General features: G+C 39.5%; 2 protein-coding genes, 2 long non-coding RNA genes and 1 pseudogene across 4 annotated transcripts; 3 read left to right on the plus strand and 2 right to left on the minus strand.

Annotated features, from left to right (window-relative positions):
* Window positions 1-5,629: 5,629 nt before the first annotated feature.
* LOC126587738 (uncharacterized) lies at window positions 5,630-6,212 on the plus strand. The gene has a single exon (XM_050252817.1). The coding sequence runs from the start codon at window positions 5,658-5,660 to the stop codon at window positions 6,210-6,212; it is 555 nt and encodes a 184-aa protein (XP_050108774.1). The 5' UTR covers window positions 5,630-5,657.
* Window positions 6,213-8,674: 2,462 nt separating this feature from the next.
* On the plus strand, window positions 8,675-9,501 carry LOC126587737 (transcription initiation factor TFIID subunit 8-like; annotated as a pseudogene).
* Window positions 9,502-9,891: 390 nt separating this feature from the next.
* On the minus strand, window positions 9,892-10,553 carry LOC126587742 (uncharacterized). The gene is made up of 2 exons (XR_007611206.1): window positions 10,431-10,553; window positions 9,892-10,335 (listed from the first exon to the last, which is right to left on the minus strand). It is a non-coding gene; the product is annotated as an uncharacterized LOC126587742 (long non-coding RNA).
* Window positions 10,554-14,401: 3,848 nt separating this feature from the next.
* On the minus strand, window positions 14,402-16,592 carry LOC126587741 (uncharacterized). Its single transcript, XR_007611205.1, has 3 exons — window positions 16,089-16,592; window positions 15,426-15,471; window positions 14,402-14,575 (listed from the first exon to the last, which is right to left on the minus strand). It is a non-coding gene; the product is annotated as an uncharacterized LOC126587741 (long non-coding RNA).
* Window positions 16,593-22,956: 6,364 nt separating this feature from the next.
* LOC126587736 (peroxidase 12) lies at window positions 22,957-27,601 on the plus strand. Its single transcript, XM_050252816.1, has 3 exons — window positions 22,957-23,229; window positions 23,668-23,862; window positions 26,815-27,601. The coding sequence occupies exons 1-3, from the start codon at window positions 22,993-22,995 to the stop codon at window positions 27,430-27,432; spliced, it is 1,050 nt and encodes a 349-aa protein (XP_050108773.1). The 5' UTR covers window positions 22,957-22,992; the 3' UTR covers window positions 27,433-27,601.
* Window positions 27,602-72,089: the final 44,488 nt, after the last annotated feature.

Consider the following 72,089-nt stretch of genomic DNA (forward strand, 5'->3'; position numbering starts at 1 on the left):
ATAGCTTGTTTACAGAGGTATTATCGGGGGGAAAGAAAGCTGAATATTTCGAAAGGCTTCGTTGGGAGTGCCCTCTCAGATAAGAGAAAGGGTTGAGCATTTTTGCAGGTCTGCCTGTCCGTTAGGGATGGAGGTCGACATATATAGGAGTCTCCCTAACATCAAGTAATAATGTTATTCCTTTACCCTGCTGCCAGCTTCACATGTTTTAACTCTGTCAGAGCACTTTGAAAAAGTGGTCTGTGGTATCTGGAAAGCTGATGTTGCGTGTGAAGATTACAGACAAGCTTTATCCAAGGAGATCCAGCTCTTGAAGTTGGGAAAGTGGTGCCTCTTCGGTTTTCGAACAAGCAATCCTGTCGGGGATCCGGCTCTCGAGATTCGGAGAACGATGCCTCTTCGTTTTTTAAGAAAGCAATCCTGCTGGGGGTCTGGCTCTCGAGGATCAGAGAGCGGTGTCTCTTCGATTTTTGAGAAAGTAATCATGTTGGGAGTCTGGCTCTCGAGATTCGGAGGGCGGTGCCTCTTCGATTTTGGAGCAAGCAATCTTGTTGGGAGTGTTTTCTCGAATGTGAGTAAAGGTTGGGCATGTTTGCTAGTCTACCTTGCCACGAAGCACAGAGGTTGACACACAGGAACTTTCCAATTATCCAGCAGTGATACTGTTCCTTTACCCTCTCTTCGATTTTTGAGAAAGTAATCATGTTGGGAGTTTGGCTCTCGAGATTCGGAGGGCGGTGCCTCTTCAATTTTGGAGCAAGCAATCTTGTTGGGAGTGTTTTCTCGAATGTGAGTAAAGGTTGGGCATGTTTGCTAGTCTACCTTGCCACGAAGCACAAAGGTTGACACACAGGGACTTTCCAATTATCCAGCAGTGGTACTGTTCCTTTACCCTCTCTTCGATTTTTGAGAAAGTAGTCATGTTGGGAGTCTGGCTCTCGAGATTCGGAGGGCGGTGCCTCTTCGATTTTGGAGCAATCCTGTTAGGAGTGTTTTCTCGAATGTGAGCAAAAGGTTGGGCATGTTTGCTAGTCTACCTTGCCACGAAGCACAGAGGTTGACACACCGGGACTTTCCAATTATCCAGCAGTGGTACTGTTCCTTTACCCTTGTGGGTAATAATATGGTAGCTAAACCTTCAAAATTTATGTGTCTAAACTTTGTTAGTGTTGTTTCTTTGCAATTCTTTTACCCTTCTTGGTCAGAGCGATGTAGCGAGAGCTGCAAGCTTCACGTGTCTCAACTTTGTCAGAGAACTTTGGCAAAGTTATCTGTGGTACCCATGAGTTCCTGTTGCGTGTGGGAAGTGGGTGATTGAACAGTACGATTCATGTGCTTTCTACTTCGCCAGAAATCTTCGACAAAATGCCCATAATTTCCGCAAAGCTGAGTGTGCGTGTGACAGGTGCTGACAAGGCTGGAAAAGTAGGTGCCTCTTCGATTTCTGAGATCGGCCCTCGTGGTCTCTGAGTAGCCCAGCTTTTGAGAAAGCAAGCCTCTTCGATTTCTGAGATCGCCCTTCGTGATCTTTGAGCAGCCCAGCTTTTGAGAAAGCAAACGCCTCTTCGATTTATGAGACCGACCCTCGTGGTCTCTGAGCAGCCCAGCTTTTGAGAAAGCAAACGCCTCTTCGATTTCTGAGCAGGCGCCTCTTCGATTTCTGAAGCTTCGTCGAGTGTAGATTTTTATAGGGGCTGACATTAAGTTCCAAAGCACACTTGAATATCCACCAGTAGAAGCTCCATTCTTGCACTTCTAAGATCTTGATTTGTCCGACCTCTTCTCTCTTCAACACCTTTAAAAATGTCTGGCCCCTCCGACCGTCGTTTTGACTTGAACCTTGTTGAAGAGGCAGCCCCACCTTCTCCAGACAACATATGACGCCCATCCTTCGTCTCCCCTACTGGTCCTCTTACCGTTGGGGATTCCGTGATGAAGAATGATATGACCGCTGCGGTAGTGGCCAGGAACCTTCTCACTCCCAAAGATAACAGACTACTTTCTAAACGGTCTGATGAGTTGGCTGTTAAGGATTCTCTGGCTCTTAGTGTTCAGTGTGCAGGTTCTGTGTCTAATATGGCCCAACGCCTATTTGCTCGAACCCGCCAAGTTGAATCATTGGCGGCTGAAGTGATGAGTCTCAAACAGGAGATTAGAGGGCTCAAGCATGAGAATAAACAGTTGCACCGGCTCGCACATGACTATGCTACAAACATGAAGAGGAAGCTTGACCAGATGAAGGAATCTGATGGTCAGGTTTTACTTGATCATCAGAGATTTGTGGGTTTGTTCCAAAGGCATTTATTGCCTTCGTCTTCTGGGGCTGTACCGCATAATGGAGCTCCAAATGATCAACCTCTGATGCCTCCTCCTTCTAGGGTTTTGTCCAGTACTGAGGCTCCGAATGATCCCCCTTCGGTGCCTTCTCTTTCTAGGGCTCTACCGACTGCTGAGACTTCTCCTAAGCAACCTTTGTGAAGGCTCCCTCTTGTTTGTTTATTTTGACTCAACTATATGTACATATTTGTAACTTATCGGGGATATCAATAAATAAGCTTTCCTTCATTTCAACGTATTGTGTTAAATACACCAAAGCCTTCTTCGCTAAGTTCTTTGAATTTTCTTTTGTTGAAGCTTTGTGAGTGGAACATGTAGGTTGAGGTAGTGTTCTCTTAATTTCCTGGGTGAGGAAAATTTCTCGGTTGGAGACTTGGAAAATCCAAGTCACTGAGTGGGATCGGCTATATGAATCTTAGAACGCCATTGTGCTCGGTCCTGTGTCATGTCCTTCGTTAGATCCAAGTACTCTAAGTCTTTTCTTAGAGTCTCTTCCAAAGTTTTCCTAGGTCTTCCTCTACCCTTTCGGCCCTGAACCTCTGTCCCATAGTCGCATCTTCTAATCGGAGCGTCAGTAGGCCTTCTTTGCACATGTCCAAACCACCGTAACCGATTTTCTCTCATCTTTCCTTCAATTTCGGCTACTCCTACTTTACCCCGGATATCCTCATTCCTGATCTTATCCTTTCTCGTGTGCCCACACATCCAACGAAGCATCCTCATCTCCGCTACACCCATTTTGTGTACGTGTTGATGCTTCACCGCCCAACATTCTGTGTCATACAGCATCGCCGGCCTTATTGCCATCCTATAAAATTTTCCCTTGAGCTTCAGTGGCATACGGCGGTCACACAACACGCCGGATGCACTCTTCCACTTCATCCATCCAGCTTGTATTCTATGGTTGAGATCTCCATCTAATTCTCCGTTCTTTTGCAAGATAGATCCTAGGTAACGAAAACGGTCGCTCTTTGGTATTTCTTGATCTCCGATCCTCACCCCTAACTCGTTTTGACCTCTATTTGCACTGAACTTGCACTCCATATATTCTGTCTTTGATCGGCTTAGGCGAAGACCTTTAGATTCCAACTCTTCTCTCCAAAGGTTAAGCTTTGCATTTACCCCTTCCTGAGTTTCATCTATCAACACTATATCGTCTGCGAAAAGCATACACCAAGGAATATCATCTTGAATATGTCCTGTTAACTCATCCATTACCAACGCAAAAAGGTAAGGACTTAAGGATGAGCCTTGATGTAATCCTACAGTTATGGGAAAGCTTTCAGTTTGTCCTTCATGAGTTCTTACGGTAGTCTTTGCTCCTTCATACATATCCTTTATAGCTTGGATATATGCTACTCGTACTCCTTTCTTCTCTAAAATCTTCCAAAGAATGTCTCTTGGGACCCTATCATACGCTTTCTCCAAATCTATAAAGACCATGTGTAAATCCTTTTTCCCATCTCTATATCTTTCCATCAATCTTCGTAAGAGATAGATTGCCTCCATGGTTGAGCGCCCTGGCATGAACCCGAATTGGTTGTCCGAAACCCGTGTCTCTTGCCTCAATCTATGCTCAATGACTCTCTCCCAGAGCTTCATTGTATGACTCATTAGCTTAATACCCCTATAGTTCATGCAATTTTGTACGTCGCCCTTATTCTTGTAGATAGGCACCAAAGTGCTCGTTCGCCACTCATTTGGCATCTTCTTTGTTTTCAAAATCCTATTGAAAAGGTCAGTGAGCCATGTTATACCTGTCTCTCCCAAAACTTTCCACACTTCGATTGGTATATCGTCTGGGCCTATTGCTTTTCTATGCTTCATCTTCTTCAAAGCTACAACCACTTCTTCCTTCCGGATTTGACGATAAAAAGAGTAGTTTCTACACTCTTCTGAGTTACTCAACTCCCCTAAAGAAGCACTCCTTTCATGTCCTTCATTGAAAAGATTATGAAAATAACCTCTCCATCTGTCTTTAACCGCGTTCTCTGTAGCAAGAACCTTTCCATCCTCATCCTTGATGCACCTCACTTGGTTTAGGTCCCTTGTCTTCTTTTCCCTTGCTCTAGCTAGTTTATAGATATCCAACTCTCCTTCTTTGGTATCTAGTCGTTTATACATATCGTCGTAAGCCGCTAACTTAGCTTCTCTCACAGCTTTCTTCGCCTCTTGCTTCGCTTTTCTATACCTTTCACCATTTTCATCAGTCCTATCCTTGTATAAGGCTTTACAACATTCCTTCTTAGCCTTCACCTTTGTTTGTACCTCCTCATTCCACCACCAAGATTCCTTTTGGTGTGGGGCAAAGCCCTTGGACTCTCCTAATACCTCTTTTGCTACTCTTGGCCGACTCAAGAATTTGAAGGTCAAAACAAGTCCATCAAATCTAGAGTACGTTCGACCCTGCTGATATGGGATACTTTTGCTTTTGACAGAGTAGTGGATGTATCGGCACGTGTGCTGTTACGCTTGTCTCCACATGCTTCCTTGTATCCTTCTCACTTGCCCTTTCTGTTCCTCAAGCAGATGCGGTATCTTCCCTGGAAGCATAAGATGTTGAAGATGAGTACTCGAGAGCAATGTCAGGTAAGTAATCAGGTAAGGGGTTCCAGGCAGTCAGTTCCTGACTGCCTGGAACCCCTTACCTGAATAATTTCCATCTCATGGGAAACCAACTTAAGCATTACTTACTTTCTTCTATGACAAACCTACCCTCATTAATAAGTAAAAATTAATACCTAATATATAAAAAAGGGTATTTCCTTGTTTCTTCCCTCTCACTGCCAAACATAGGAAAGAAAATTTCCATTTCTCATCCCCTAAGAAAAGGAATGAGAAATCATCTGCCATCAATTCATATGTTTGCTTACCAAACGTATACGTAGCCTAAGAAAAAAAGAACAACGTTATGATATTAAAGATGTTATAGGGTACGCGGGAAATAAAGTAATATTCATGAAGCAATTGTTCAAACGCCAAACGTTTTGATTGCTACAAGTTAAACAAACTGCAATTGGCATGAAAACTTGTTCTAACGTCTCATTAACAGCAAAGCAATCGACTTGAAACAAACTGCACCACTATTAATATGTGATGTAGGTTAATCAAATTTGACTGAAGTAACGACTCAGACTACATTGAATCTAAATACCAATTAAAGTGATAGTATTTAAACACAACACTGGTTCTCCACCTTCTACGCTCCTAAATTTAGACCTATACCCTTCATGGGTAGCTTACATATATGATACTCCATTCATTCATTGCTTGACTCCACCAAATATATTGTTTTTACTATAGCATCGATACAAAATCATATGGACTCCCGAATCCGTTACGTAGTGTTTCTTGCTTCCTTGCTTTTATGTCTCTCCTCATCTCCAGCGCCATTTGCAAATGCAAGAGCTTCTCCAATAGTCAGAGGTGTTTGCAAGCAAGCCCGAGACAAATTAGGACGAGACTATAAGCAATGCATAAGGGCTCTTTGGCGAGATACTCCAGTTCGATTAGCTTCTAATCTCAAAGATCTTGACATAGCCATTCTTAAATTAGCACTAGCAAATGCTGGACAAAGCAAAGCTTTCTTTGAAAGTATGCTCAACACCACCAACAGTGTTAAAGGCACCAAAGCTATAAAACAGTGTGTAAGTTCATATGATTTTGCGTTAGGGGGTTTTGTTTTCACAATACAAGGAGTCAATGACGGTGACAAATCAAGCTCTGAAGTCCTCACACAGGTCCAAGATGAATTTGTGGGTTGCGAAAGAGCGTTGACCTTTGATAGAGTTCAGCTTCCTAATTTATTATCTGCAAAACATTTTTTGACCATATTATTTAGAGATGTTGCATTACTTGTTACTTCTCAGTTATGAAACATCTAGGAATAGATACATGAATATTGTGTTAAAATTTAGAACGTATCTTACGTATCAAATAATGTATCTATGATTACTACAACAAAATAAATGAATGAAAGAAGAAGGTTATTTTGTTTTTGAACAAAAGAAGAAGGTTATTTAAACACTTACTAGACAAAATAAATGAACGAAAGAAGAAGGTTATTTTGTTTTTGAACAAAAGAAGGTTATTTAAACACTTACTAGAGTGAGTTATGTATCTTGACGACCATGAAATTGACAAACTTTTTAGGCTTAACATGACCCTTCATCAACATTATCGAGATCGCCTCAGACATGCCATTCTATGCTGGTGGCAAGATACAAGTTTCAGGACAATATTGATGTGGTTAGAAAATGACCAGTGATCTTTCTCTTTCAATATTTGACAGAAATTAGGATCCCTCATAATTTTGGTCGCTGAACTTGAAGATTCATTAATGTCGTCCTAAAGTTTACTACTGTGCATCAATCTTGTCGCTGTTATTGCATTCTATCCAGATCTCTTTCGTTGATGTGGAACATGAACGTGGTTTACCAAATCGCTTATCAGGTTGGAAGAACCTGATGATTTCCATTATCATTGTAAAGATATTTATACAGATTGTCAGGCTGATAATTCACACGTTTGTATTTAGCTAAAGTTATTCATGATATCAAAATTAGTTCTTGCCCTTATCAATAGAAGAGTCCATAATAAAGTTGGACTGAGATGGTGAGCTGATACGCCGCGCAATGTCTGGTCTTGAGCTGCGGATGGTGTGGAGAAAGAGAAGACCTTTTGAGAGCAGGTCTGCACTGATCAACTGAGGGAATAAATCGAACATGAGGACTCCTCAAAGCGGCTCTTTCATGGGTTAGCCACCATATAAGTAGTGCTTAGGTTGTCGGAGTAAAGGAGAAAACGAACAGGTTCACACGACTCATAAAACAGATAGGAAATCCAAGTTGTTTTAGTGCAGGTATTAGCAAGTACTCTATATTCAGATTCCACGCTTGAATGAAACATTTTTGGCTGCTTTTGGGAGCACCAAGAGATTAGCTTATTGGGAAAATTGCGAAAATAAATAAGATAGCCTCTTGTTGAATGACAAGCGTAGAGGAAGTCGGCACAGTCCGGATCAAAGAAGGCACAAATGGTATGAGTAGACAGTTGCGGACGAAGGAGGCCATGATCAAGTGTACCTTTGATGTAACCCAAAATGCGTTTGAGAGCCATGAGGTGAGACTGTTGGAATATGAGTGTGAATCACACGGTTAAGTTGTTGGGGATTAGCATGAAGAAGTCTCAATATGTTTGGAAATTTTTAAGAATAGCCAATTTTAGAAGCATAAATTGAGGTGGTCCGGAACTTGTAGTATAAAATCACAATCCCTGCTCTCACAAAGGTAGCGCTCCTCTTGTTCCAATTGCCTATAAGTTGGAGAGTATTGTGCTTTGCAGAGAGGAGAAGATTATGTGCAGAATTTACATGGCTTCTACATCTACAAACATGTCTGCAGGTATGCATCGATCAACATGTTTTGTGCTTTATTTGGTTATTGTTTATATAGTTCAAAATCTGTGATTTACTTGATCAATCCTTGTGTTCTTGGTGGTTATATTAAATCTTTTGTTTACACTAACAGAGACGTGCTAGGAGAGCTCATGGTTTGGGCACATTTAAGGAGAGGTCCAAAGCATTTGAGCACGTTTAAGCAGAGGTCCAAAGCATACTTAGTCTGAGAGATAAGCAAGCCATCAAGGCAGAGATTGTAAGCCTAAAATATAACTCAAGGATCCCTGCAGATCCTTGATACCAAAATCTTGGCTTAAAACATGAATGAAACCATCGAGATCCAATAGCACTAGTGTGCGGCTGGGTCTCAGACAATGTCATAACCTTTCTGGAGGGGTCGGGGCAATAAACCAGTAATGGAGAACGAAAATGAAGCTTATTATTGTTAACCAAACTAGGTTTTTTTTTTTTTTTTTTTTTTCCAAACGGTAAATTTTGTTATTAGATGTTAGATTAGTTAACGACGAGATTCGAACCCATGACGACATGTAAGGGCTTAACTCGTTTCCAGCACTATGGTAAATGGTCACTTGTCTAAACTAGATATCTAAATTAAATATTAATGAAATCTCTTTGTCAACCAAAAGAAAGTGAAAATACATTTTTGTCATATATCACAACAAAAAAGTTAACGACAATAACGTAAATTCACAAAACAAAATTTTAATTTTTTTTTAAAACCTCATCTACAGGTGATTTTATCATCTTTAATTAAAAAAAAGGGTAAATATCAGTTTACTATCCTTAAGTTTCGTGGTTTTTAACATTTAGTACATGAAGTTTTTTTTGTCCCAGAGTCATGTGAAGTGTTAATTTTAGGACAATCTCATACATCCGTTAATCTGGATGTTAAGTCTTCTGTTAACTGATGACGTGGTGTCCATGTGGACAATGACTGAGCGCCACATGTCATTAAGGGGTCCACATGAAAATTAAAAATTCAAAAAATAAAAAATAAAAAAAAAAATAAAAAAACCCAAAATTTCAAAATTCAAAACAACCTTTCCATTCCTCCTCTGCAACACCAAATCTTCTTCCAATCCGCCAACGCCACCACCACCATGTCCCAAAAATCCAAATCACGATGCAAAATCCCAAAACTTAAACAAAGGCCAGCACCTCCAATCCAAAACCCAACCCTACCAGAGTTCTAATTTGCCATAGCCAGTCTCAGATCACCCAATTAGTCGGATTCAAATCCATGAAGCCCTCCACCCTTGAAACCCTAACCCACATCGTCGTCAAGTACATTGGTGCCATTGCCTCCGCCTCGGCCTCCTACGCCGCCATGGCCAAGCGCACCAACACGAACTTCTTCGACTTTGCCAATGCCTTTCATGACTTGCAGTCGGTGCAGGGATTCATAGGCGCCTCTGCCCTCCACGAAAACGGTGTATTGGGTTCGAGCGTTTTGAGCGATCTCGCAGTGTTCGTGAGGTGGAATCAGGAAACCCCCTTCGCCAGTTTGATTCTGCGGGTGGAGAAATTGGGCGTGGAGAAAAGGGGAAATGAGGTTCCATTCTGCTGGAATTGGATTCCTGGAGGGGCTTGCATGTGCTGAGATGGCTGCCGACATTTCCTAACATGGGAAAGGCAGTTGGGAAGAGGAGGAATGGGGAGAGAGTTGCGGGATGAATGGTAAGGCGGTTGGGAAGAGGAGGAATGGGAAGGCATGTTTGAATTATGAAATTTTGGTTTTTTTTTTTGGTTTAATTTTTAATCATGAACACATGTGGCATCCAGTTATTATCCACATAGGTGTCATGTCATCAGTTAACGGAAGACTTAACAGCCAGACTAACGGATGTATGAGACTGTTCCAAAATTAACACTTTAGGTATGACTCAAGGATAAAAAAACTTTATGTACTAAATGTTGAAATCCACGAAACTTTAGGGTAATAAATTGAGATTTACACTAAAAAAAAAAAAAAAAAAAACCAAACCTGTCTCCCTTTCTCCCCACTCCCACATTCTTTCTCATTCTCTTCCTCTCTCCTTCAGTTTTAAAAACAAAAGTAAAAATTTTCACACTTTATGTGTGGGCATATATATACTATTATTATTATAAGGACAAAGATAAGGAAAACAAGTACATCCGACCGCTTTTAAAAATGAATAATCAAGTTCTTTATGAAACAATTTTTTATATAAGAGAAATAACCTAAAAACTTTGATTGGAGACAGTTAATCAAGTAGATTGCGGTGTGCATGGCCTCAACCTAATAGGCAGGAGTACGGTTGGTTTCAGTTCGGTAACTGAACCGAAAACCTCATCCCAAAAACCGAATTGAAAATCTCATCCTAAAAACTAAACTGATAATATTGGTAAATGATCAAAATAACTGAACCAAACTATTTTTTTTTTGGTTTACCATCGAAAATTGGGAAAACCGAAAAACAAGATTTCTGTATTCGGTTGTTTTGGGTTGATTTTTGCCTTCAACCCCCAACAACCGTTGCAATCCACTGCCCCAAGACGCTAGCCATTTCTCCAAATTCAGCGTCAATTCTCGTCTGAAGCAGGTGGTGTCCTTGGCCCTTCAATCAAATTCCCCAATTCGATTTTACAAATTCCAACATTAAAATCAAAAGATCACTAGAATACTTAATCTTAGTATTATGCAATATCTTACCTTGAACACCAAAGAGAGAGCTCACATATGTGGTTAACGGTGAGATGATAGAGGAGTTGGTGGTGGGAAATGACACCAAAGAGGAGAAATATATAGGGTTCAAGGTTCGAAGGTGGTGGTCGATCGTGTTTAAGGGAGTGGATGAACTTGTGCTGGCTAGTGGTGGATGAGTGAGTAGCGACGACTGGTGATGGATGAGCGAGTCACAACGGCTAGAGGTGGTTGGTGGTCTAGGTTTGAGATTGCCAACATCATCAAAAAGAGGATGAGAGAGACTAAACTTTGTCCAATAAGTAACCTTGCACCACTATATATACCTCATTGTTGTGAATCTCTTTTCTTTTGCTTTTCTCTGCCACCTAAACACCATGTGGCCACCACAATCACCACCGCTACTACTACTATTTCACCACTTAAGACAACACCTATACTATCATTATCCTGTCGACAATCACTAGGTGGCACTTGTACCAGCATCATTGTCACCACCACCTCATATGACCACTTTGTCATGGTAATATTGATGTAGGCACCACAATAAGTATGGTCCCTAAATTAAATATGGATGTTGGTGGCTTCTCATATATCAAAGCCATGCTTTTATCTATTTTAATTAGTTTGCATTGTAACTATAATGTGTTATTAATTGTCTATCCTACCAATATGTATGATTAAGAAGTCAATTTAGTGAATTATAATCAATCTAAGAAAAGAGAATTTTCTCCTTCTTAAAATCAAGTGTGAGGCTTGGTCATGTTGAGCGATTCCACGATTAGTGACGTGAGTGATTCTGTTGCCCCTGGTTGAGTGATTCGCATGTTCTATCCTCATAGAGGCGTGAGTGATTCTGTCCCCTCTAATTGAGCGATTCCCAAGTTATCATTCCTCGTCATCGGAGCAGGTTTTCCACTGCGGTTGAAGATCATGGCTGTGATTTACAATTCGTTTGAAGATAGCCCTATTGAAGAAATCAATTTCGTAGATTGGAATTCTCCACCAATTTACGATGAGTATGTCGATGATGATGACAACCTCAAAGAGAACTTTTTCGATGGGTGTTCTCTACTAATTTATGGCGAACAAAGTGAAGATTACAAGGCTATGTTTAAGGTGGTTAATCACCAATGTTGTTTGCAACTTGAAGTCGATGCCAATCCTGCCCCAATTTTTTATGAATACTGTTATGGTGACAAAGGAATGAGTTCGTTTGTGAAAGAACAGTGCGTGCATTATCATAAAGAGGTAATATTTGACCTTGATACGCATTATATATGTGACTACATTTGGGAAGCCTTTACTGCTTTCCACAGTAGGACAATACATTTGGAACAAAGTATTTTTCCAAGTCATCAATATCAAAAGGAAATCTGGAAGGTTGATGTGCATTTTTCAAAAGAAATTGTTGCTATCATGAAATGGTGAAGGGGTGCACAGAACTAGAGAAAATTTTGGAAAGCAAAAAATACTTGGAATATTCTACTAAATGGATTTGCTCATGGAATTGGTAAATTTTGGTGCTAAACTGGTTATTGTGGAACATGTTGGTCAAACATCCGAAAGATCAAGGAAAGACCAATGTAACTTGAGGATGAGTTTTTTTTTGGAGAAGAGGAGTATGATGTAGGCACTACAATAAGTATGGTCCCTATATTAAATATGGATGTTGGTGGCTTCTTATCTATAAAAGCCATGCTTTTATCTATTTTTATTAGTTTGCATTGTAACTATAATGTGTTATTAATTGTCTATCGTACCAATGTAAGGTACCCTCCTATTTAAAGGGCTCCATATGTAAGATTAAGAAGTCAATTGAGTGAATTATAGTTAATCCAAGAAGAGAGTGAGTTTTCTCCTTCGCAAACCAAGTGTTAGACTTGGTTGTGTTGAGTGAATCCACGATTATCAATGTGAGTGATTATGTTGCTCCTGGTTGAGTGATTCCCAGGTTCTATCCCTGTAGCGACATCGAGCAAATCTGTTGTCCCTGGTTGAGTGATTCCTAGGTTTCTATCCTCCGTCTCCTTGAGACTCCCTTGGTTCTCTACTGCATCAAATAGTCACCATATTAAATAATGAAAATTTGAAAATAACAATGCCTATTAATAAATTAGTCGTTAGTATGTCCATGACAATCCACAAATTTTTACTGGATTTTTTTTATAAAAATCTCACAAACTCCATTATAATTCAAATAGAATTCAATTAAAATCCACATGAATCTATTAAAGTAAAATAAACTCCCTCAAAATTCAAATATTCATAATTCTATAAAATAAAAAAAATACCATCAAACTCTACACGATACACCGTCTAAGATTATCTTAAAACTAGTAGGCCTGATTTCTGAAGCCAGGATGATTTTGTGCAAACATTAAAAAAATAAAAAAATCTGCCTAATTAAAACCACACAAGTTTTCTTTGGGGATGGACCAAGGATCATCTGTGTGATGGGTGTGATAAGAATTAAGAACAAGGCTTAGGCATGCCACACTTTACTTTTTCCATTTCGTCTTTTTCCTCTTGACCGACCTAAGAACTAGTCGGTAACGAGTGTGTCTATTATGATATGGGGATGGATGTACAAAAAATATAAGCAACAGTGGATGGTCGTCGTGCAAGGTTACTTTGGAACAACCTAAAATATTTAGGTTGTAATTTTCGTGAGTTTGTTCTGGTTATCTAGTCCTTAATTGTGGGAGAAATGATCTTTTTTTTTTTTTATAGATGAGGAGAGTCCCCTGCTTCTGTCCACGATCGATGTAAACTCTAAGAGCTTTATTCATGTCTTGATTGGTCCCTTGATTGGAGAACTTATGTGCTTCGGCAAGAGTGCTTCATCAAGAACCCTTTAGTAGGTCTTCGAAAGTATAAAGTTGACAGGTACTCAGTAGTTTCAGAGTTGGTGAAGTATGGTACAAACAAATTCCTTTAGACAAGTTAATGTAAAAACTGTCTATATTTGTATTATAATTGTAATTTTTCATTAAATTTCAGAGTATTTATTATACTCGACATTCATGCATTTTGAGAACAACTAGGAATCATAAATTCATCACACTGACTTTAGGTGACGTTGTATAGATGACTCGCTGCATGAAGCTACTTTACCCGAGTGCTAGGCCTGGCAACATTTATGTCTCTTCATGGACCTTTTTTTTCATCGATAAGCAACACGTGGCTAGGAGTTGATGTTTGGATAAAATTGTCTTTGGAGTTCCATGGCAGAAAGTTGTCAAGTCTGCCAGTTGCTTGAGTGGTCGGAAAGTACTTTAAGTTATGTGCGTGTCTCTTCTTAATAGTAGACATTCCAGGGCTATAAGCTATCGTTGATAGCGGTCGTTTTTTGTTCTTATGGTGATGTTCTATCATTTGGATATCTGGGCTGACTTGTAGATACAATGTCTTCAATCTTCCCATCCTTTAATGGGTTCCTCTCCAGGCCCATCTATTGAGTTAAAAAGGCTAAGCACACTCTATCTCCTTAGTGTAGATAATATCTTTTGTTAAAATAAAAAAGACTCTACATTCTTCTTAAAAAAATAAAAAAATAGACCCTACATGAAAAATGGTAAAAACGACTCCTCAAACACGGCATCACAAAAAGCAAGCAAAATTGCGCTAATTGGATCATGATGTGCTACAATTCAGTTTACGAGTGGATTGAGTATATAGATCGAGCCAACACATTGACAACCAAAATGCCTAACATCAGCAATGCCTAGTGTTTTAAATTCGCGATAGCTACTTTGAATGGTTCGCATCGTTTTCCTTAATTTTAATTCCAATATCTTTACAAGTTTTCACACATATTCAAAACTTCTTGTTGCCCCTTGTACAATTTCAACTTAGGTGACGCATAAGATTTATAAAAATTAAAGAAAATAACAAAACTTAGTACAAGTCTATTTAGCATTTTTCAAATGAAAAATTTACGGTTAATTATATCTTAAGTTTAAATGACACACCCCGTCCTGAAGGAGGGCATGCTGGCCGTCACATGAGAGTGACGTAGCCATTTACACAGTTCGGAAGCTTTAAAGATACAATTACTAAGATGTAACACCCGAGGGTGAGTCCTACTTTTGTGAATTCTGTCAGAACACCGTTGGATTCCTCGTGGCCACCAAAGCTCTGCTATCTTGAACCTTGAGGGGCGCAAAACAAAGTTGAGTGGATCAGTAAAACAAAGTTTTTCGAAAATCATCTCATTATCAAAACACTAACCCCTCGCTGTAAAACCCGTATACTTTCCCAGAAAAATAGTATATATATATAACCATATATAACAGCAAATAACCCCAATCACAAGTCTTTAACACTTTTCAAGAAATATGCCATGCTATGCCTCAAAACATGATAAGGATGCATCAATATAACAGGTGAAATAATGAATCAACCGGGCTGTCCTGTACGGTTAATTCTATAGCTCAATATTCAACCCAACCGGAGTCACCATTGTGACCTGTACGACACTACTCTGCACATAAATCGGAACTACCTGAAGTAGTCTGTACGACAAGAATGGTGTAAGAATACACTGTACGGCACTACTCTGCACATAAATCGGAGTCACCATAGTGCTTCTCTCATTAACAGCTGTATAATAATCTAAAATCACCTGCAAGTTGGAACCACCTCTAATGGTCTGTACGACATGTCGGAACCACCTCTAGTGATCTGTACTACATGCACCTACTTGGATCCAAGGTGAGCGTGTGGTGCGGGGTGAATAATATAAGCACTAACACCAATGGTGCAAGTTATGAGCTCTCAACACAATTCATATCAAACAATAAATCATATATACAACATAAAACTCACCTGATACTCACATGTGCATCCACAGCACCATTTCACATATATGCATCAAATACTAATTCATATATTTCATATATTATGCATGCATGGCATTTTAAAACGTACTTTCATTTAAATTCAATTTCTGGGAAAGATCAGTAGTATATAGGTATAAACAGAAAATAACTGCTCACTCACCTGGAGTTCGCCCTACAACTCTCTAGCACAACACATCAAGGCGCGCCTAGAACAATCATCAAATCAAACATCAGAAATCATATCGATAGAATATATAACTTATATAAAACATGTCACTACGTAGTTCGATCCGGAAGATTTGCAACTCAGATTTCCAATCCATAACTTCCAGAGGTTCACAATATATCTCTATAACAACATCCTAAAATTTCCTTACCATCCAACGGTCGGATCTCCGTCAATTGTCAAAACCATGTGACGGTTACCATTCTATTTTATGAACTTACAATTCCAATTCCGGAAGATCCGTAAATCGGATTCCCAATCTGTAAGTTCCTATAATCCTCAAATATTATGTATTACAACGTATCAAAGTTTGATGACGATCCAACGGTCGGATCGTCAATTCACATTTTCACCTAACCACGAATCGTAACGAACTTAGGTTCAATTACTCAATTTACGTCAATCAATTATCAAAACTGAACCTAGAACATTAAACACATGCTAAGAATAATATTGGCGGGCCACTGGCCACGCGCCGCCGCACGAGCCGCCGCGGGTGGCGGTCGGCCACCCCGGCTTGCCGGAAATCCAAATATCTCCAAAAATTACCAAAATTTACAGAAATGAAGATCTCAATGAGTAGAGTAAACTTTATACCTGAGGCTAAGGCCAATTTGGCCTGGAAAAGCTCCAATTTTTCCAAAACCGTGAAGAACTCTAGAAATTGGTGAGTTCCAATTCGTCCTCAAATCAACTCCGCCGTCCCAACTAATGCTTGGGATTTGTTCTAGGCCTCAAGAGGATGCTATGGGTGGTGGTTATTGGAAGAAATTGTTTTGGGTTTTGGTGGAATTAGAACAAGAAAGTCGCGGCACCCACAGGTGCGTTCTTCACCAAACCACCATCAAATTTTATGATTTTTGGGGTGAAACATGAAGAGGGAAGGTCTAGGTGTTGATTGGGAGTCGTACCTTGATCAAATTTGTGAGAAATCCAATGAAAATCGTCAGAAAAATAGATATGGGTGCGCGGGTACACAGGTTGGGGAAAACCCGTTTCTTCCTTTTTTTTCCCCCCGCTTCTCTCCCTTCTCCTTTCCCTCCTTTCTTGCTTTCTGATTGGTCTAGCCCCTTTCTCTCCTCTCCCCATTTGGCCTCTTCTTCTTCTTCTTCTTCTCCGATTGGGCAGCTTTGCCCAATCTCTCTTTTTCTCTATTTCCTCTGTTTTCCTTTCCTCCTGATGCCTTCCTCTTTCTTTTACCATTCCTAATAACAACTAATAAAAATAATAACACACAAATATATATATATATATATATATATATATATATATATATATATTGTTGATGCACAAAACCGGAGGTCTTGGAACAACGTAAATCCGACCGTGAATCTGCATAAAATGTAAATGACACAAGATGTATCGTGGTTCACCCCAAGGTTTGGGCTACGTCCACACTGATTGTATTATATTTCTCTATTGAAGAGGGAGAGTTGAAAATGGAGAGAGAGCTTAGGGGATGTGAGGAGCTTTGAGAGGGGGTGAGAGGCTTCGGGATTGTGAGGGTGAGGAGACCCTTTTATAGAATAAGGGCTCATCCCCTAATTACATATTTGCCCTTCCTTTATTACATAATTACATTTAAGTCCCTCGAGTATTTATACGAGGCCCTAAATATGGTATAAACAGTAGTCCCCCAAATCTTCAGTCAAGAGAGTCTTTTGGCTGGAGACTTGAAATTCAGTCCATGTGTGGGCCGAAGTAACTAGATGTTGTCTTGAACTGATGTTCGATATAAGGCGGTGCTCAATTTGAAATGATGCTCAACCAGAAGTAGCACATGCTGCGAGACTGCTCGGCTTGTGGCTTATGTTGCCTTGGTTGGCTCGGCTTGTGGCATTTGAAGGTGAAGGAGTCCCTTTTATAGAATAAGGGCTCACTCCTCAATACATAGATGATGGGCTAGAGTTGATGCTCTCTAATGATGGTGAGGGAGTCCCTTTTATAAAATAAGGGATCGTTCCTCAGTACATGAATAATGGGTTATGAGTGATGCTCGTGGTGAGGCGGTTGCTTAGCTGACGGCGATGCTCTCTAACGAAGGTGAGAGAGTCCTTTTTATAGAATAAGGGCTCGCTCCTCAATACATGAATAATGTGCTAGAGTTGATGCTCGCGGCGAGGCGGTTGCTCAGCTGGCGGCAATACTCTCTAATGATGGTGAGGGAGTCCCTTTTATAGAATAAGGGCTCGCTCCTCCATACATAAGTAATGGGCTAAGTCCCCCGAGTATTTTTCATGAGGCCCAATATATGGTGTATATTTTTCATGAGGCCCAGTTGAGGCCCAATATATAGCGTATATTTTTCATGAGGCCCAATATATGGTGTATAGTGTAGTCCCCCAAGTCTTCAGTCAATAGAGTCTGTTGGCTGGAGACTTCAAATTGAATCCATGTATGGGCCGAAGTGGCGGTTGGTTAGAGGCAGTATTTGTATACCCTGCACTGAAGCTTTGTAGGTGAAGCTTTGCAAGTGAAGCTTTGTAGCTAGAGCTCTGTAAATGAATCTTTTGAAGTTGTTTGACATGAGTGATGCTCATGAATGTTTATGTTGATTGACATGAGTGATGCTCATGTATGTTGTCATGAGTGATGCTCATGAATGTTAATGTATGATTGTCATGAGTGATGCTCATGAATGTTTATGTATGAATGACATGAGTAATGCTCATGTATGATTTGAAGTACTGGGCGTACTTTTGATCACCTGGTTGGTGGCATGAAGGAGAGTACGGGTTGTACATTTCATCACCTGGTTGGTGGCATGAATAGTTAGTTGCCAAATGATATTAGAGTACGGGTTGTACATTTCATCACCTGGTTGGTGGCATGAATGGCTAGTTGCCAAATGATATTAGAGTACGGGTTGTACATTTCATCACCTGGTTGGTGGTAATAGCGACAGGTTGCCGAATAATTTTTGGAGTACTAGGCGTACTTTTGGTCATCTGATTGGTGATAATAGCGGCGGGTTGCCGAAAAATTTTGGAAGTACTGGGCGTACTGTTGATCACTTGGTTGGTGATAATAGAGGTAGGTTTCCGAATAATTGTAGAGTACTGGGCGTACTTTTGGTCACCTGGTTGGTGATAATTTTGGGCTTATGGGCCTTCGCCCTCCACAACATGCCAGCCCATTTATTTTGGGCCTTACCTTTTTTTTTTTTTTTACCCTCTGATGGGGTTTATACAGATATCTCCAAAAGATAAGAAAAATAAATTACATCATTCAAAAACACTGCTGTAGATGGGTATGGCATATGGTTGGATAGTGGGATAGTATATGCACAATTGAAGATTGGGTAGTGGAATGGTAGATGGCTGCAGAAGCTTTTGCTTTACTTTTTCTTTTTCTTTCTGCTTGTCCTTTCTGCATGGTCCACGAGTCCCCTGCGATTATCCATGGTCTTCCGCAATTATATCTGTCTACCCATGTTCTATGGTCTTTGAAGACCATCTGACTTTAAGCTTTTAATTGTCATTGCTTTCCTTGCTTTTCTCTAGAATGACAGTTGCTTGGACAGACACCACCCATTTGCTTTTATCTCTCTACTCCGAAATTATTACATCCACTTTCTCTGGCAGGATAACATCCTCCATGGAGCCCTCAATCATCTCATCCACTTTCTCCATCTGCTTTTCAGTCTCTCACTTCCTCCAAATTTCAGAAAAGCATTGATAAAGCTTTACGAGGCCTGCTCTGCTTAAACCCGGAATCGCCCTCCCCGCTTTCGGTACCTCCACCTGAAATCCAACTCAGGGTAGGTGTCGCCCCAGATCCACTGCTGAAAAGGGGTTCTACGGACGGTACTGGTTTTTACGTCGACAGCAGCGGCAATGTTGAAACTGTGACTCTGTCAGAGTCTTGGGTTTTTGAGGCTCGATTGGTCGGGCCTCGGCATTGCAGGTTTTGCCTCGGATTTGCGAGGAGAGAGCCGGGTGTTTAAAGAGCGTGTTGAGGACGACGGGGGCGGCGCACATGTGGGTGACGTCGTAAATGAGCCCTCATCGACTTCTTCGTTTCAGCAGCAGCCCAGGACATGGAGCTGCCAGTACTCGACGTCATGGAGTAGGTGGTAGGGGGCGCGAGCTTCGTGCGAAAGGTGAGATCTCGGCGGGGGATGTGGAACCCGATGCCGTACAACTGTTCAGTAGTCATCCGTGAGACCTCGCCGGAGCTCAATCAAGCTTATGTTGTTGCGTGAGCTGGAGCGTGAGCCTATCCTCACTTTAGAGGAAATTTGGTATTTCTTGCAGCTTTTGGCTATGGCGGAAAGCTGAAGACGGAGAGAGACCAAGCGTTGACCACGATATTTTTTGTCTATGTCGATGATGCCATCTCAACAGCCTTCTATAGTTTGATACAGATCAAGCTGCTTTTGTCTTTGTCGTTTTTTATCTCTCTACTCCGAAATTATTACATCCACTTTCTCTGGCAGGATAACATCCTCCATGAAGCCCTCAATCATCTCATCCACTTTCTCCATCTGCTTTTCAGTCTCTCACTTCCTCCAAATTTTAGAAAAGCATTGATAAAGCTTTACGAGGCCTGCTCTGCTTAAACCCGGAATCGCCCTCCCCGCTTTCGGTACCTCCACCTGAAATCCGACTCAGGGTAGGTGTCGCCCCAGATCCACTGCTGAAAAGGGGTTCTGCGGACGGTACTGGTTTTTACGTCGACAGCAGCGGCAATGTTGAAACTGTGACTCTGTCAGAGTCTTGGGTTTTTGAGGCTCGATTGGTCGGGCCTCGGCATTGCAGGTTTTGCCTCGGATTTGCGAGGAGAGAGCCGGGTGTTTAAAGAGCATGTTGAGGACGACGGGGGCGGCGCACATGTGGGTGACGTCGTAAATGAGCCCTCATCGGCTTCTTCGTTTCAGCAGCAGCCCAGGACATGGAGCTGCCAGTACTCGACGTCATGGAGTAGGTGGTAGGGGGCGCGAGCTCCGTGCGAAAGGTGAGATCTCGGCGGGGGATGTGGAACCCGATGCCGTGCAACCGTTCAGTAGTCGTCCGTGAGACCTCGCCGGAGCTCAATCAAGCTTATGTTGTTGCATGAGCTGGAGCGTGAGCCTATCCTCACTTTAGAGGAAATTTGGTCTAAATACGAGGCCCTAAATATGGTATAAACATATATATATATATATGTATATATTAACCAAAGTAAAAGTACTTCTCAGGTTAGAGTTCCGTAAAACTTTAACCGTAACTCCAAATCATGAACCGTCTGTGTCCACGCTTCCGTAGTGACGAGTACTACGAGGATATGACAAGAAAACAAATCTTAGATGGCACGACACAACGACTAACCTCGAATAATGCGCGTACGTCAAAGGGCATTTTTGTAAAATCCTTTATTAAACTTTAAAAACTCTTAAAATCAGGGACGGACTGTGACATTAAAACATTACAATATCTACACAAGCTTACTATTAATTATATTTTGCACTTTGAATTTTTTTTCCAAGGTATTTGAGCTGGGAGAGGGAGAGTGGTGGTGATGGTGGAGAATTTAATTGATTCATGTGAAATCCATTTTTTTTTTTTTTAAATCAAGCCTTTTATTTTCCCTCTACTTTCCCAACTAGCGAACATAAACCGGAGACAATCTCTTTGTGCAAAACACTCCACCAATGCAAGATCAAATCTTATACTCTCATTTTATGTGTGATTTCTCTGTAACATTTATCATTGATTGACACGTATTAAATTTATAATAACAAAGTTAAAAAGGATAAGTTTATTATCACACGTCAACTAATGATACAGGCTATAGAGAAGCCACACACAAAATAAGTGCATAAGATTTGGACACAATGCCACACAATGTCTCAAGACTCATGCTTTAGTCTTAAACCCCATGGTTTTGTTCCATGTTCGAACTAAATTTGCACACAACTGCGACGGCTAAGTTTATGTTAGAAACTTCCCTGCAGGCCAGTCCAATGTAATATAAGGCTCTGTGCATGATTTAAAATGAAGGCCCTCGTCTAAACTACAATTTTGTATGTAAAAGAGTTATTGATTAGTGTAATATGTCTGCTTCTTACGTCCGATTACAAATCCTCGTCCACTAGATTATAGTAATTGAGAGTAAACTGTCATTTTTCCTCACTTCTCATTCATCTTTAACTTGACATCATTTTACTATACAAATATCATAATCATAACTATTCATGCTTTTTATCATCATTTAGAGTTCATCTCAAGAAAATTTTGTTCAATTTAGAGATCATATATATAGCCACCTATATGTGTCAAACAAATTACTGATTATGATAATAGTAGCATTCTTATGATGAACTCTTAATTTTTTTATATATATATGGATGACTAAATGATCACTAAATTGAATGAAAATTAGATGACTTTTAAATAGTGACAAAAAAGAATAAACGACTCTAATTATAGCATGTATTCGATGAAATGATGTCATATAAGGGAGGGCATTCTAAGATTATATTCTTAGACTTTTAAAGATTTTAATTTATTATGATATTTCTAATTCTAAATTTATCAGCAAAAGTTGTCTGAAAGAAATTAAACTATAAAACAGAAGGAAAAATAGTATAGCTCAAATGGGCCAAAGTGAGTACTCTGCCAGCACATACCCATTAGAAAAAGAAACCTTAATAACGAATTTATAAAAAGCATAGGATTACAAAGAATTCATAAAAAAAAATTATATTTTAGAAAGTCCCCTAACTCAACATTTCTCCCATGCGTGGTAGAGGAGTTAAATAATTAATTGGCTTATTAATAAGAAAAAGTTAAGCAAATAGATGTCAGACTCCATGTAGGGACCTAACCATCCAGGTGAAATTGCTACTTTTGACAAATTTACCAATTTAACTATAGACACATGGAATCGAGGAATCAAGGAATCGAGGAATCATTACAAGCTTGTGTTCTTGGTTGCCAAGTTTGATTACGGTTGGCAGAAAGATTGGATTTTTCACCCACCATCCTTATCTTGTAGCGGGATAAGATTTTTCAATGACTTTTCCACAACAGTGTGCAGCGGCTCCAGCCCTAGGTGCAATAATATGAAAGGGTTGAGTCTTGAGATGTGCTTACCACGTGGCTATTAATCAAAAGTCATTTTTTTATTTATTCTCCAAGGTAAAGAAGTCATTAATCTTTTTTATTTAATATATTCAAAATACAAATATCGCGTGTCATGATAAATTGTGTATGAATTTGTCTTTTGAGATAAATAAAAAAATAAGAACTTTAACGAAAAATTTTCGATACTATTTATTTTAACGAAAAATTATATTTTTACACTAAAAAATCAATTCTAGTACTATTTATTTTACTCTTTATTTTATCTTTATCAATAAAATTCAAAATTTTCAAACTATTTTTATTAATTTTTTTTGAAAAAATCTCTTCAAAATAAAGAGTAATTTCCTATTCATATTAAAACAGCTTAAGGCATGGAATATGCGCCTATAAAGAGAAGGGTCTCTGTCCCTCAAAACACACAGAAACGCAAAACCATGGCTTCATTAACCTCTCTGCTTCTGGTTTCATCTCTTTTCCTTTCTTCCTTCTTTTGTGTCTCGGAGGCACAGTCCTCTGCCCCCGTGGTTCAAGGACTTTCATGGAACTTCTATGAGTCTAGCTGCCCTAAGGTTGACGACATAGTCCGAAAGCAGCTTAAGAAAGTCTTCAAAGCGGACATTGGCCAAGCTGCTGGCTTGCTCCGTCTCCATTTCCACGATTGTTTTGTTCAGGTAACATTTAGCAAAGATTATACAGTTTTTGGTTCAGTGTCGATTTTGAGAGCTATTATCGGCCCTTTAGTTTCACGATTGCTTTGTGTCAGCTGTTTTATTGTCTTTAGCGGTAACTAAGGTTTTATTCCTTGAAGTTTATCCAACTTTTTGTATACTATGATATTCTACTTTTAGAGATAATTAAATTATTATATAGTACAATGTCATTTGGTAAGCTTAATGGGAGTAATTTAAATTATTTTAAAAAAATTGAAAATATTCAAAGGTGCTTTCTGAAGAACACATGGGTTTGTCCATAAACACTTTTTATGATTCGTAAATGTTTTCTCTTATAAACGTAGTTGGAAGATAGTTAGAAAATACTTGTAACCATTTTAGAAGCCGTCACAGAAAATATAAGATCGACTAATTAAATTGAGAAAATGATTAATGCAGGGTTGTGATGGATCTGTGTTGCTTGAGGGATCAGCCAGCGGACCAAGTGAGCAGGATGCACCTCCCAACCTAAGCTTGAGGGCGAAGGCCTTTGAGATCATCAATGACCTCCGCGACCGCGTTCACAAGAAGTGTGGAAGGGTCGTCTCTTGTTCTGATATCGTCGCCCTCGCTGCTAGGGATTCTGTTTTCCTGGTAATTTTTATATTTATTGATTGCCTAAAATATTAGTTAGTTTTCACGACAGCTTTAATTATCTTTTTCTAAAGCTGAAATTGCACGGCAATAAACCCTATTTTTCAAAGCTTTTGACTAAACTAACGTATGATTTAATGGAAAGATATCATCTTTGATCTTTTCCTTCAAAGAAGCTCGGATCAAGGGATCTAGACCTTTAAAATTTGATCAAACAGTAAAAAATTATTAGAATTTTTAAATTTTTTTTACTAACTTTTCAATTTTTAACCGTTTGATTAAATTTTAAAAACTCGGATCACCATATCTTTGGACTTTAGAGAATCTCTTTCCAATTGATAACTTGACCATAGTGATGGATGTGGATATTTCGTTCCACTGGAATACTTGCTTTTACGTAGGAAATTTCATTGATGACTTTTCGCTCTTTTTTCTTCTTCTTTAAATTACAAGAATGCTTTTAGATTTTTCCTTTTCATTTTTTAATTAAAGGCGCGTTCCAACCATACATATTGATATGAGAAAGAATAATGCTTGTATTCTTTCGTGGAAACATATTTGTTTTCTCACTTATGGGTAATGCTTTTTAATTGTATGAACAATAAATTTAGAATTGTTCATTCTCTTTATTATCATCAAAAATTCATATTTATAAAAATTAGTTATTTATATGTATCAAACAAATAGATAATTTATACCAAATCCGTTCACTTAGGGTGCGTTTGGTACGTGTGACGGGACGGAACGGGACGAGGCATTCCGTCCCGCGTTTGGTGCACAAAAAATGGGTAGAACGGGCTGTTTCACGGGACAGATTTTGGGTGTTTTTGCGTCCCACCTCCCCTGGAATGGGTTTGTTCCACGTCTGTGGAACACAATGTTTTACCATTTTAAGACAAATATACCCCATGTCTTTTTCAAAAATTACACCTTTGTTCCGTCCGGTTCCGTCCCATTCTGTCCTGTCCCGTTCCGTCCCGTCTGCGTACCAAACGCACCCTTAAGTACCGTTTGGTATGTGGGACAGGACGTGTCGGAACGGGACGAGCCGTTCCATCCCACGTTTGATGCACCTAAAAACTGTGGAACGGATTGTTCCATGAGACGAAATTTGGTTGATTTTTTGTTCTCTTCCCCCTGGAATGATCCGTTCCACATCGGTGGAACACAAATTTATAATATTTTATGGCAAAATTTCTCTTTATTTTTTTTAATATTTACATCATATGTTCCATCATGTTCTGTCTCATCCTATTCCGTCTTGTTCTGTCCCGTTTTATTCCGTCATGTCTGCGTATCAAACGGTACCTTATTGATTGATGCATATGAATTATTAACCGATCTTCAAATTAAATAATATTTTACAGATATAATTTTTATATGATCATAAAAATGTAAAATATTCGATTATAAGGTTCGTACGGAGAGGTAATTTCATTATAAAGGAGGGTACAAGCAAGTTTCCGGGAAACACATGCAAGAATTTGTGTGGTGCAGATGTTTTTGACAGAAGCGGATACCTTCCCTGTTGTCCTTATCGAACAACCAACTGCATTCAATGTTCTAAAATATCTTACCATAGATCCCAGGGAACTATTACTCCACATGGTTCAATATAGTTGGATGTAAGTGGATAAATGATAATCAATATCTGCATGTTAGCAATTTTCTGGACATTTATGCATCCCATGCCATAAGAGGTAGAAAAACTTAGATACAACGGATTCCATCACAGGTGTCATGATCAAATTTATATATTTATTGTTTTATTGAACGGAACTTGATGTTGACGGTAAACCTGTTCCGTATAAATTATTTTCATAAGAGAAAGATATCACAATCCTGTATGCTACTGTGACATTACTAAATGCTGGTTTGGTATTGCTGTATTTTGAAAAAAAAGCTGATTCTGCTGTGTTGTGAGAATAAACGGCTGTGAAATAAAGCAGTAGAGTGTTTGGTAAATTTTTTTGTAAAAATGCTTTTGAAAAAAAAAGTAGTATTATAGTGTGGTAAACTTTTATGTAAAACAAATATGAAAAAAAGTCGGTTTTTCAAAGTTGGGTTTTGCAGCTTCTTGTTTTTGGTTTTTTTTTTATCCAAAATTGTGAAAAAAAAACTAAAGCTGAATGTTTACCAAACACAAAAAAACTTTCAGCTTTTTTTTATACCAACTTTTTTCAGAATCACTTTAGTACCAAACCAAACCAGACCTAAGTAATACTACAGTAGTTTATACGATTGTTGAACTCTAGATGATAAATGTGATATCATTGCCTAGTTAGACTCCTTCCAAGTGTTACTTATCTTATTCTTTGATATAAACATTTTAAATGATTTACCTTCATGGATCTCATCTCATGGGGCATCTGAATGAACTAGTTAATTCATTTCCATATCCCCAGTCCATGTGTTATAATTTAAATTAAAAAGTGTTCCCGTTTGTGGAGTTGGTAGAACCTTTAATTATATCACAACAATATAGAAATATAAGAGAATCAAGACACATATGATAATCTATTGCATATTTTTCGTTTTTACATTTTCCTCGAGCACATGACTATCTGTTTTTTAATTGTTTTACTTGACAAGTAGTAAGTAGCTTTACTTAATTAATGTAGTAGTTGGAGTGGTGTTACTTTTTCATATTAATGTACTAACCACTGAAGATGCCCACGATTAGGAACAAGTAGAAATTGTTAAGTCTTAAACAATGACCAAGACATTCTCTTTGGCGTGTACACATAAAATTTTAGCACTAATTAAATCTCTAATATTCCGCCACTTAGAGCATTTCGATGCAATCCAATTGATGTTAAAGAAAATGGGACAATCCATTGAATTATCTAAGGGCTTTAAATGACAAGAATTTAATACTCCAGAGTACTAAAATGTCACTCGAAACTTTTTGTTACATGATTAAGCGTTTGTTTTGAATATTTGTTGATGCAGTCAGGTGGCCCGGACTATGATGTGCCCTTGGGAAGAAAGGATGGACTAAACTTTGCCACACAAAATGCAACCCTAGCAAACCTTCCCGGACCAACCAGTAACACAACCAAGCTTCTAACAGATCTTGCCAAGAAAAACTTAGATGCCACTGATGTTGTAGCCCTGTCTGGAGGTCACACCATTGGCCTCAGCCATTGTTCCTCCTTCACCGGCAGGCTCTATCCGACGCAAGATGCTACCATGGACAAAACCTTTGCAAATGACCTCAAAACAGTTTGCCCTGCAAGCGATACTAACGCTACCGTCCCGCAAGATATCCGTACCCCTGACATATTCGACAACAAGTACTATGTTGATCTCATGAACCGCCAAGGTTTATTCACGTCGGACCAAGATTTGTACACCGATAAGAGGACTAAGGAAATTGTGAAAAGCTTTGCCGTTAACCAGACCTTGTTCTTTGAGCAGTTTGTCAAGTCCATGATCAAGATGGGGCAACTTAGCGTGTTGACTGGCTCCAAGGGCGAAATTCGTGCAGATTGCTCGGTCAGGAATTCGGACAATGCTAACTACTTGGCCTCTGTGGTGGAAGATGATGAGAGCTTGTCTGAGTTTTAAGCAATATATCTGTTAACTTGTTTATGTTTGTGATGAGAGTTTAATTATGGTCCAGAAACCTCCATCTAACGTTTTAGTGTGTTTTGTGTTAAAATTTGTGTAATAACGAGCTCTTTATGCACGAATTGAGTTTGAAGTTATTGAAAAATCAAAAAATTATTCAACTTTATTTTTCTTATGAAGTACTTGGGGAAGTCTTGGTTCGAATCAAGCAAAACTGAAGGCATTCATTTGACCTGAGATGCTAAGGATCGAACACTTCTAGAATACTCTGTTAAGAGTTTATCTCGATACATGTTTCCATCTAAGGTTTGGTCTCATATAGTCATTGCGGGACTACAAGACTTAACTAGTATTTAGGGATCGGATTAGACTAACACTGGTAGTCTCATGGGCAGTATCGAATTGTATATTCAGAGGCTGAAGGGGTTCAAAGAGTCAAGAACTCTACGTTGGCCTGAGGATCAAGCAATTGGCTGTCAGGTGGGTTGTAGTGTTCTTTTATGGATGAAATTCCTCGAGCCACTATAAGTACAAGGGATCCCTGCACATACAGCATACGCAACAAAATCTTAAAACTCATCACTGAGTCGAGTGCACAAGGGCGTGTGTAGAAGCTTTCTTGTGGTTCAAGCAACCAAAGTTCTCGAGAATGACCGCTCCAGGTATGTTACACGTGCTCTATTAGTTGTAATCATTTAGGTCTAAAATATTGAACAATACTTTTCCACTTTTGAAGTTAATGATAGAAATGCATACATGAGAAGTGAGAAAGACGAGTTGAAATTTCAAAGACGTAGCCAAGTTAAGGAGTAGTTGCAAACAAGCAAATTTGAATTATTTGATACCAACTATTTATACGCCCATAGCACATGATTCATGGGCTGTCTATTATGCTGGTAAGTTTGTCCAGTCCATACAAATTTATATACACATCAGCAAACTCGATTTTATACCTGATATGAGATCAGATTTAGTAAATCCTTTAAGCTTATGGAAGACAACATATACATATCTAGCTATTTATTAGCAAATGCAGCTCAACAAATTACAAAATTATTGCATATTAGCGATACTACTTTAAACTACACTAAGAAGGAGGATTTGAACACAAAGTATAATGAGTTGAAGCGAAATGCTTCATCTATCTGGACAATCTATCATATACAATAATAAGATTTAATTTATCGTCAAGGACATAGCTCAATCATTTTCGCATTATTAGCGGTGGCAATTCGTGTTTGTGATATTCGATCGAGGACCAACACGAATGTGAGACTCATAGACCAGCATAAAAAGAGTTGACCTAGTTAGTAATTAGTCACATTTGGGTTTGCACGGGTTCATATTTTTTTTTTTTTAAATTTTGTTAGGAAGGTTTCGAAACTATTACAATAATTTAGAGGGTGTTTCGAATAAGGGATACAGTGGTAGAAACTCAACACTCCATCCACTAGAAGCTTGAGGTATGCTGTTCTGGATTTCGTGTTCCGTTTGTGTCTCTTATTTAACTTTTTGACACGTGTCTCTTACTTTACACCCACATCTAAGAATGTTCAGTTTTAATAAAACTAATTAAAAAATAAATAAAAACCAAAAGTTAAACCAAACAGGTTAATCTGGAGCGTCTATTCTCAACGAACAAATCCAGCAGAGAGAGAGCATTCGACTTCCGTGCTCGTCCGCCTCGCAATCGCAAACCCAGCATAGACAAAGCCAGCAAGGAGCAAACTGAACTCATCGCAGAAAACCTAGAAAATCAAGCTAAAGAAGAAGATGATGACGACGATGGGTTGCTGAATAAAGAGACCAGCGAGATCGGTCGGCCAAGAAAGCCGGAGCCCACACGCTGCGATTGGGAGCGAAACGGTCGGAGCTCTGATTTTTTCGTTTCTTTTTTCCATATCTGATCAATCATGATAACAATGGTATGCAGTTCTTTGATTTTTTTTAGAATTTGTGCTTGACGGCACCCCTCATCGGAACTGTCTTTGAATTATGTACACCTGACTTCTAAATCACAGTCCAACCCAAGAATTCCCAGGTGAGAGAGAAAGAGAGATGAAAAGTCTTGGGGGTGGGTCTCGAGAGTTGCTTTCTTTAATTTTTTTAGTTTTAAAGAATTTTATAAAAAGTTAACAGTGTTAGATGTGGGTGTAAAGTAGGAGACACTTGTCATAAAATAAAATGTTCTCGAGAGTTGAGAACGTTTTGTATCTGGTTTTGGTTGCAGCTGTAGCTATATGCTACATACAGTAAATTCTCTCTAAAGTAAGACTTAATGTTAAATTAACATGGCTAGATTCCAAATCCAACTCAAAACACACATCCATCCATTTTTAGGTCACCAAGGCTCACCAACCATGTCGCCAACCATGTCGATCCGAAGGCCAAATCTAAATCCAAGGTGTTGAAGTCGGCCTGCCACAGTGGCTACTTCCAATGTACTGGCCAAATCTAAGACTTCCATTTCAAATTATATTCTCACTTAATTCAACAGTTCGTTTTATTTTCTATAAAAAAAATTTAAAAATCCAAAAAATATTTTGAAAAAAATTCAAGAAAAAATCAGAAAAATAATCAAATAAAAATTAAAAAACAAATTCAACTGTTACATGTAATTATTAGGTTTTTTAGGATGTACCACAATTCATTTATGAAAGTCTAAACAAGATATTTAATAAACATGGACACGTAACATAATCATAGTCGCCTATTCTAAATTAATCTCATCCGTTCAATAGTTACTAAATAATTATATATACATTAAAAATACACAAACCTTTGTGAACAGTAACAACCATGTCAGATCTATTCACAATGGATGAATAGTACTAGTGAATAGTAATAGCTATGGCAGTTTACTATTTAAGTGGGTGGTAACTGCCCATAAGTCTATTCCTTGATTCAAATCCACCACTTGAGACCAATTACGTATAGGAATAAACTCCACATTGTAATAATTTTATTGGTCTCATCTTATGGAAACAACCTTCCACATAGTAATAATTGTCAACAAGTACAAAAGTATACAGTATCACAAATAAAAGTTGTTTGGAACAATGTTTTAGTTTCTAGAGTATATGCCACATCTTTGAGCTTGTGGGTACATACGTGCAAACACTATTTTAAAAGTCTGTGCCTAGCGCCGCTTAGGCGGTTAGCGGCTAGCTAACTCTCCGATTAATCCATAGGTATTTGAAAATTAAGAAAATGCACTTAGACTTGCCTAGGCGGCCGCCTAACCCATCTAGACCTGCTTAGGCACCCGCCTATGTCTCAACTCTCATTTAAATAGAAAATGGATAACTTTCATTCTGCATTTTATTTTTCAATAAATTGTAAGAGATTTGTTGAATATGTGGATAAACATTCATTATATGCGTGTTCTCCATGTTTTCAAAATGTTCTAATACTTCACTATGTCATTCTATTTTGGAATTTATGTTTCCCAATACAATTATGTTTTTTTTTTAAGTATAAGTATACATTTATTAATATGTTATATAATAAATGTAATTGAAATTAAGAAAACCGCCTAGGCCCCTACCCTCTGCCTGACTAGCACCTAACGCCTTTTAGAACTTTGTGTGCAAAAAATAAAATACTTGACTCCCAAGAAACCCTATTTGGAAATACAACATTCATTTAGTATAAATAAGTCAATAAATAATATCTTTTAACTGCAATGTTACTAAGTAATAACCTTCTTAAAGTTATAAAATTGATTTGGTCCCAACTTTATAACTTTATAAAGATTTTCTTGTACATCAACCTGCATTAACATTGAGAACAAGGTTAAGGATTCATTTGGCAATGCTTTTGAAATGGCTGAAAGCTCTCTTGGTAAAAATGTATTTTTTACTAAGTCTTAGTAAAAATGCAAGTGAATCTTGAAAAAAATAACATTTGAAGTGTTTTATGCAGGAAGCACATGATTGGTGCTTCTTGCAGGAAGCACATGATTGGTGCTTCTTGCAGGAAGCACTTTAAGTGCTTTTGGAAGGTAAAAACATTTTTCTCTATAAACACTTTTAGTCATTTTAAAAGCACTTTCAAATAAGTCCTAAATGCTTGAAGAGAATGAATAAGGAATATACAGAACATGGAAGAACCTGACACTAAAAAACAAAAACACCGTGATCAGCACGTACGATGTAGAATAGAGCTTACTATATTCTTTCTTAAGTTTTCCTTTTATTTCCCTATATTCCTCTTATCTTCTCCTCGAGCGTGACTGGCAAATTGTTCAACTAACTTACCTCAAAGAAGATTAGGGAAGACAGCGACCTAATGACTATTGACTTTTGTATATATTCTTGTAATCTTGAGATTCCCAGCTTAGTATGATTTCATGTAAATTATTTCTTTCCTTATTGATATGATTGTAATATCTTATAAATTCCTCCTGGAGAGATGAAAAGAGACACAATACAATTCCAAAATAGCATTCTCTACTTGGCACCAAAGCCTAGGTTAAGAAAAATAAAAACCCCACTGCTGTGTGCAGAATCCATATCACTAAGCTGTGCCGCCAGATTGTGCAGCCCATCGTCCGATCATCAGTCGCATCGCTCGTTGTGCTGTGCGCCGTATAACCAGCGAGCGATGCTGTTGTTGCTTAATCGAACCCTTATGTTTGTTTGCTTTGTCATACGCATTGTGTTAAAGCCCAGAACTTAGACCCCTACATCTGCCACTATTGGCTGTCGCCTGATAGGAGCATATTTATGCGACTTAGTTAGCTTGTTTTTTGGCATTTATGTTGTTAGTTCGTAGTTATTTTAGTATTTTAAGCTATTTTCATGTGTTTGTAGGTCCAAAGGGTTAATGTGGCAAAGAAGTGCATTTTGGAGCATTTTGAAGCATTTTTTGGCATGAAACGGATAGCATATTCTTGGAGCAAAAGGAATGGACGAAATTTGAAGTTTGTGCATCATCCTCTCCCTATAAATAACCATTTTAGCACACTCATTTCACCCAACACATCCATTCACCTACCACTACATCCACTCCTTTCACCCAACACATTCACCTACCACTACATCCACTCATTTCACCCAACACATCCATTCTCCAAACATCCATCCACTACACCCATTACATCCACTCATTACCAAACACTCATTCACTACACCCATTACATCCACTCATTACAACTCCATACACTCCTCTCTCTAGCCTATAAATACATCCACCATTCACCATAATTTGGGGGCCATCATCCAAAGACACTACATTTCACATCTCACAACTCCATACACTTACACTTTCATTCCTTGCCGTGGCACTCATCCAACCAAAAATCAAACACAATTCCATATATTTTCCTTCCCTTGGCCGAGACATTCACCAATCCTAAATACATTCCTAACCTTTCCATATATCCATACACATCCTAGACACTTGTGTTGCAACAAGGTGGTGTAACAAAGGTCCTTGGCGTTTCAAGCTTGGAACTTTGGAGCGTTTTAGGTGTACTTCGTTCTTGCTTTCAATGTCTACTTTGTTATTTTCTAATTTTGTTGCAATTATGAGTGGCTAAACCCCTATTTAGTTAGGGGGAAGTTTGAAGCCATGAACATGCTTGAGATACGAATTGATTTCTTCCAATTGTGATTTGATAAGTTGTGATTGCAATTCAATTATCTATTTTATTCATAACTGATTCTTGTATGTTTATTAAGGATGCATACTTAGTTTTCATGCATGAATTAGATGCTAGAATATAAATGAGTTTCACCTAATCGTTACAAGTTTATATTCATGAGTAGTGAAGGTTGTTTATCACAATCGCGTTAATTGAATTCTTGGCAAATGTATCATGCATTCATAGTTATAATTGCCTCGTCAACACTTATGATTTTCATTAAAAGTAATGATCTCTGATTGTATCTCTATTATGCATTCATATAGGGGACTTTTAGAGAATGATTTGGGTTGTTGCATGCATTCATCCAACTCAATGAGTAAAGGAAAATCTGAGGGTTAATTTGTGCATCACGGTTAATCTGGGGTGTTGAGCATCATAGTTTATTGAAAAGCAATTGGAAATCAATTCATATACAAGTGTGTCATGTGTGAAGAACGGACCTCTAACTAATCCATCCACCATCTCATTTCTTAAATTCGCTTTACAATATGTCTAATTTTATAAGTTGTTTGTTTGTTTCGAATTCGTCAAAACCAAAATCCCCCTTTTACTTTATTGTTTCAAAGTGTTAAATTTCTATTTCGTTAGTGTTTTTGAGTGTTTTGATTCAAACCAAAACACTAAATTCATCCAAAGTTGTGTTAGAGTCAAATATGCCGAGTAAGTGTTTTTAGACAATTTTGAGTGTTTTTAAGTTGTTTTGCGTCTTTAGAATCTGTTTTGAGTCATTTGAGTCTATTCAAACGTTTTTAACTTTGTTTTTATGTTTTTGAGTTAGTTTAGAGGTTTTAGCAAGCCCTCATAATCCCCGATTTAGAACGATCCCTACTTGCATTTTTACTACAATTTGACAACAAGAGGGTTTAATTTGTGTGTTAAGTTAATTTTCGCATCATTGCCTGCTGAACCTCTTTGCCTGAACTAACCAGCCACGTCTGATCTGCCGCTGAACTTGCTCACACCTACCATCGCACTAGTCCACGAACCATTTGCTGCAAGTTTTTTTTTTTGCTTGCAAAAATCCCATCCGTTGCAATCCTTTGGTATCTATGCGAACTAAATGAAGTCTAGAGAAAGGAAACAATTAAAAAAGGGATAACGCAAAAGCGTTGAAAAAGAAGAAAAGAAAAAGGAAAAAAGAAAAATAGGGAAAACATTGTTTTTTAGTTGCTGTTTGTTTGTTTTTTTTTTTTTTTCTTTTTTGTGGCCCACACACTACAATCAAAATGGCTCGTGATGAAATTATTACCACTCGGACTTGTGGTTCTTCCTATCGTCCACCTAGCAAGTGTCATTATTGTGGTTTGAGAGGACATTCTAAATCTCGTTGTTTCGAACTTATTGGCTATCTTGATAATTGAGACCATACTCGTGATTCTCGTTGTAGATAGTCACGTGCCTTGTTTGCCGAAGCTAAGGTTGATTCTAAACATATAGCTAAGAAGTTTCCCCCTTGCTAACTGATACATGTAACAATGTAATGTCTTAAAGGTTTTTGTATTTGTTACGAACATGGATAATTGATTCTGGTGCTACTGAACATATGACTTGTGATTCTAGACAGGTACAAGCCATAATCCCGTCCACCAAAACTGTTGTAAGTGTTGCCAATGGTAATGATGCCCTTATTATCGGGGAAGGAGTTGTTTGCCTTTTTGATACCTTTAATCTAGATGTCGTACTTGTTGTTCCCTTTTATTATAATCTATTATATGTTGCCTAGATAATCGTTGCCCTACATTGTATTGTGATTTTTTGGCCTTATTTGTGTGTTTTTAAGGACATTCAGACTCGCAAGACGATTGGTTACGGTATTAGAAAGGGGAAGCTCTACTACTTGGAGCTGACATCGAACAGTAGCCAGATGTTGACTCAAGCTCTTGTTGTGGACGAATCTCATAGGGAGAGGAATAAATCTACAAAGGTTTGGTTATGGCATTGTCAACTTGGACATGCATTTTTCGATTACTTACGAAGGTTGTTTCGTAACTTATTTGTTCAAAATGATGTTTCTCGCTTTAAATGTGATGTTTGTGAATTGGCTAAAAGTCATCGTACTTCATTTCTGTCCAGTTTGAGTAAAAGTTCAGTTCCAATTATCATAATTCATTCTATTGTTTGGGGACCCTCTAAAACTGGTACATTGGGTGGTGCAAATACATGTTATCAGGAGTGATAATGGAGGCGAGTATGTGAACTCTGAACTTCGTGCCTTTTTTTATCATCATGGTATTGTTCATCAAACTAAATGTCCCTATACTCCACAACAAAATGGGGTTGCAGAACGTAAGAACTATCATCTTCTGGAGGTTGTTCATGCTTCCTTGCTCGATGGAAGTCTCCCATTATCGTATTTTTAGGCACCACTTCAAGCTCTCTCCTTACATGTTGATTCTCTTGCAATCCCTAATCTTCCACCTCACGTGTTTGACTCTGTGACATTCATTCATCTCCATAAACAACATATGAGTAAGCTTGAACCTCGAGCCTTACAATGTGTGTTTGTAGGATATGCCTCAAATAAAAAAGGATATCGATGTTATCACCCTCCGACAAAAAAGTTGTTTGTCATTATGGATGTTGCACTTCATGAGCATGATATGTACTTTGCCAATCCCAAGTCTTCACTTCAGGGGGAGAACCAGACAGAAGTTCAAACTCTCGATTATACTGTTCCAGACACAAATATTGTGAATGATTTGGATTTAAGTGGTGATGTCTTGGAAATAAGTGGTGGTCATTCACAAGAAAATAATAATGTGAATGATTTAGATTTAAGTGGTGATGACTTGGAAACAAGTGGTGATCATTCACAAGAAAATAATAATGTGAATGACTTGGAATTAAGTGGTGATATCTCGAAGACAAGTGGTAATCGTTCACATGAAGACAATGTTTAAAAGCTTGATAAAGACGAGCTGACACTATCAGGCAACTCACTGCCTTCTTCACCACCGAACAATCCAGTACCGTCAGCTATCTTACAGCCAGTCTCGCCACTATTGAGCCTCAATGACCATAACCAATCATTTTCGATCCCAAATACACCACCACCACGTTGCCTCCTTAACCATGTCACTCGAGGTATTACTAAACTTACTTATGAAGCTGACCCTAAGTGCAAGACTAGGTATTCAATGAATAAACTCAATCATGAGTTTAATGTGTTATACTCGTTAAGCAATTATGTGTCTACCAGTCATTTGTTAGAACCAAATAAGTCATTTGTGCATCAATTATCTACTGTGTTAATGCACAAAATCAGCGAGGACTTTGGTACAACAGAAAGTGTCAGGTTTTGTGACCTTCGCTTGGTTGCTTCGGTCACTAGTGAGGATAAATACGTAAATGAATAGAGACAGAGAAGCAAACACAGGATGTACGTGGTTCACCTAGATTGGCTACGTCTACGGAGTAGAGGAGTTCTCATTAATTGTGAAGGGTTTACACAAATACATAGGTTCAAGCTCTGGTTTAGTGAGTTCTAGTGAATAGTTTAGTACAAAATGACATTAGAGATTATTGTGGGAGAATGATCCCTATTTATAGAAGAGAGTTTCTAGTTTTGTTCTAATATTGACACGTGTCGTGTTGTGATTGGCTTCTGATGTTGACACGTGTCGCGCTGTGATTGGCTTCTGATGTCGACACGTGTCGCATTGTGATTGGCCTTCTGGTTGAAGGGAAACTCTTCTGGGTCCTTGACGGTATAACGTTGACCGGTGCTCAATAGTTTCGGGATTAGTCAAGTATGGTACAAACAGTGATCCCCTAAGTTCCCGAGTGAGGGAAGCTCCTCGGTTGGGGACTTGCAAGATCCAAGCCGCTGAGTAATCACGAAACTTCTAAGTACCGAGGTGTGGTATCGTCTTCACTTGCCTTATCTTTCTCATAGGTAGATGTGGCATCTTCTCTGGAAGTACGCTTCCTCCATCTAGGGGTGGTATCTTTAACCGATGAAGATGCATAAGGTAATGTATCAATTTCACTTGAAGCTTACTTGTAGTTTCGGGCTTGGTCAAGTGCGATACAAACCCTATAGTAGGAGTCCCCCAAGTCGCCGAGCTAGGAGATCTGCCGAAAGAGGTGACAGACAAGGTAAGCAGTCAAACTTCCAAGCAAGCAACCCAGGATCAGAGGTTTGACTTCGGCTTCCGGTTGATTGTTCTCCTTCTCCTTGTCTCTCATTCAACTGCCAGGATAAGGAGAAGCAAATGGATAAGAGATGATATGAGATACTTTTGCTTTTGAAGAAGTAACTTTCCACAGGCTTATTCTTGAACTGTGCTGGAGGGTTTTCTGGTTCCCTTCAGAGTATAAGGCCGACTCAAGAATTTGAGGGTCAAAACAAGTCCATCAAATCTAGAGTACGTTCGACCTTGATGATATGGGATACTTTTGCTGTTGACGGAATAATGAATGTGGTATGGAAAGGTGTCGTGCTGTAGTGATCTGTTTCAGCTCACCGTTGAACTTTCTGCTTCAATCTTTTGCATGGCAGAAGTGGTGTGCAACCTTTACATTTAAATGGTCCTTCAGAACATTCCTTCATAGTGACTCATCCACGCTTGGCAGCTTCAGTGTAAAGAGCCAATATCTGATCAACTGTCATGAGGTATTTGCCGGTGGAATTCGTGACCTTGACAGCAGTTGAGGATGAGTACTCGAGAGCAATGCTAAGTAAGCAACCAGGCAAAGGTTCCAGGCAGTCAGTTCCAGATTGGAGGTTTGATTTCAGGTTCCGACTGACTGCTCTCTTTCTCCTTGTCCTGCAGGTGTGGACAAGGACAAAGACAAAGACAGGGAGAAAGCATGATATGGGATACTCTTGCTTTCGACCCTGATGATATGAGATACTCTTGTTCTTGGTGTGGCTTATTTGCTGAGGTATTATCGGGGGGAAATAAAGCTGAGTATTTCGAGAGGTTATGTTGAGGGTGCCTTCTCGAATGCGAGAAAGGGTTGAGCATTTTTGCAGGTTTGCCTGTCCGTTGAGGATGGAGGTCGATGTATATAGGGATTTCCCAATAACAAGTAGTAATGCTATTCCTTTACCCTTCTTGGTCACAGCAATGTAGTGGGAGCTGCTAGCTTCACGTGTTTTAATTTTGTCAGAGCACTTTGAAAAAGTGGTATGTGGTATCTGGAAAGCTGATGTTACGTGTGAAGATTACAGACAAGCTTTATCTAAGGAAATCTGGCTCTCGAAGTTCTGAGAGTTGTGCCTCTTTGGTTTTCGAACAAGCAATCCCATCGAGGATCTGACTCTCGAGATTCGGAAAGCGGTGCTACTTCGGTTTTTGAGAAAGTAATTATGTTGGGAGTCTTTTCTCGAATGTGAGTAAAGGTTGGACGTTCTTGCCAACCTGTCTTGCCGCAAAACACGGAGGTCGACACACATAGGGACTTTCCAGTTGTCAAGTAGTGGTGCTGTTCCTTTACCCTTGTGGGTAATAGTAGGGTAGCTAGAACTTCGAAATTCTCGTGCCTAAACTTTGTCAGAGATCTTTGACAAAGTTATATGTGGTACCCGAGGAGTTGATGGTGCATATGGAGAGCGGTGATTGAACAGTAAGATTCACGTGCTTTCTACTTCACCAAAAATCTTCGACAGATTGCCCGTAATTTCCGCAAAGCTGAGTGTGCATGTGACAGGTGCTGACGAGGCTGAAAAAGCAGGTGCTTCTTCGATTTCTGAGATCGGCCCTCGTGGTCTCTGAGCAGCCCAGCTTTTGAGAAAGAAAACGCCTCTTCGATTTCTGAAGCTCCGTCGAGTGCAGATTTTTATAGAGGCTGACATTAAGTTCCACAACACACTTGAATCTCTACCAGTAGAAGCTCCCTTCTTGCACTTCTAAGATCTTGATTTGTATGACCTCTTCCCTCTTCAACACATTTGAAAATGTCTGGACCCTCCGACCGTCGTTTTGACTTGAACCTTGGAGAAGAGACAGCCACGCCTTCTCCAGACAACATATGGCACCCATCCTTCATATCCCCTACTGGTCCTCTTACCGTTGGGGATTCTGTGATGAAGAATGATATGACCGCTGCAGTGGTGGCCAGGAACCTTCTCACTCCCAAAGATAACAGACTACTTTCCAAACGGTCTGATGAGTTGGCTGTTAAGGACTCTCTGGCTCTTAGTGTTCAGTGTGCAGGTTCTGTGTCTAATATGGCCCAACGCCTATTTGCTAGAACCCGCCAAGTTGAATCATTGGCTGCTGAAGTGATGAGTCTCAAACAGGAGATTAGAGGGCTCAAGCATGAGAATAAACAGTTGCACCGGCTCGCCCATGACTATGCTACAAACATGAAGAGGAAGCTTGACCAGATGAAGGAATCTGATGGTAAGGTTTTACTTGATCATCAGCGGTTTGTGGGTTTGTTCCAAAGGCATTTATTGCCTTCGTCCTCTGTGGCTGTACCTGGTAATGAAGCTTCAAATGATGAACCTCCAATGCCTCATCCTTCTGGGGTTTTGTCAAGTACTGAGGCTCCGGATAACCACCCTCCGGTGCTTTCTCTTTCTGGGGCTCTACCGACTGCTGAGACTTCCCCTTAGTAACCTTTGTGAAGGCTCCATTTTGTTTGTTTATTTTGACTCATGTATATGTACATATTTGTGGCTTATCGAAAATATTAATAAATAAGCTTTGCTTCATTTCAACATATTGTGTTAAATACACCAAAGCCTTCTTCAGAAAGTTCTTTGAATTTTTTCTTTTGTTGAAACCTGTATTGTTGAAGCTTTGTGAGTGAAGCGTGTAGTTTGAGGTAGTGTTCCCTTAATTTCCCGAGTGAGGAAAACTTCTCGGTTGGAGACTTGAAAAATCCAAGTCACTGAGTGGTTGTGAGACTGCCGAGTATCAAGGTGCAGTAGCATATGGTGGGAGTCCCCCAAGTCTTCAGGCGAGGAGAGTTGCCGAATGAGGTGTCTTGCTTGCTACTAATTTGTCAAAGTAACGAAGCCGTGTTTTGATGTCACACCTTCATATATGCCTTATCTAAAAATATTTCCAACTTTTGTGTGTTTGATGCTGCATGCTATTGATTAGACAAGATCAAGTGCAATTAGTAGCTTTTCTCTCTTTTTCATCTTTTCTTTGGTGGAATTGCTTTTCGTTTCCACTAATCAGCCTGAGTGGAAGCAAGATAACACCATTCTCTATAGCTCAGATCGCAAAGTCGTCTTCATGAAAGTTGTTCCTTATCTTGTGAACTACAACATATCCAAATTTGAGATCCATCGGAGTAGTACAACTTCAGAAATTCAGGTATGATGAGTAACTGTTCATCAATTTTCTGTTAACCCGTCAGACTTGTTGTGAGCTTCTAAACTCCATTTTGTCTTGTTCAGCTCAACATACTTTCTTCATCGACGTTGTTCCTCACCTTGTCAGCTACAACATATCCAAATTTGAGATCCATCGGAGCAGTAAAAATCCAGAAATTCAGGTATGATGAGTGACTGTTCATCATTTTTCTGTCAACCTGTCAGACTTGTTGTGAGCTTCGAAACTCCATTTTCTCTTGTTCAGATCAACATACTTTCTTCATCTAAGTTGTTCCTCACCTTGTCAGCTACAACATATCCAAATTTGAGATCCATCGGAGCAGTAAAAATCCAGAAATTCAGGTATGATGAGTAACTGTTCATCAATTTTCTGTCAACCTGTCAGACTTGTTGTGAGCTTCGAAACTCCATTTTCTCTTGTTCAGATCAACATACTTTCTTCATCAAAGTTGTTCCTTATCATCTCTTTCATGACATATCAAAAATTCAGAATGAACTAACGGTTAAATATTTCCTGATCTTCGAAACATCACAGCAGTCTTTAAATTTGCGGGAATCCGACTGTCGTGTTTGGAGCCTCAACACTTTAATTTCCGTCGCTCAAACAGAAACGATTCCTTCTTGAAAGTTGTTCATCTGCTCAAGCACTATAGGGTGTCCAAAATTCAGCTCCACTGGAGAAGAGCAAAGGTTGCAGAAATTTGATAGATGAAAGGAGGCGGAAGAGGAAAAGAGGGAAAGAGGTTGCTTGGGTTGGTTTTGTAGTTAAACTTGGGATTTTGGCTTGTTGTTTGATTTATTATAATATGTTTGGAAACATATACATAATTGCTTGTTTGGTTATGACAGGGATGTTGTGGGTGTAGAACAAAACAAATGTTTGTGTTGACCCATGTTTTTGTACAGGTTCAAGGGAATCTTGGTTTTGTGAACAAAATTTGTTTATTTGTCACAAGGTTTTGTGTTTGGGAAATAGTTTAATAGGTAAGGTTTATTGACTATAGATTTTTTCTTGGGTATATAACGTGACTAGTTGAAGCTATTTTTAGGATACAAAACTTGAATTAGTTTCGCACTATCTTGATGAAGAGTGTGCGAACCTTTTATATGTTTTGGTGTTGAAATTTTGTATTGTAGGTGAAGCATTGGGGTTGAAGCTTGATAGGTGAAGCTTTGGTGTTGAAGCTTTATAGGTGAAGCTTTGTGTTTGAAGCTTTATAGGTGAAGCTTTGGGGTTGAAGCTTGATAGGTGAAGCTTTGTGTTTGAAGCTTTATAGGTGAAGCTTTGGTGTTGAAGCTTTATAGGTGAAGCTTTGTGTTGAAGCTTTATAGGTGAAGCTTTGGGGTTGAAGCTTGATAGGTGAAGCTTTGTGTTTGAAGCTTTATAGGTGAAGCTTTGGTGTTGAAGCTTTATAGGTGAAGCTTTGTGTTGAAGCTTTATAGGTGAAGCTTTGGGGTTGAAACTTTATAGGTGAAGCTTTGTGTTGAAGCTTTATAGGTGAAGCTTTGGGGTTGAAGCTTTATAGGTGAAGCTTTAGTGTTGAAGCTTTATAGGTGAAGCTTTTGTTGGCACCATAAATTGATTGTGCTTCGCACTATCTTGATGAACATAGTGCGAAGCTTTTGAGTTTGATACTTGTCCTCCATTGATGAAGTTTTTGTTGGCACCATAAATTGATTGTGCTTCGCACTATCTTGATGAACATAGTGCGAAGCTTTTGAGATTGATATTTGTCCTCTATTGATGAAGCTTTTGTTGGCACCATAAATTGATTGTGCTTCGCACTATCTTGATGAACATAGTGCGAAGCTTTTGAGATTGATATTTGTCCTCCATTGATGAAGCTTTTGTGGGCACCATAAATGGATTGTGCTTCGCACTATCTTGATGAACATAGTGCGAAGCTTTTGAGATTGGGAGTTGAATCCCATTGATGAAGCTGCTGTGTTCCCCTTCCCTTTTTTTTTTTTTTTTTTTTTTTTCGGAAAACTAGAAATTTGAAAATGTGGGAGAGACAACGTATACAAATTTTGCTTCCATACTGTTAAGCGAGAGATTGTGATGCAAGCCACATCTTGTAGTAGTCGAAGGTTTGGATGAACCATATAAATTGAATTTGCTTCGAACAGTCTTGATCAAGAGCGTTTGAAGCTTTCTATGAGTTGTAGTGTTTGCATTGTTACAGAGGAGAAATGTCTGAAGCAGATGCAAGAGGGCTGAAGAGCTTGATCTTCGTATACCATGCATTGAAGCCATTGTTGGCTTGCAATAAGACTTTGTTGGTGACTATAGCTCTTGTTAGGCATAAGTGCTCCCCTAGTTGAGTTGTAAAGCTTGATGGTTTTTGATTATTTGTGAATGCTAGGAGTTCACATGTACAAGTTGTACCACTCGTCTTCTGGTTAATGGAATGAATGGTAGGTTGCTTTCATCACTTGGTTGGTGGTACGAATGTGAATTCCTTAATCACCTTTCATCACATTTCATCACCTGGTTGGTGACATGAAGGAGAGTACGCGTTGTACATTTCATCACCTGGTTGGTGGCATGAAGGAAAGTACGCGTTGTACATTTCATCACCTGGTTGGTGGCATGAAGATGAGTTCATTCTTCACCTGATTGGTGATAAGGGTGGCAAGTTTCCAAATAATATTAGAGTACGGGTTGTACATTTCATCACCTAGTTGGTGGTACGAAGGTGAGTTCCTTCATCACCTAGTTGGTGAGAATAAGGGCAAGGTGTCGAGGCACATTGTGGCAAATGTCGAATGACACAAAGTGTGTTGAACCCTTTCGAAGCACAGTTGGCTTATGTATGGATGTGTTGGAATGTATGATGTTTATGCATGAATGTGTTGGAATGTATGATGTTTATGTATGAATGTATTGGAATGTATGATGTTTATGTATGAATGTATTGGAATGTATGATGTTTATGTATGAATGTGTTGGAATGTATGATGTTTATGTATGAATGTGTTGGAATGTATGATGTTTATGTATGAATGTGTTGGAATGTATGATGAAGATCCTTTGTATAGTCTTGTTGACACATACTTAGATTTTGTTTTGTATTGGAAACATTTGCGTTGAAGCTTCAACACTTGAGTGTTTCATTGCTCAGAATGGAAAAGAGTTTATGGCCGAGTTGGCTAAATCACCTCTTTATTGAATTCATACCAAATGGTCTTTGTTACATAGGATGCCGAACGGCTGTAGCTTAACACTTGTACAATGTGAGTCTATTTGTAATAGTACTTCAAGTGGTCAGCATTCCATGGATGGCCAAGGGTCTTGCCGTCGGAGTTTTTGAGCTTGTAGGAGCCAGGGCGGCTGATGCCGACGACCTCGAACGGTCCGTCCCAGTTAGGACTGAGTGTTCCTTCACTCGGGACTCTATCACAGAGTAATCTTTTCTTCAGTACCCAGTCTCCCACTTTGAAAGAGCGAGGTTTGACCCTTGAGTCGTAGTAGTTGGAGATGCGCTGCTTGTAGGCGACATTCCTCAGGTGAGCCTGATTTCTGTGTTCCTCGACTAGATCCAGGTTAAGGGTGAGTTGCTTGTCGTTCTCACTCTGTATGTAGTTCTGAATTCGGTATGTTGCTTGCTCAAGCTCAACTGGGACAACTGCTTCTGTACCAAAAGTAAGTGAGAATGGAGTTTCTCCTGTGGAAGTCCGATATGAAGTGCGGTATGACCAAAGGACTTGGGGTACGAATTCTGGCCAACAACCTTTAGCTTTGTCCAAGCTAGTTTTCAGAGTGCGCTTGATTATTTTGTTAACGGCCTCGACTTGTCCGTTAGACTGGGGATGGGCTGGAGAGGCAAAACATAAGTTGATGTTGAACTTAGAGCGGAACATCTTGAACTTCTTGTTGTCGAACTGCCGCCCATTGTCCGTGACTATCGCATTGGGAATGCCGAATCTGCAGAGGATGTTCTTCCATACGAAGTCTTCTATTTTTCCCTCAGTAATGGTTGCCAAGGGTTCTACTTCAGCCCACTTTGTGAAGTAGTCAACTGCAACGATTGCATAGCAGACCTTACCTTTCCCTGCAGGCATTGGGCCGATCAAATCAAGTCCCCATTGGGCGAAGGGCCAAGGGCTGATCATAGGAGTGAGCGGCTAGGGAGGGGAGTAAGGGATAGTTGCGTAGCGTTGACACTTATCACATGAACGAGATATTCTGATGGCATCTTGGTGGAGTGTTGGCCAATAGTATCTTTGGCGAAAAGTCTTGTGTGCTAGGGATCGAGACCCAGCATGATCTCCGCAGACTCCTTCATGTATTTCCCGAAGGACAATTTCCGCCTCCGCAGGTGTAAGGCATCTTAGGTATGGCAGGGTGAAACCGCGCTTGTAGAGTTGGTCATTAATGATCATGTAGCGGGCAGACTTGTATCGAATCTGCTTAGCTTGGACTTTGTCAATTGGGAGGGTGCCATGAGCAAGGAATTTATAAATTTGGGTGATCCAACTATCTTCTTGTTGTAAATTGCACACCTCCGCGACCATGGTGCTTGGTTCTGCCAATAATTCGACATGAATTTTTCTCCCAATCTTGTCTTCCACTGCCGAGGCGAGGCGAGCCAAAGCGTCTGCATGACTATTTGCCGCTCGAGGAACTTGGGTGATCTGGTAGTGGAAGTGCTTGAGCAAAAGTCGCGTTTGCGCAAGATATGCTGCCATGGAGCTATCCTTAGCATCAAAGTTGTTCGTGACTTGGTTGACCACTAATTGGGAGTCACTGAAGATATCAATTCGTTTAACCCCGAGGTGCTTGGCCAAACGTAAGCCTGCTAGAAGGGCTTCGTATTCGGCCTCATTGTTCGATGCCTTGAATTTGAAACGAATAGCGTATTCCATCGCCACTTTGTCGGGGGTAGTGATGACTAATCCTGCTCCGCAACCCTGTTGGTTGGATGAGCCATCAACATACAGACTCCATGCTGGGGTTGTTGATTCTATCTTCTGAGCTTCCGATGGTAATGAAGCTACTGCTTCAGGTGTAGAAGCAATGTCAACAGGATATGTGAAGTCGGCTATGAAATCTGCTACAGCCTGACCTTTTTCGGCTGGTTTTGGTTGGTAGGAGATGTCAAACTCACCCAATGCTATCGCCCATTTGATCATTCGCCCAGACGTGTCAGGACTCTGGAGTATCTGTCGAAGAGGGTGATTGGTAAGCACGATGATGGCGTGTGCTTGGAAATAAGGGCGAAGTTTTCGAGCAGACATGACCAATGCTAAAGCTAATTTCTCAATGTTGGAGTATCGTGTCTCCGCATCTTGTAAGGCCTTGCTAGCGTAGTAGACGGGCCTTTCGACCCCACTGTCCTTTCGAATAAGAACAGAACTAACTGCTGAAGCCGAAACCGATAGATAGATAATGAGAGTGTCACCAACTTCTGGTTTGGAGAGCAAAGGGGCTTTGCTCATGTACTCTTTGAGGTTCCTGAATGCCTTGGCACATTCCTCCGTCCATGTAATGTACTTCTTATTTCCCTTGAGTGCTTTGAAGAAAGGAGCACATCTGTCTGTGGCCTTAGAGATGAATCTGGTTAAGGCTGCCACCTTGCCAGTAAGGCTTTGGATGTCTTTTGAAGTTATTGGCTCTTTCATGTCGAGGATTGCTTTGATCTTTTCAGGGTTAGCTTCAATGCCTCGTTGGCTAATCATGAAACCTAAGAATTTGCCATAGCCCACGCCGAAGGCACATTTGTTGGGGTTCAACCTCATTCGATACCTCTTTAGAATGGTGAAAGTTTCAGATAGGTTGGTGATGTGTTGGTCAGCATGTTTGCTCTTGACTAACATATCATCAACGTAAACTTCCATGCTCTTCCCAATCTGTTCGACGAACATTGAATTGACCAGTCTCTGATAAGTTGCTCCTGCATTCTTTAGACCGAAGGGCATGACTTTGTAGCAATATAGTCCCCTGTCAGTAGTGAAGGCTGTGTGTTCTTGGTCTGAGGGGTTCATGAGGATTTATTTGTATCCCGAATAAGCGTCCATGAAGCTCAAGAGCTCACACCCTGCCGTAGAGTCTATAAGTCTATTAATGAGAGGAAGAGGGAAACTATCCTTCGGGCATCCTTTGTTTAGGTTGGTGTAGTCGACACACATTCTCCACAAGACCTTTTGAAGCAGGAGACTTTCCTTGGTCGGATTTTTCTTAACAAAGACAACATTTGCTACCCATGTTGCGTAATTGACTTCACGGACGAAGCCTATGTCCTTGAGTTTTTCAACTTCTGCTTTCATCGCCTCGTATCGCTCAACATCATAAGATCTTCGCTTCTGTTTTACTGGTTTGGTCGTGGGATCAATACTCAAGTGGTGACAGATGATATCGGGAGAGATGCCCGGCATATCTTTATATGACCAAGCGAAGACCTCGGCGTTCTCTTGCAAAAAGGAGATCAGCGACAACCGAAGGGGTGGTGACAAAGTGGTGCCAATCTTCACCATGCGATCTGGATGGTCTTTAGAGATAGAGACCTTCTCTAACTTTTCAGCGGGTTGTGCTTGCTGGGTGAAGGAGTCATCTCGAGGGTCGTCGGGTTGACTGTTGCCATCCTGAAGACCCGAGTTGGATTCATCTGGACTGGTCTTTACGACTTGGTTATGTATAAAGAGAGTCTCCTTAGGGACAGGCAGGTGTTGTTGTTTGACTGAAGTGTTGTAACATAATCGAGCACTAAGTTGATCTCCCCTGATGTACCCATTGCCGAAAGGGGTTGGAAACTTCATCAACAACATATGTGTGGATACCATGGCCTTGAGATCATTGATGCCTGTGCGCCCAAAGATGACATTGTATGCCGTCGGGCAGTTGACCACTAGGAAGTTAGTGGTAATAGTAGCTGTGTAGGGGCCTGTACCAATGGTGAAGGGTAAGTGTATACTCCCTAAAGGTTGCACGATATCGCCAGAGAAGCTTATCAGAGGAGAAATCGAGCGATCGAGCAAGTGTTCAGCTACATTAAGTGCCTTGAAAGCTTCAGCAAACATGATATTGACTGAAGCACCTGTGTCTATCAGGATTCGTTTCACATCAAAATTTGCTATGTGAGCTTTCACGATCAGCGGGTCATTGTGAGGGTAGATGATACCTCTTTCTTCCTCAGGTTAGAAACATATTGGATCCCAGTTAGGCTTTTGATACTTGCCTCCTCTGATGTCTTCCACGTGAAACACTTGATGGCCAGGTCTCAAAGTTCGTTCACTGCTTTTCATGGCCCTATTGGAAGATTCAGACATGGGTGTGCCGCCGCTTATGGAATATATCACATTCACCTGGCGTTGGTTACGGTTATCCCTTGGAGGGTGAAGGAGGAACTGATCAATTTTTCCTTCACGTGCCAAAGCTTCAATATGGTCACGGAGGATAATGCATTTCTCACTATCATGGCCATTATACTCGTGGTAGCAGCAAAACATGCCCGTGTTCTTCGTGGACTTGTAATCTGGCTGTCCTGGCTTTGGCTTTGGTATCAGGTGAGCTATACTGGGGTAGATGGCAGCACATGTAGCATTCAAAGAGGTGTATGTCTCATACCTCGGGGTAGGGCCTGTTTTGACACGTGATTGGCCTACTGCGTTGACTGCCTGGGGGCGGGCATTATTGTGACGATATCCTGAGTTATCGCGATAGTGCCCTTTATTCTTTTTATTAAAATGAGATTGGTGAGGATGGAAGTCTTTCCTTTTGCCCTGAGATTGATATGTCTGCTGACTTGGCGAAGCATTAAATGAGGCAGGGGGTGTGCTGCTGCCATTTGGAAGGTTGATGTCTTTTCATTCGGTTAGATCTGGCCTCCACTCCCTACTTGCTGATAAGGGGTGACTGTAGGGGGTTTCCCTTGATATGTCCTTGCCTCGGCGGAGGCATGGTTGTAAGCTTGTGTCATCACCTCAGAGTAAGTCTTCCAAGTGTTGGCATTGATCATGTACTTGAAGAAACAGTCACGTAAGCCTGCAGTGAAAGCCTTGAGGGCGGTCTTGTCATCTGCCTCAGCGCAGCGAGAATACTCATGGCTGAAGCGGCCAGCGTACTTTCGTAATGACTCGTCCGGCTTCTGGCGAATAGTGTACAAGTCATCTGCGGAATGCAAGCGATCGGTCTGGAAGATGTGTTGAGAGACAAACAGCTTTCTCAACTCTTCAAATGAGTCTACTGTCTCAGGTGGAAGACGGCAATACCAGTTTAAAGCTCCGCCAGAGAGGGTGGAGGGGAAGAGAAGGCACCGTTCTTCGTTGGTGTGTCCCCAGTATACCATGGTGGACTCAAAGAGGTTAAGGTGTTCAATCGGGTCTTCCCTTCCAGTATAGAGTTGTAAGTCAAGCTTCTGCTTTGTCTTCGCTTGGATGGGAGTGTTGAGGATCCTTCTTGTGAGAGGGCCAGGCCTGGGTTGGTTCCAGTCAGGTATCTCGGCTTGACGTTCAGCCTTCAGCTTGTTTACTTCCTCAAGGAGCTGCAGGACAAGGGGGTCCTGAGCGGAGTTGTGCACCACCGAAGTTTTCTTCTTTAAGTCCCCATCGCCTCTTGGAAGTAGGAAAGTTTGATCAAGATAGCGTGATCTTTCTCTGGACTCGCCATACTGACTTCTAGAGTGAGTATGTCGGAATGTTTTCGAGTCCCCAGTACCTTCATATTCTTCTAGGACTTGTTGCCCATTCTCTAGATTGGCGGCTGGCCTGGGTCGTGGAAGAGGACCGAGTCTTTCAGAAACCCTTGGGTCATTGATCTTCGAGCTTATATGGATGGGATTCTCTCGACGTTGCTTTAGGAAGTCTCGACAATCGCGATAGACAGCTTTTGATCCTTCCACACCCTCTGTGAGGAGGTGTTTTCCTCTACTTCTCCTGCTTCGGGTTGAAGCAGCTGGGTTGAGAGAAGTCTCATGTTGGTTATCACATTGATGTGTAGCTCGATCCCTATCAGGGATGTCCGTGTCGGATATCGGCGACCTTCCGTGTTGGAGGGCATTCAGTTGATTGTTGACCTCAACAGGGGCGACGAGCTTATGTGTTTGAGCCTGCCTAGCCTCGTGAAGCATCTCGAAAAGTTTTTCATATTGTTCTTGGAGGACTTCATTCTTCATCGCTATCTTGTTGTTCTTAACCTCTAGCTCATCGACTTTAGCTTGAAGAGTAACTCTATTTCCTTCCTGCTTTCGTTGCTTCATACTAGGTCCAGCGGGGGTGTCATTCTGTGTGCTGTGGCTTCTTTCGCTCCCCATATCGGAGAGAGATGCTTGGCCAAAAGAGAGTGTACGACCGGTGGAAACCAGCTTGACAAAGCTGAAGAGAGTGGGAATAAGTGTCGTTTCCCACAGACGGCGCCAAATGTTAATGCACAAAATCAGCGAGGACTTTGGTACAACAGAAAGTGTCAGGTTTTGTGACCTTCGCTTGGTTGCTTCGGTCACTAGTGAGGATAAGTACGTAAATGAATAGAGACAGAGAAGCAAACACAGGATGTACGTGGTTCACCCAGATTGGCTACGTCCACGGAGTAGAGGAGTTCTCATTAATTGTGAAGGGTTTACACAAATACATAGGTTCAAGCTCTGGTTTAGTGAGTTCTAGTGAATAGTTTAGTACAAAATGACATTAGAGATTATTGTGGGAGAATGATCCCTATTTACAGAAGAGAGTTTCTAGTTTTGTTCTAATATTGACACGTGTCGTGTTGTCATTGGCTTCTGATGTTGACACGTGTCGCGCTGTGATTGGCTTCTGATGTCGACACGTGTCGCATTGTGATTGGCCTTCTGGTTGAAGGGAAACTCTTCTGGGTCCTTGACGGTATAACGTTGACCGGTGCTCAGTAGTTTCGGGATTAGTCAAGTATGGTACAAACATACTGTATATATTTTTAACAATGTGCATGAGGCTTTAGCTGATTCACGTTGGCAAGCAGCAATGAATGAAGAGTTGAAGTCTTTGAAGAAGAATGCTTCTTGGGAGATCACAGACTTGCCAGCTAGCAAGAAACTTGTGGGATGCAAATGGGTTTATACTATGAAATACAAAGTTGATAGGACGTTGGATCACTTCAAGGCAAGACTAGTAGCAAAAGGATACATTCAAAAATATAGAATCGACTATACATATACATTTGCTCCAGTGGCCAAGATCAACACGGTCCTTGTTTTGTTATCCTTTGCTGCAAATCTGAATTGGCCTTTACAACAGTTTGAAGTGAAGAATGCCTTCTTGCATGGAGACTTGATGGAAGAGATTTATATGGACTTCCATCGGGATGTAATGCTTCAGATAACTACAAAAGAAAGTGCAGGTTGAAGAAATCCTTGTATGGCTTGAAGCAATCTCCTCGAGCTTGGTTTAGAAGATTCACAAAATCAATGAGAGCATTTAGCTACAGACAAAGTAATTCTTATCATTTTTTTTCTTTCTAAAAAGACAAAATGGGAAGCTGACTACACTTATTATGTATGTAGATGATATGGTGGTAACAAGGAATGATCCGGAAGAATGTGCTGCTTTGCAAAGCTACCTATGTATAGAATTTGAGATGAAGGACCTTGGATCTTTGAAATATTTTCTAGGGATTGAGGTATCAAGAAGTGGTTATGGAATTTTCTTGTCTCAGAGGAAGTATATCATTGATTTGTTGCAAGAAACCGGCATGTCAGCTTGTCAGCCAGTCACTACACAACAAGAGGAAGGGTTGAAACTTAGTGTAAATCCTAATCAAGTACCAGTTGATAAAGGGAGATACCAAAGGTTAGTAGGTCGTTTAATGTACTTGGCATAAACAAGACCAGACCTTGCTTATGCCTTGAGTGTAGTAAGTCAATACATGCAATGTAAAGCCCTGCCCCGAAAATTTACTTTTTCAGAAATAATTTCGGTGATAGGCCAAATTTTAAAATCTTACTTAATTTAACTACCATTAATCACGATTCTTTATTTCAATTCCTTAATCCCTCACAAAAACAAATTTATAATCACAATTTTCTTACCAAAACCTAAGATTTAATTTTACAATTAATCACCAAATTTCTTTTCTTAATTCAAGTTCCCAACAAAAGATTAATTTCAATTATTTAAGGTTGCATCTAATCCCTGTTAGACTGCCTACGTACCCTCAATAGGGATCAAGCCTTTTGTAGTTCACCATTCATTCCTTTATCCATTTTCTAGATCACAATTAGTAAACATGGATCGATATCGAGGATAGGGTCCACAACCTTAGAAATCTAAACTGAAAGATCCACCTATCAGATTTATGATTCATAACTTCTCAACATCCATATTATGCTTCTAGAACAACATCCTAAAATTTCGTTACGATCCAACGGTCGAATTTCCGCCAATCAAGAATTCAAGTGGCGGTTAACATTTTATCTTACGAACTTACAAATCCAATTCGGGAAGATCCATACTTCGGATTCCTGATCCGTAAATTTATAATGTCCTTAAATATTATATACTATAACGTATTAAAGTTTGATGACAATCCAACAGTTGGATCGTCAATTCAAATAATAATCAAGTAATGCACCTTAATGACACTAGGTTCACAATAATCAAATCACATACTATGGGCGTCAAATCTAAGATCAAGATATCAATTTAGTGTAAAATAGCATCGGCGGCTCACTGGCCACTCGCCGCCACACGCGCTGCCGCAGGGGGCGGTCGGCCGTCCTGACTAGCCGAAAAATTCAACTATTTCCAAAAATTACCAAATTTTACAGGCAAGTAGAGTTCAATGAGGGGAACAACTTTCATACCTGGGCCGAAGCCTAGTTCGGCCGAGAAAAGTCTCAAATCACCACGAATCCGCTGGAAACCTAGAATTTGGGTGGTTTCAATTCTTCTTTCTCGGTGCTCCGTTGTCCCTACAGTTGTTTGGGCTTTTTTCCTGAGCTCAAAAGGAAGCTATAGGTGGGGGTGATCGAACAAAAACATTTCAGGATTTCTGGTTGTTCAACAAGATACTACCGCACCCACCAGTGCAGGTTTCACCCAATCAAGGCTAAATTTTCCCATTTTTGAGGTGAAATTGGTAGAGGGAAGATCATGGGGGTGTTTCCCAGGGGTTGCTCGACTTAAAACGCCTGAATTTGGCCAGAAAGTGCATCAGAAACCCTAGGTTTCCGTTGGGTCACAAAAGGGAACGGGTCGAAGGGGTCATGTTCTTCTCCTCCTTCCCTTCTCTCCTTTCCTCTCCCTTCTCCCTCTTCTAATTGGCCAGTCTCAAACCCTCATGTTCCTCATTTTCTTCCCATTGGTTTCTCCTCCCCCTTTTTTTTTTCTTTTTTTCTTTTCTTTCTTTCTGGTTTTCCCCCTCCCTCTCAACCACTCATGTGGCTCCTTCTCTTCTTCTTTTTTCCCTCGTTCCCAAAATCATGGCAAAATGACTATTTTGCCCCTACTTTCATTTGTTTTTATTTCATTCGTTATAACCTCATTTATCCAACAGTTTTCGCCTACACGCTCGTGGAATCATCCTCTATCCAAATATGTCAAAATATATGAGGATAAAATACGTCCTAGTATAATTACGTTAAGCCAACTAGGGACATTTCCTTCCTTTCAACTTAACAATAAATTTCACAACATAATTCATAATAATTTATGGAAACAAAACTTTAAAAGTTTTAAAATTCAAATTTTCATACCCATAAATCGATTTATTTCGATTTTCTCCACATATTCATAATTATGAATATCTAATTCATATATTTAAATGTTCAGGGTATTACATTCATGACCCTAGAGAACAACATATGAATGCAGTAATGAGGATTGTGCGATATTTAAAGGCAACGGCGGAGCTAGTAACAGGGCTAGGGTGGGCTCTAGCTTTGGGAGAGTTTTAGTTGTTTAAGGTTAAAAATACTGATAATTTAGATTATTTTATTATTTTTAATTGTTACAGCCCATCCAATAAGTAAAAGTTCTGAACAATAGGACTACTTTTAGAAAAAGTAAGAGTTAATAAATATTAAATAAATTATTCACTTTAATCAATATCAAAATTTATTATTATTATAATTCAAATCTTACACACACACTGACACACGTCCCATTAAGTCTATTTATTTTATTAGTTTTTATGGAGTAGTATAGAGATTAGTTTAGGTTTCCTAGGAGTAGAGTAGTCATCTCATCCGGTTTTAAAAAGTAAATTTCATATTTTATTAATTTAGGCTTCCTAGGAGTGGACTAGTTTATTATTTTATTTCGACTTTTGGGGTACAACACAGTGACCCTTTTTGAGTTTCGGAAAAACCTTTGTCCCGTCTCGACGTCTCTTCTCTGCAGTGCAGTTCACAAAAACCGAGCATACAATACAAGTGAGAAAACTTATTGATTTTTCTTATCAATAGGTAAGTTTTTAATCACTTTATTCTTGTGTCTTGATTATTTTATTTGTTTATTGCTTTAATTTTAAGAATTCGTACTTTAAAAATTCAATTTCAAGTTTAATATATTTTTTCTGATAGTCTAATAGATTTTTGAAAAATTCAATTTCAAAAAATGTCTACTACTTTGGAATTATGTCGGGGATTAGTTGAAACAAAGAGGTCCGAAAGGTACTATTTGATTGATAGGTTAATTCAACTTGTATTGACTCTTCCTGTTTCTACAACAACTACTGAACGAGCTTTTTCAGCAATGAATCTTATTAAAACAAAACGTCGCAACAAGATGGAGAGTGAATTTCTAGCAGATTCAATGGTTGTGTACATTGAAAAAGAGCTTGCTGAAAAGATTGATTCAGAAGAAATAACAAAAGATTTCAATTCCATTAAGGATCGAAGGGCCCAACTTGAATAGGTACTTTTTCTTTTATATGTTAAGCTGTTATGACAAGATTGATGATGTATGTTTCTTTCTACTATAAGTTGCAACTTCAAATGTTTTATTTGTTAAATCTAGTTGAAACTTGCTTTATTCATAATTAAATTTCTTACTTTAAATTATTGCTTTCAGGTTTGCCATTGTGTAACTTTATGTAAGTAACAAAAAAAAATTTAACCATTTGATCTCCTAGTAATAATTTTAGTTTAGCCCACCCACCAAATAATTCTTGGCTCCACTATTGTTTAAAGGGAAGTTCGGGCAAAGGAATTTTGTTTAAATGGAAAAACCATCTTATAGTTGAAGGTTATACTAATGCAGATTGGGCTAGTTCCGTTAACGATAAGCGCTCTACATCAGGATACTTTACATTTGTTGGAGGTAACTTGGTTACGTAGAGGAGTAAGAAACAAAATGTGGTTGCATGTTCCAGTGCAGATGCTGAATACATAGGTATGGCCTTGGGGATTTGTGAAATTTTGTGGCTTAAGCTTCTATTACGTGATTTGGGTATAAAGCATTATCAACCCGTGAAATTATTTTGTGATAATAAGGCTGCTCGGGATATTGCACATAATCTGGTACAACATGATAAAACAACGCATGTTGAACTTGATCGATTCTTCATCAAGGAAAAATTGGAAGGGGAAGTAATTGAAGTACCGGCAATAAGAACAAAAGATCAGTTGTCAAATATCCTCACATAGCTAGGCTATTTCAAGTCATAAACTGTCAAAGTTCTTACAAAAGTTGGGCATGCGCGACATATATGCACCAACTTGAGGGAGAGTGTTGACTTTTGTATAAATTCCAGTAATCTCGGGATTCCTAGCTTAGTATGATTTCATGTAAATTAATTCTTTCCTTATTGATATGATTGTAATAACTTATAAATTCCTCCTAGATAAATGAATGGAGACACAATAAATTCCAAAATAGCCTTCTCTTCTAAGACAACTAGGCGAAGCACGTATTTTTTCTCAAGAATAAAAATTTCTGGATTTGCTACTACTTAAATTGATGAAAATACTATAACTATATCTCAAATATAGCTTAAGATTTTGAACGGGATATAAGGTCCATTTTATTGTTTATTGGTTTGTTTATCAAACAATCGATTGGTGGAAAAAAAAATGATAGTGCAAGAGACATGTGGCTCCAGTTTAAGAGCATTTACGCCTTCATTCGAGAACCTTCTGGGGCCTGCCTCTCCCCTATACCAAAAAAATAACTCATTCAACAGTGAAATGGATTTCATAATGACATGTTATCATGTAATATTCGTTGTGTTAAGCACGCCGAACGGCAAAAGGGAGGCCACAGATTACTCCTAATGTGATTATGATGTCTATCTCTTGCTGTAAAAATATGTATATATGGAAAAGACATGCATGGACCAAGATAAAGCCAAAAGAGAAGTCGAAAGCCTAAAGAAGTTTGGAAAGCGAAAGGGAGCCTTGGTGGGTTCGATTTTAATTTGTTTACTTTTAGCCATAGGCATTTGAGTGCATTTGAGTGGCCTGGCCCTAGGCATATATTTGGTAAGACAGGCAGCGAAGGGTTTTCTCGTATTGGAAAGTGCAGGCTCCACAATGCGATATAAATATGCATGAAAAACATTACTGCCCTTTAAGCATGAAAAGCATTACTACATTATTGCGATGAAACAGTGCCATGCATTGATTTCAATTTCAAAGCGGATGCGGATGTGCAATGACTCCAAAGAATCTTCTATTGTTAAGGAAATCAACATTGCTTTTGGGTTGAAACGGACCACCATTGCCGATGCATTCTATTTAGCATGAGTCTGTAATTTAGGTTTAGTTGTGAAGTGTATGTGGCCTCTTTTTTCTTAGTTGGGCTTTCTTTTACTGTGTTTTATACTCTGTTAAAGTTTTATCACATGCCGTTGATGTACTCTCTTTGTTGGTTGTCGTTGAATGAAATCCATTTTATTTAAAAAATATATAAATATAAGTGAGTAATTCAAAATTCACTCCCAGTTCCTATCATTTATAAACTAGGACAATAAAACCTCTTCCAATAAGATTTTTTTGAGAAATGATAAGGGGAATCCATATACAGTCTCAATTGAAAGAGTCCCCTTGGCATTTCTCTTTTATGAATTAATTTGAATTTAAAAATCTTGCAAAAATACACCTACGCTTATTTTTATATTCTAACACAAATATATTTTCATCAACTACAAATTAATAAAATCTAGTAGAGGAGGACGGGGTAGGGGGATTCTAGGTGCAACATTTTTTTCTCCTTTGGAGAGAGTTGGTATCTCACACACAACTGTTGACGAAAAGCTAATCTCACCTAATTTGTCTCTACAAAATTATTTATAAAAAAAAAAACATCAACTACAAATTAAAGTAAAAGTAGTCTAATAAAGTTCAAATCGGATGCAGATTGAAAGTTCCGCAAGTCAACTTACATTAGATCAAATGTTGAGGGCTAAATAGTAATGGTATCGAACTGACGCACACCTCTAATTTGAAAAGTTCAACTTAATAACAAAAATATTCCAAACTAGTTTGGCCCAATTTTCACTCAAATCCTTCTAGTCCTATAGTTGACAATCACATTACTTTTTTATTTTCATTTCTTGGATAAGAAAAGAGTGCGGAGGGAGGAACGAGCTATGAATAAGGTTAGTGGACGAAGAGAGGTTGTATAAGAAATAATAGTACACAAAAATAAAAACTAAAAACATTTTATAATTTTTGTTTTATATATTCTTCTTCGTATCTCTCTTTCTCCCTCCACCATAATTTATACATCTTTCTTTTCCCACATATGTTTTTTTTTCTCTATCTTTAGCACAAAGAATCATACAATCGCAGAGAACGCTATGGTCTAAATTAATAAGTATGTGATTTGTTTTATGTAGATGTGTTTGATAGAGCATTGCAAAAAAAATTAGTTGTGCCATTGTTGAGATTATGTAAACTTGAGAAGAAATGGGATCTTGATAAAAAAATAAAAAATAAATAAAAAGAGAAGAAATGGGATCCAACTACAGGGGCTACATTATCGGTTCGGTATAACAGTATAACATAAAGTGTGTAAAGGAAAAATTATAAAGCTATGTGTTCTTTTTGTTATTTTTTTTTCAAGCATATGGTTCATTGATAGAAGAAAATGTTATGAACGATACATTTAAAAGAAAAGCTGTTGGCAGGCCAAGTGGGCAAAGAAGTCTAAGAAAAGCACATGATGATCCAACTAGACTCTATTAGTTGACACATGTTGTCTTCTCCACAACCACCATGTACCTCAACAATTTACTGTTTTGGTCACCATTACGCAGTCGGCATCAACAAAACACAATGGTTATAAAACAAAACCACATATGCAAATAAGCCCCAAATGAAGGACAAATCTAATCCCTAATTTTACAACAACAAACATGCAAAATGAATACACAAATTTTCCTTTAAAATACGCATCAAAATAAATAAGTAGCCAACGCCAACTATCATATCCAATTCCCAAGGATCATGAAAGGAAAACTTCCAATGCTAACAAAACAAGAAGACATAACACCATCAAAACCGTCCAAGGATGTGTTCTTTGTTATCAAGGTCTTCTCCTTCTTATACACCCCGCTACTCGCGTGTACATGGAACAGTACTTGCCAATATTCTTTCACTTACGTAGCTATAAATATACAAAATTTCACCCATTACATGAATAATAATTTGTACGGCTAGATGAATTGATACATCAAATGAATAATAATTTTCATTTGTTTAGCAATTAGCATATGGCCATATTTCATCTCTTTTACGCATGGTATAAAATATCGATGATATCGGAAATATCGGTAGTCCAAACATATGGAAATTTCGATGGAAATATCGGGATATTATCGATATCGATAAAAATTGAATAAAAACCAGGGAAATTGTAAGAAAAACTTGGAAATTTTTATTTAGTCAATTATCTATTAGTTTATAAAAAAAAATTAGAAGGAAATGCATTACATGATGGATTTAACTGATTTAAGTTGATTATACAACGAGCTAGCAAACACTGTGAGTGTAGAAAATATGTAGTAATTAATGAAAAAAAGATTAAACACACCATAATCATTTATATATAATGATTTACTACAATATTTTACACTTTATACATTGCATGGTAAGATACATGAGTGATTTAGTACCACATAAAGTTCCTATGAGGTTCAAAATTTTCACTATCTTCATCATCTCTATGTGCAAAGTAAGTTTATTGTGAAGAGTATTCATCAAATGATAAATCCCCAAAATAGTTTTGCATGTAATTGTTAACATGCCACTCATATAAATATAAATATTTAGTATATTATCACTAAAACATAAGTGATATATGGTGGTTACGGTGTTAGAGGAGTAAAATGGGAGGAGTTCAAATCCCCTTTGTGTTTTTTTTTTCCTCCCATTTTTCCCATTTTTTTCTTCTTTTTCTTTTTTTTTTCCTTCCTTTACATCGATATTTTCGATATTTTAGCGATATTACACCGATATTTTGACAAAATATTGCTGAAGTGTAAGCGAAATTATCGACATCGATATTTTCCGATATTATCGTCGATATTGTCGATATTTGTACGATATGTACATGGATATGTTCCGAAATATCCGTGATTCGAAAAAACTGAAATATCCTCGATATTTCATCAATATTATCGATATTTCAGACTATGCTTTTACGTAATTCTTCGAAATAATTGAAATGCTTATCATGTAGCAATTAGCATATGCTATATTTGATCTCTTTAACATATTTGATACTTTAGTTCACCAGTAGTTATCTCGATTCGTATTTGAAATTAGGGTACTAGTGTAACACATTGAACTGATCTATCAGATTATTAAAAGCATATATCTAGATATGGATCTGGGTAGAGATATGATTAAGTGCTTAAGATATGCATGCCGACCATTTCATAATATAGCAAGGCCCACACAGCACCAAGTCACCAACATCGATTAAGCATAAAGTAGGAGATGACTCCACCACTTTTCATAAAGTTTAATTAGCAAGCTAGGTTGGCCGCCCGGATGACTTCTCCATATACACTGATTAGTGATTGAGATATGCAATACATGCATGGCACACCTGGGGTTATTTTATCTATCAAACAAACGAGAATGACTTATATCGAGTGAGTTTACCTTCATTGTAGCGTTACAATTAAATGATACAACATTATATGCAAGTTTCTTTCTGTGTAACATTGTACTACTGAATCAGAGCACCACATAGCAGTGAATCCGTTTCATGCAAATTATCTCTAAATAAATAGACAAATAATAAATACCTTAACCTTAGGTTGTTGACTAAAAAGCCCCACAGCCACCCATGGCTCAAGTAGTTGTTGTGTTGTGTCCGCATCCCACCATGTGAACCATCATAAATCAAAGCAACAAAGGCCCACCCAACAGCCCAATACCATCACACTCCACTGGCCCTCATGATTCCCTTTCCCCCATAGCGACAAACCAAAAGCAGCCTTCCAACATCACACATGAGCTGCAACCAACCACATTCAACCCATCATGCATGCATGCAATGCACCCACTTCCATTAATTGATACTACTCAATCTCCACCGTTGATTTCTTCTCTCACGGTATAAATACCATGAAGCTTGAGAAAGGGAATTTCCCTATAGCTTAAAAATTAGGTTCTCTTTTTCTATAGCTAGGCGCTTTTGATATGGAGAAGAGCAAGTCATTCCCTCACTACACCTCAGCTTACTCCGGCGAGTTCGACTTCCGGGAGCGGTCGAACTCGTACAACTTCAACGGGCCGACCCAGAAGGGAAGTGGTTTCGCAACATCAACTGATCCAGAACTCCAGAGGAAGAAGAGAGTTGCCTCATACAACGTGTTTACGATGGAAGGTAAGGTTAAAACAAGTCTAAGAAACAGCTTCAAGTGGATCAAGAACAGGTTCGTCACCGATGTCCGTTATGATGGATGAATCCGAAATTCATAACATAAGCCTTTCTTGTAGTCACTACTTGTTCTTTCTTGGTTGTATACAGTTGGTTTCGTCTGTCATGGTTATGGAAATCCCCAGCAAAGATCGAAGATAAAAAGAAAAATGGAAAAAAAAAAGGTTGTTTCTCTCAGTGCAAAGTTGCAGTAAGAGTACGGTGATGGTGGTGGCGGCCTTAGGCTGTGGCCATTTGAATTGTAATACGTTTTTGTAATAACAGAGATTAGTTCTTTTACCTTTTATATAATTTTCTTCTCTCTAAGAACATCTACTAGCGTTAACATTATCTTGTGAGGAATTTACGGACATTTGATCAAAGTATCTCGGATCCAAATAATACATTACTATTTTTGTACAAATTAAAAATCAATTAATCTTGCATGGCAATGAATCAAATGGCAAGGGTATATTATGGGAAAATTATGATAACGAACCCTCACCCTTTTGATCGCTTAGTAACCTGGAGTTATTAATCGAAGCTAGAAACAAATATTGTTGGATTTCCAATCAATGTAAATCAACCATAAAATGGTCCTACAATTGAAATAAAATGTGATATTAGGTAATGTTAGGTAGGATTGTAGAAAACTTCATCAAATTAGCCTTATAGACCGGTGTCTTGGAGTGCATGTAACATCTCACGTCGTCCAGGGAAGTGATCCTTAAATGTATATTCTCATCCCTACCTAGCACGAGGCCTTTTGGGAGCTCACTGGCTTCGGGTTCCGTAGGAACTCCGAAGTTAAATGAGAAGGAGGCCAGAGCACTCCCAGGATGGGTGACCCACTAGGAAGTTGCTCGTGAGTTCCCAAAAACAAAACCGTGAGGGAATGGTAAGCCCAAAGCGGACAATATTGTGCTGTGGTGGTGGAGCGGGCCGGGGAAGTGGTCCGCCCCGGGCTGGGATGTGACAAATGGTATCAGAGCCAATCCCTGGCCGAAAATGTGCCGACGAGGACGTCGAGTCCCTAAGGGGGGTGGATTGTAACATCCCACGTCGCCCAGGGGAGTGATCCTTAAATGTATATTCTCATCCCTACCTAGCACGAGGCATTTTGGGAGCTCATTGGCTTCGGGTTATTTGTGGATGTAGTGGTTGTATGTAATTTCGAGGACGAAATTTTATAAGGTGGAGAGATTGTCACAGCCTGTCCCGAATTTCTATTATCGGTGATGTAAAATGACGGTTTTAACCGGGGACGTTGAACCTTGTAGTGTATGTGTGACTTATTTTGGAGACTTAGATGTTAATTTTTGGTGGTTTTGGATTGGTGACCCATGTGGACCACACACACACACACATTATCCCTCTCTCTCACAGACTATCTCTCTCTCTCGCAGACTCTCTCTCTCTCTTCTCTCTTGTACGGACATCACCCAAAACCCTTTGAAACGTAACAGATCGAAGGTTTTGAGATCACCATTGTGTTCGTGAGGACCATACGAGTTCAAAGGTACCATTTTCAAGTAAGGAAACCTTCGATTTCATGTGGAAACCCTAGCTCCAATTTTGTCACTGTTCATGCATACGTGAAATCTTGTGTTTTAGGGAATTTGAAGTTTATAGGAAGCTTAAGAAGGTCCTCACGAGTCTCGGGGTACTTCGTTGGAAGGATTTGGACGTCGGAGGGCTGAGATCGACGTATATCTAGGTAAGCCGAACTATCGAGCTTTCTCGGGGAAAACCTAGTAGATTTTAAGCCTTGAAACTTGTATAATGTGATTCTACATGTCATTAGCTTCATTTTGGTACCAATTTCATGAAAAATGGTGAAGAAACGAAGGAGAATAGTGGTTTTAAAGTTTTACCCAGAAACCGACGACTCACCAGAGAAGAAGGGAGAATATTCCGTCAGTTTTGACGGTGCTAACGTCGTCAGTCATCTTTAATAGTTACCGTTGGGTTTTAACTGAATATTCCTGACGGCGTTGACTGACGCCGTCAGTATGCATGTCACGTGGCCGCGCGTAGGGCCGTGCCCTTGCCGGCACGTGGCGACGCGTGAGGGGTCCAAAAATTATTCTAAAAATTTGGTGATGATCCTGAGGTTGTGTAGGTTACTGTGGTATATTCAAATACCAAAATTGAGCATTGTATGAGAAGTTATTAGCTAGTTTTGTCTATATGCTCTAAAATAATGTTTTTATAGTTAATTCGCATATAGGTGAGACTTATCCCGATGATGAGCGTATCCAAGGGGGCCTCAGGGGCTACGACCCTTCGACATACCAGTGAGTGGGTTTTTGGTTTTCAGTATATATTTATATACTTGATATTTTCCCAGAAATATATGTTTAAATGAAAGTATGCCATAAATGCCATGAATATAAGTATAATTTGTATATGAATTGGTATATGATGCTTGATATATATAATTGTGGTGATGTGCATGCTCAAGTAAGCTCAGGTAAGTTATGTTTAGTTATGTGAATTGTCGATGATGTGATATGTGATTGAATAATGTTGAGCTCATAAAACTGCACCTAGGGTGATTGTGATTTAGCCAGAGATATGGCACATGCCTGTTTATTATGTCACCTCCCACACCATATGCTTATATTAGATCCAATATAGGTGCACAGTCTTGTCGTACAAACCTTTATTTATGGTTCCGACTCGTAGGTGACTAGCGATTTATCGCCCAGCTATTATGTGAGAGTAATATTAAGCATGATTATATTACACCCATTATTGTCGTACAGACCTTTGCATTTGGTTCCGACTCTTGTACAGTATAGTGCCGTATAGGTCATTGTAGTGACTCCGGCTAGATTGATTTCTGAGCTACGAATTCAGCCGTACAGACTACCACAATGGTTCCGGCTAACATGTTATATTCCTATGAAATTAATCTTACCTGAATTGCTTACTCTGTTATATCTTGGCATAGCATACATATGATTATGATTATGTGAAGCATGATTTGAAGTGATATGATTACACATATATTTATGTATATACTTATATCTTGATTCTGGGAAAAATTATACATGTTTTACAGTGAGGGGTTAGATATGTTGATAAATGAAATGGTTTTGTAAAACATTTGTTTTTGCCCACTCACGTTTTCTGTTTTGCGCCCCTCCATGTTTTAGGTAAGTTTACAATTGCTGAATGCGAGGACTTTGGCGGTTCTGACACATCTAAATAATTGTAGGACATCTTATGGTACTATATAACTAATATTTGTCCTACTGGACTACACCTAGACTTTCTATGCTCTGATTAGGAGTGTTTACTTCTGTATATTACTCCTAACACTTCTTGTTTAGTAGTGCACTCTAGTAGTTCGGTTTTTAATTATTCATATATTTCTTATCATTATTACTTCCGTATTGTGCACATGGTTACGTCACTCTCACGCGACAGTCAGCATGCCTTGATCTCGGTCGGGGTGTGTTAGTTATGTATAACTAGTACTTGTCATACTGGACTGCACCTAGACCTTCTATGCTCTGATTAGGAGTGTTTACTTCTATATATTACTCCTAACACTTCCTGTTTAGTAGTGCACTCTAGTAGTTCGGTTTTTAATTATTCATATATTTCTTATCATTATTGCTTCCGCACTGTTCACATGGCTACGTCACTCTCACGTGACGGCCAGCATGCCTTGATCTCAGTCGGGGTGTGTCAATTTGGTATCAGAGCCAATCCTTGGCCAGAAATGTGTCGACGAGGATGTCGAGCCCCTAAGGGAGGTGGATTGTAACATCCCACATTGCCGAGGGGAGTGATCTTTAAATGTATATTCTCATCCCTACCTAGCACGAGACCTTTTGGGAGCTCACTGGCTTCGGGTTCCGTAGGAACTCCGAAGTTAAGCGAGAATGAGGCCAGAGCACTCTCAGGATAGGTGACCCACTAGGAAGTTACTCGTAAGTTTCCAAAAACAAAACCGTGAGGGAATGGTAAGTCCAAAGCGGACAATATCGTGCTATGGTGGTGGAGCAGGCCGGGGAAGTGGTCTGCCCCGGGCCGGGATGTGATAGTGCAAATAAGGCCAATTTGATACCTAAATAGAAGGCTTGATTTGGGATTCTATTATGGACACAACTCACAGAACTCTAACTCTAGCCAATTATAAATAATAGAAAAAATTAGTATCCGGTCCCTAATTAATAATATTCATTGACTCAAACCTTATTAGTTTTCAAATTTTGATCCAAGTCTCTAGAATTAATATAATAATGAATTTACATATCAGTTACATATTTTTTTAAATATAAATTAATAATTGATTTAGAATTTTAATACTCACACCTTTATAAAACTCTGAACTAATTTTCAATTCAAAACATTTCCAAAATAAATAAATAAATTATAATAAGTTTGTACCCATTATGACACACCCCGATCCTAGAATTAAGGCGTGCTGGCCGTCACGTGAGCGTGACGTAACCAAAAGTGCGATGCGGAAGCAAAAGATATGAGAATACGAAGGAATAAAAAAACAACTACTAGTAATAATACCCAACTAGCATGCTAGAGTGAGATTAAGTGTAAAACACACAAATTCAGAGCATAAATATTAGGTGCAGTCAAGTAGGACCATAACTAAGTTACAACACCCGCAGGTGAGTCCTACATTTATGTAGTCTGTCAGTACGCCATGGGAATCCTCGTGGGCCACCAACGCTGCTATCTAGAACCTGGAGGGGCGCAAAACAAAATTGAGTGGGTCAGTAAAACCAAAGTTTTCCAAAACATTTCTAACCCCTCACTGTAAAACCTGTATATTTTCCCAGAAAATAACATAATAGCATAATATTGGTTCATATCTCTCAAAACATCAATCTTTATCAAAATCCAACAAGTATGCCATGCTATAAATGACAATGACAGAATATGGATGCATTAATATAACAGGTGACATAATGAATCAACCGGAGACCCTGCAGTTGGTCCTGTACGGTTAATTCTAGCTCAATATCCAAACCAACCGGAGTCACCACGGTGACCTGTACGGCACTACTCTACACATAAGTCGGAACTACCTGAAGTAGTCTGTACAACAAGAATGGTGTAAGAATACGCTCTAGTGCTTCTCTCATCCATCATCTGCGCGCATAATCTAAGGTCACCTACTAGTCGGAACCACCTCTAGTGATCTATACGACTAGCATGTCAGAACCCTCTCATGGTCTGTACGACATGCACCTACTTGGATCCAAGGTGAGCGTGCGGTGCGGTGAATAATATAAGCACTAACACCATGGGGTGCAGGTTATGAGCTCTCAACACAAATCACATCATCAATAATTCACATGAATAACATAAAACTCACATGATACTCACATGTGCGTCCACAGCACCAATTCACATATATATATGCATCAATTATCAATTCATATATCTCATGATATGCATGCATGGCATTTTAAAACATACTTTCATTTAAACTCAATTTCTGGGAAAAATATCAATAGTATATAGGTATAAACAGAAATATTGCCCACTCACTGATAAGTCGAAGGGTCGTAGCCCCCGTGATGTCCCTGGATGCGCTCGTCCTCGGGACAGGTATCACCTATATGCGAAACAACTAAAACAACGTTATTTAAAGCACATAACCGAAAATTCGTAATAACTTCTCATACAATGCTCAATTTGGGTATATGAATATACCACATTGACCTACTCGACGTCACGAACGTCGGCATATTTTTAGAAAAAAATTTGGGCTTGTCACGCGCCCCCACGCGCCTGGACAGGCACGGGTCCACGCGCGTCTCCTACCTTGGGCTCGCTGGACTGGTTTTTCTGGTGACCGGAAAACTGGAGATTTTTCAATCTCCTTGTTCTCCGTCATTTCTCAACCATTTTTCACGTATTTTATATCAAAATGAAGCCCTAAGCATGTAGAATCACGTTACACTACTTTAAGGCTCTAAAAATAACGAAATCTCACCGGAAAAATTCCAAGAAAACCGGCCAACTTTGAACTCAATGATCCCGACGTCCAAAACCTTCAAACAAAGCACTCCGAGCTTCCTTAGAACCTTACTAAGCTCACTATAAGCTTAGAATTCCCTGAAATCCAACAATTCACGTGTGCATGAACAGTGATCTCAAAATGGGTTTCGGATTTCACGTGATATCGAGGGTTCCAAGTTCTAAAAATTGCACCAATGAACTCACAAGCTTGCAAGGATTCACAAACTTACCTTTTTGACGTTGATCCGTGAAGGTTGAAGGGTTTTGGTGCCTCGTCCTTACGAGTCGAGAGGGAGAGATGAAGAACTGAGAAGGGGAGAGAGATAGGGGCATGGGGAAAGGGACAGGGTGTCCCGTGTGTGTGTGGTCCCTCAAAACAATTCCACTCTTTAATTCCCTAACCACACAAATATACACATATCCTTTAATCAAATTCCAATTTTTTTTCCAAAACTTAGGGAAGAATATATATATTATTCATAATATGTCACACCCATACCTTAGTAACCGCCAGGGCAGTTTCTTCGTTTCACAACCTCGAGAATAAAATCTCGGGACGGGCTGTGACAATCTCCCCTCCTTATAGAATTTCGTCCCCGAAATTCATTCAACCAAATTATCCATTAATATTCATAAAACAGCCTCAGATACATCTCTCTCATTCGATCTTCTGTCTCCCAAGTAGCTTCTTCCACTGAGTGGTTCCTCCACAATACCTTTACTAAGCTCACTATTTTATTCCTTATAACCTTGTCTTTCCAATCCAAGATAGTCACTGGTTCCTTATCATACGTCAAATCTGGATTAATCTCCAACGGTTGAGGAGGAATCACATGTGAAGGATCTGAAACATAATGTCGGAGCATCGAGACATGAAACACATTATGTACCTTAGATAACTCCAGAGGCAACTCCAATCTGTAAGCAACTTCACCAATCCTCTCAGTGATCTCATAAGGTCCTATGTACCTAGGACTTAGCTTGCCTCTCTTTCCAAACCGCACTACACCTTTCCAAGGTGACAATTTCAAGAATAGCAAATTACCCACATCATATACTCGATCAGTAGCATGTCTATCTGCTAAACTCTTTTGTCGATCCTAGGCCGCTTTCAGGTTAGACTTAATCACCTGAATATTTTGAGTAGTCTCATCCACAATCTCTGGGCCTTCAAGCACTCTTTCACCAACCTCTGACCAACACAATGGCGAACGACAAGCTCTACCATAAAGTGCCTCAAATGGTGACATACCAATGCTCGAATGAAAACTATTATTGTAGGCAAATTCCATCAAGTCTAAGCGGTCATGCCAAGAATCACCAAACTGTAACACTGAAGATCTCAACATATCCTCCAATGTCTGAATAGTCCTCTCAGATTGCCCATCGGTTTGAGGATGATAAGCAGTGCTGTAAAGCAATTTTATACCAAGAGCTTCCTGAAAAGCTACCCAAAACTTAGAAGTAAATCTTGGATCTCAATCAAAAATAATATTCACTGGAACTTCGTGATACTTCACAATCTTCGTGATGAACAACTTAGCCAATTTATTCAGATGATATTTTTCCCTCACTGGAATGAAGTGTGCTGACTTGGGAAGCCGATCTACAATCACCCAAACACCATCAAATCCATTTCGTGTACGAGGGAGCTTATACACGAAATCCATAGTTATATTTTCCCATTTCCACTGAGGAACAGGAAGTGGTTGCATCCGACCAAAAGGCTTCTTTCTTTCAGCTTTAACTTGCTAACAAACAATACACCTACTTACATACTCTGCAATTTCCCTCTTCATACCCGGCCAATAATAAAATGGTCGAATGGTATGGTACATCTTAGTTCCTCCTAGATGCATCGCATAAGCCAAACAATGTGCTTCATCCAAAATTTCCTTCTTTAATTCCTCATTATTCGGCACATACATTCTGTTCTCCTGCATAAGCATGCCATCTGATTCTCGAATCCTGAGGTCTTTCTTTTTCCCTTCATTTCTCAATTGAATCATTTCTTGAATTTCTTCGTCAACCATCTGAGCTTCAAGTACACGATCAACCAAAACTAGCCTGACTTGGAAACTAGCAAGAAAAGCTTCTCTTTGATCTTCTAACTCCAACTTTACTCCAGTAGCTCTCAATTCTGCAAGAAGAGGAACACGGCAAGCATACAAAGCATTGAGTCGACCTTGAGGTTTCATACTCAGTGCATCAGCTACCACATTTGCATGACCTAGATGATATTCAATGATGCAGTCATAATCACTTAGTAACTCCATCCACCTTCATTGACGAAGATTAAGATCATGCTGAGTGAACAGATACTGAAGACTCTTATGATCTGTGAAGATCTTACACTTCTCATCATAGAGATAATGCCTCCAAATCTTCAAAGCAAAAACAATGGATGCCAACTCAAGATCGTGAGTAGGGTAATTCCTTTCATGAATCTTCAACTGTCGAGAAGCATAGGCAATCACTTGATTATGCTGCATCAAAACACATCCCAAACCATTCAAATAAGCATCACTGTAAATCTCAAAGTTACCGCTATCATCAGGAAGTACCAATACTGGAGCATGAGTGAGGCAATATTTCAACTGCTGGAAACTTTGCTCACAATTCTCATCCCAATCAAACTTAACATCCTTCCTGGTTAACTTCGTTAGTGGCAAAGCAATCATAGAAAAATCTTGAACAAACCGTCGATAATAACCTGCTAGACCCAGAAAACTCCGTACCTCAGTGACGGTTCGTGGCTGTTCCCAATTCTCCACTGCTACTATCTTTTGAGGATCTACTTGAATTCCTTGTGTCGATACTACATGCCCCAAAAATGCCACTTCATTCAACCAAAACTGACATTTACTGAACTTGGCATACAACCGATGCTCCCTCAATTTCTTTAATACCAAGTTAAGATGTCGAATATGATCTGCTTTAGACTTAGAGTATACCAGAATATCATCGATAAAAACAATGACAAATCTATCAAGATATTGCTGGAATACCTCATTCATTAGCCTCATGAAAGCCGCAGGTGCATTAGTCAATCCAAATGGCATCACCAAAAATTCATAATGTCCATAACGAGTCCTGAAAGCCGTCTTAGGTACATCATCATCTTTAATCTTCAACTGATAATAACTAGATCTCAAATCAATCGTAGAGAACACACACGCACCTTTCAGCTGATCAAACAAATCATCGATGCGAGGCAATGGATAATGGATAACGGTTTTTAATCGTTACCCAATTCAATTGCCTATAATCAATGCGTAATCTCAAAGTTCCATCTTTCTTTCTTACAAATAATACCGGAGCTCCCCAAGGTGAAGTACTAGGTTGAATGAAACCTTTATCAATTAATTCCTGTAACTGAATTTTCAACTCTCTCAATTCAGCTGGAGCCATTCTATATGGAGTCAAAGATATAGGATCCGTACCTGGAAGCAAATCAATAGAAAACTCCACATATCTATCTGGCGGCAATCCAGGCAAATCATCTGGGAACACATCAGGATAGTGCCTGACTACTCCAACTTCCTCCACACTACTAGGAACAACATCATTTAACACCACATGTGCTAAGTATCCTTGACAACTTTTCGATAACAACTTCTTTGCTCTCATGGCAGAAATAACTTCATGTCTCACCCCACTACTTTCACCCACAAAAGTAACCTCTGGTAATCCAGGACGATGAAAAGTAACAGATTTCCCGTAACAATCTATATGGGCACGATTATAATGCAACCAATCTGCCCCTAAAATCACATCAAAATCCACAATATCTAACGGGATCAGATTAGCTGGCATAACTACACCATCTACAATCACTGGACATCCTGGATAAACACTATCAACATAACATTTGTCCCCTCTAGGCATAGTAAATTCTAAAGCAAATCCTAAAGGCGTAGGGTGAGGTTGTGTCATTTGAGCAAACGTATGAGAAATCACAGAATGTGTAGCACCACAATCAATCAAAACTCTAGCAAAGTGACCAAGGATATTAAACGTACCCATAATCAAGTCCGGATGATTCTGAGCATCTTGCAGTGAGATGTGATTAACACATCCCTGAGCTTGCTGTCGTCCACCACGACCTCTGCTGCCTTGGTTACCTCGCCCCTGAGAAGTACGTCAATGTCCTGACTAATTAGCCTGCCTAGACGGTCCAGCACTGCTAGCAACAACATCTCCCTGTCGGGGCTGACCTCGCTGATGCCACTGCGACCCGCTAACTGGCATGGAAGAATAAGAAGTATAACCCCCAGGGTCTTGGGAATACCCAGTTTGAGAATAAGGATCCTGGGAATACTGATACTGTCCGGAAGCATAGGGAGCAGTATCACCCTGGTAGTGGTAAGCACCACCATGACCCGTCTGACCATAACTGCCTGATCCAAAGTTCTGCTGAATCGGCGCTGGAGGTGGCATAGTAGACTGCTGAGATCTCTGCTGACTCTGGGAACACTGAGCAGCCCTATGTCCCATTTGTCCACAAGTGTAGCAAGCACCGCCACCACTACTTCTCCTACACTCTCCATGATGTCTGAAGTTACAACAGCGGCACAACGGAGCACCAGAACCACCAGCACCACCAAAATCTCTCTGTCTCTGAAACTTGGGTCCACCAGCAAATCTTCCACCTCTCCTCGGGCCTGTGACACTAAATCCTCCACTGGAAGAACTCGAGCTCGCTCCACTTCTCTTGAAATTTTGTGTCTTACAGGGTCCTTGAGTGGAGATACCTTTAACCCTATCATCTTTCTTCTGATTATCATTCTTATCTTCATCATCCTCATTGTTACTAGGAAAGTTGTCGGAATCCTCCATCCGAACCAAAATCTCAGAAAATTCATGATAATCGGTACAAGGAAACGTACTAGCAAAAGTCTGCCATTTCTTCTTAGTTCCCAGCTTAAAACGGTGAAGCATCTCTGCCTGATTACCAGCTATATCAGGATCATAACGAGATAAGTCTTTAAATTTCCTGTAATACTCATGCGTCGACATATCATTTTACTTCAGATGAGTAAACTCCTGTTTCTTACGATCAATGTACTCCGGCGGAACAAATCGTTTCATAAAATGCTCTTTGAATACTTCCCAGTCAGCTGCCATCTCAGGTGACATAAACTTAGTCTGATTTATCCACCAACCTGCTGGCTCTCGTCCTAAAAACCAAGTAGTGGTCTCCACCCATCTATTAGCAGGAAGGTTCCCTTGACTCTGCATCACCTGGAAAGTCTTCTCAATATGGTCTAACCAGTTTTCTGCCCCTTTATGACCCTCATTACCCATGAAACGGTCCAATTTCAGATTATACATAGTCTCTAGGGGTGTCCTCTAAGGAGGAGGATGAGGGCGGATTGCATTCTGAAAGGCATGGGCTATCGCTTCCCCTAATTGAGTTATATCAGGGAAATTAGACTCAGAAGCACGGCGTGATTCCCTACGAGGCGGCATAGTTCTGACAGAATACACCAAAAGATCATTAGAACATTAACAATTTATACAGGACTACAACCTAGGTTCTGATACCAAATTGACACACCCCGATCCTAGAATCAAGGCGTGCTGGCCGTCACGTGAGCGTGACGTAACCAAAAGTGCGATGCGGAAGCAAAAGATATGAGAATACGAAGGAATAAAAAAACAACTACTAGCAATAATACCCAACTAGCATGCTAGAGTGAGATTAAGTGTAAAACACACAAATTCAGAACATAAATACTAGGTGCAGTCAAGTAGGACCATAACTAAGTTACAACACCCGCAGGTGAGTCCTACATTTATGTAGTCTGTCAGTACGCCGTGGGAATCCTCGTGGGCCACCAACGCTGTTATCTAGAACCTGGAGGGGCGTAAAACAAAATTGAGTGGGTCAGTAAAACCAAAGTTTTCCAAAACATT

The sequence above is a fragment of the Malus sylvestris genome, chromosome 10 (genome assembly GCF_916048215.2).
Source record: "Malus sylvestris chromosome 10, drMalSylv7.2, whole genome shotgun sequence".
Classification (NCBI taxonomy): domain Eukaryota; kingdom Viridiplantae; phylum Streptophyta; class Magnoliopsida; order Rosales; family Rosaceae; genus Malus; species Malus sylvestris.

What these genes read in the sequence shown, in the direction of transcription:
- LOC126587738 (XM_050252817.1), top strand. Translation starts at nt 5,658, where the DNA reads ATGGACTCCCGAATCCGTTACGTAGTGTTTCTTGCTTCCTTGCTTTTA.
- LOC126587736 (XM_050252816.1), top strand. Translation starts at nt 22,993, where the DNA reads ATGGCTTCATTAACCTCTCTGCTTCTGGTTTCATCTCTTTTCCTTTCT. An exon ending in TCCACGATTGTTTTGTTCAG is followed by an intron (nt 23,230 to 23,667) that starts GTAACATTTAGC and finishes TGATTAATGCAG; the next exon opens with GGTTGTGATGGATCTGTGTT. An exon ending in CTAGGGATTCTGTTTTCCTG is followed by an intron (nt 23,863 to 26,814) that starts GTAATTTTTATA and finishes TTGTTGATGCAG; the next exon opens with TCAGGTGGCCCGGACTATGA.